Genomic DNA, 72089 nt, shown 5'->3' with positions numbered 1-72089 from the left:
GCCAGTTGGATCATGACATTCCATACGAACTTGTACTGGCTTGTAAGGCAGATTTTAAGACTCACTGGGACACTGAAGGATTTTCTATCTGTGGCCCAAAAATTAGCTTTAAGAATAACATATGGATCATATGCATCTATAAAATACTTATAACGTAATATACTGTTTTAAGAATGGCATATAGAATTGTGTTGTAGCAATGCTAAAGGGGGAATATAACAAAAATTCTGGGAAATAAATAAGCATTGCAAGATAAGGAACCCTTTTTGCAGTTATATTTTCACTATTCTTCCTGCTATTATAAATTATTTTCAAAATTGGGAAAAACTTTTAAAATATATTTTGATATAAATAAAATTGATGTCTCTCAGAAGCACAGATACCTAAAAATCTCAGGTAATATATAATGTCATACATTATGCTAAATAATCAGTATTAAGAAAGGAATTTGTAAGCATTCTTTCAATGTATTTGTTTGATTCATAGTTTGTTTTTTTTTTTTTTCCACTAAATTACCAGTATCAGAGTTATGTTCTCAGACATGAAAATTTCATAGTAGGGAAAATCAGCCTAAAAGCAAACTGGGGAAAGTTAAGGTCAAAAAAATGAGAGCCCTCTATGCTTAGAATATTCCAGCATGTCCAGGAAAGAATGACATGTAATGATTTAAGTGCTTCAATAATTATTTCTTATTTTGTAGGGGGTTTCATTTGTCTTTTCTATACAGAATAAAACTTTCAGGTATTTGAATAGGAAATTGGTATAGTTTTGAAGGGAATATAGGTATTTGTATTTTCAGCCAGAATAAAATCATTGGTTGTGACTGTCTGTGTTCTGAAATAGAACAGAAGAAAAGACCAGAAGAGGCATGAAAGACTTCAGATTTTGTTTCTCTTTAATTATTTCAGGTGTTTGCATTATGTTTATTCACCAGGCAAAATTTATATTTCTCTTCTTTGCAAATTTTATTTAAAAAGATTTGCTGTATTGCAATATTTTTTATTAACAAGGTGAAATTTCTCAGTCTTTTCTTCCTTAATGATTCAGCTTTGCCTCAATCTCTTCTACATAGAATTTAAAAAGTTAAAATACGGGAATTGGCATAAAACATAAATACATATAGTAGAATAAAAAGAAAAAATTCAAAACATACTATACATATCCCATCTTTGCAACATAAGCAATTAAGCATTCATTAGGATTAAAAAAGATAGCTAATAGAATATGTCTGTTCTTTTAATCTTTTAATACACTTGAAAAATTTGCAAATGAACATATTAGGAAAAAAATGAAAAATTTAAAGGCAAAATTCACATGTCAGAAGGATAAAAGCCTATCAACAGGGTTCTGTTAGTAACATGGAGAAGTCTAGAAGTCATAATAGAAGTCCAATAATTACCTTATTGATGGTGCACAAAAATTTTCAACATGTAAGATTTCAATTTGTAAATTGTACATGTCCTTTTTAGTACAGAAATCTCCTGAAATTCATTTGTTGCTAACATTGCTTACAGTACAAAGAACATATTAACCTAGACATCTAAACATACTAGTAAAAATATTAAGCACTTGTAATTTTCTTCTCTACAGCAACATTTTGGGAGGGTTTATGAAGTGGCACAGTATTTCTTAATGGTGAGGAATCAGTATTTATGGGTGCAGTTATAATGGTCATGTGAGAACTGTTTCTTCAAATTCTACACAGCAAATCTGGAAACTTGAGTCTTGTGTTTGGGAAAGAAAAGGCAATTTTGCAGTAGAAGGAGGCCAATGATGAAGTCAGGCTGAGAGAGCTGGAGTTGTTTAGCAGGAAGAAGAGGCAGCTCCTGGGAGACCTTAGGTGAGCCTTCTAGTAACCAAAGTAGGGTGAGGAGGGACTGTGTCACCAGGTCTGTACTTATAAGATAAGGGGTAATGGCATTAAATGGAAGGAGGACAGGTTTAGGTGAGATTTTAGAAGGAAATTCTTCACTTTTGAGGATAATGAGGCACTGGAACAGGTTGTCCAGAAAATCTGTGGATACCCCACCCCTGGAGATGTTCAAGGCCTGATTTGATGGCATTTTGAACCACCTGGTCTGGTGGAAGGTGTCCTGTCCATGGCAGGGGGTTGGAACTAAATGACCTTTTAGTTCACTGCGAAGTCAACACATTTATAATTTTATGACTCTATGATTGCCACTGCTTCACAATTAAATGAAAGGTATAGAGGAATTTTCTTTAAGGATTTTGTTATCTCATTTATTTGTTTTGATCACTTTGAAATAAAGTAATTGTTTCAAGAAATAAAGTATTTAACTATTAAACTAATATATAATCTTTACTTTTCCCTTCAAGTAAGAAGATATTTTTATTCCTTCAAGGCTTATGCATTCATTTAATTTAAAAAAAAATATATTTGCTTTAAATTTCTTAAGAATTTCAGAAATCCTGGTGAAACTTAGGCATTTCTTGTGCAAAATTTATGAAGTGATAGAAATTACCTGACACAATCCTTACAAATTTAGACTGGACAATTTTGCTAGGAAAAAAAATCTTCTAATATATTAAACTGGTATTATCTTCCAGCCAACAACAACAAAAAAGAAAAAAGAGAAACCCAGAAAACAAAGAAAAGCAATAAAACATTTTAAAGTTTTCATCTGGAGAGATAATGTATTATGCCATGCATAAAAAAGACTTCCATTTTTAATATAGTGGATACTTATTGAAAATTACTGGGCATAAAATAGAATGGATGTAATGGTTTATACCACTTCTAGTTTCCTTGTTTTACTGAGTTTACTAATTTTTCAGAAGTGAAGACTTTTCTGAAAAGGAAGCAAAGCTTTTGAAGATTGTTATAATGTGATAATTTTTCAGAAATAAGTAATATAAAATTAAAACATCATAAGAGTTAGGAAATCATATATTGTAGCTTGACTATCTGAATTATGAGCAAGTTTATTACAAAAAATAATATAACATATTAGGTAGGAACATGAAATTTTTTTATTTTAATTAAGGAACAATTAAATTTTGAGAATTTTTTAGTCCTAAAATATGGACAGGGAGGGGAGTGAGATTCTAAAATGTAGAATTTTTAAGTATATACTATAAAGATGAATACCAATAATAAAAATGGTTAAAGGAAATATAATTATTGCAAGCAAAATGAGTGCTATAAAGTTCCTTCCTCCAAATTGCATAAACCTTTACATTTTTACAATGAAACTTCTAAAACTGGTGACTACATGTTCAATTCAGGCTAAAAATTATGCACTTTCATTTTCTCTGGAAGATGCTAGGGGCATTCTACTGGAACTGAAGGAGAATCAGTTGGGATGGAGTGACATGAGACCAGATGCAGCTGCTGAGCTGTTAGATGTGGCCTGAATATTTTCTTGGAAACAAAGGGAATGGAGTTTATATTTGGCAACTGGTTGGCTAGTTATATGTGCTTCTAGTTAAAGTCCTTAAACTTTTCTTTAAGAAAAAACATCTTTGCCTGTGGGTGTTGGTTTTATATAATCCAAACTGGAAAGTTGCAGATAAATTTTAAACTTGATACTGAGTGTGTATGTTCATTATATAATATAAAATCTGCTTCATCTGACCATGAACTTTCACAAAAAAGTCCTTCTGTTGCATTGAGTATTTTATGTAGGGAATGAAAGGAAAACCCAAATCACCCTAGTGTTTGTGGTCAAAACAGGTAGCAAGGCAGAAGCTAGACCATACCATGCTACTGGAATAGAGGGTTAGAAATTTTTTTTATGATTTCAGGAATTGTGAAATTATTCTAAGTTTGACAAAGGAAGAAAGTGGTGTCCTAGGAACTCCTTTCCTTCAGAAATCTGTTCCTTAGAAAATGGAACAGTGGGTGAAGAATGGCTTTACAGAGTCAAAAAAAAATTATATCAGATATTGAAGTTCTGATCAAATAGATGAGATTTTTCAAGACAGGAAAATAAAATTCTTAATATAATTCTACAGAACCAAAGAGGAATCCGAAAATACAATGGCATTCCATATACCTGCCTTGTCTTTTATATTATTTCTGTTAAAACAACTGAACAACATAAAACAAGAAAAAAAGTTATTGTGAATTTTAACTAAATATTAAATTTGCTTTTAGTATTTTTAATCACATTGTGATCATTTTCAGCTTCTCAAATTATTTCCTTGACTCCTTCCAGAAGTGGAAGGTAAAGTGAAAGCTAATTTTAGGTTTGTTCACATCCCAAGGTAAATGTGGTGATTAACAATGCACTGATTGCTCAGTAATAACTGTTTGAGTATACTCTTCTCTTTTACCGTCCTTAAGAATGAAATGCAGATGATCAAAGAGGTTTTCTTTCCTTTTTTTTTTTAACTGCCTGAATACAATGAATCAAAACAATGTAGTCCATGATTATGAAGCTGGCTAAATATCAGTCAGTTTAATAAGTGGTGTAATTCAAACTATAATCATTCTATTTAAATGAAAATCTTACAAAGCACCTATGTTTCATGATAAATGCACAGAAAATGTTCATTAAGAGTTATGTCTATTTTAGGACAGGAAATAAATCCAGGAGGTAATTTTTGGATTGTTTCTCCCCTTACCTTTTCTTATTAACTTGCAGGTATAATTATTGTATTACACAGAATGGTTACCACTGCTTTCATATTAAGCAACTAAAAAATTCCTATAAATAATTTTTTCTAGACTACATGATTTCAAATTTTTCGAAAAAAAAGAAACCATATCCTCTGTGCAGTTAAAGTTGTGGAGTTTTTTTGGTTTATTTCTGTTTTTGTTTTTTTTTTAATTTTATTTTTTATCTGAAAGGGTAAAGATTTTACATTTTGTTGAAAGTTTTAAGAAGCAGTATCCTGATGATGTATTAGTTTGATTATTAAATCCCCTATGATTCTTCTATTTTATTATATATGACTTCTTAATGCATTGACAAGTCATCTTGAGAGTTCATAAGTGTTATTAACCTATTTAACATGCATATACAATACACAGATAGACACTGTCCACCTGGGCAAACAGAGCAATCAGGCAACATTTTAATTTCAAATCCCTTTATTCTATTAATGTATTTAAATGTTATTTTAATAACATGAAAAGTGGGAACATGGACAGTAGACTAAAAATCTCTGAAGGGAAGCAGCAGAAATGAAATTTCTAAAAAACTTCATCCTTTTGGGAAAAAATTATGAACACTTCATGGAAATCTTAATAAGTTATCATTGTAGCCTGATTCAAAGATTAATGATTCCCTGATGAATTAAATCCATAAAATTTATCCCCGAAAAAAAACGTAAGCTTGAGGATTTTTTTTTGTTTGTTCTTGTTTTTTTCAGGCATGAAACAACTGTACTTTTGTCAAACTATAGTTATATTTACACATGAAAATCACAAGAATGTTTTCACTATAAAGAACCATATCTTATTTTGCTCTTCGCAAGGGAGATAGTACAGATTTCAACAAAAGAGTTCCCAGCAACAAAAGAGTAAATTTAATCCTGATTTACTTATGTTTTAATCGACATTTAATCATGTTTTCATAATGATCTAAATGGTGAAAGTTTCCTGTATGCTGCATGTGACTGTAGGCATGTGACTACTAATGGCTTCTGAGACCTTAAAGAAATAATTAGACTTTTAGATTTGGAATTTTTTAATGCTGGAGAATTTTTTTGATGCTGTTTTTAAATTAAATAACTGAAACAGCTAGATTGCTCTTCAAAGTATACATAAGGAAACTGAAAAATGACTTTTCTGTCCCTAGGCAAACTCCCAAAGGCTATTCTATTCATTGAGTATTCAATTTGAAAGACTATTGTAACAGAAATATTCTTGTATTGCATATGAACTTTATAACAATTTTCTGGTTACTGCAAAGGTCTTCATTTTAACATTTTAAACCAAAACATAGTCAAGAAAATGCTATTCAATGCCACAATTTTACCAGGACACATATTTTGAAATGCTATATTTCAAGTATTATTAGGCTATTAAAATACAAATAAACTTAATGTCTGCATATTTTTAGGTGTTTCAAGAAACTTGTTTAGTATTTCTGTCCGTAAGCAAAAAAAAAAATAAACCTGCACCACCCAATAAATAGATTCAATCATATTTTCAAATGATTATATTTTTACTCAGAATCATACACAGGAGGAAGTGGGTGTTGACCAAAACCATAAGAAAACACACAGACAAGCCAAAACCAGTGTTTATTGTGATGCTTTCTTCCAAAAGGAGCTATTAACACTACTTCAAGTTTTAAATGGGGATAAAATGAAACCAAACAAAAAAAAAAAAAATTACAAAATACCACAATCACAAATAAAAAGTATTCTACTTGATAGCAGCCTGAAAGTTAAATAACCCTGCCTCAAGTTCGGTTGGGAAATTTAGGATATGAAGAAAGATTGGTATTAAAATAATTAGTCTTAATCATCATTGTAGATTATCACAACAATACCCATATTATTTTAAAATAATAACTTCATTGGTTTCTTCCCATTACCCAAGTATTTTCTAAACACTTCATTGATTTCTACTAAAAATGTGTTTTCCTGGCCTCTCTTGAAGAATAGAAACAGGAAAATGTGTTTGCTAACATAATTAAGAAAAACAGAGTCAACTAGGAAAGGAAAAAATTTAATATTTTAAAAACATATCTTTTACTTGGGCTCAATGCTAAAACTCTTGGGAAAGTATCGTTTAGAACATCTCCAAACATTGTCACATTTGAATATAAGGTTAAACTATTAACCTTAGACAGTCAGGCATACTTCTCATGAAAACAAATAGCAAGTGTGGTAGAGTAGTCTTCTTGTGCCCATTCAGAGAACAAAGAAATGGAGGAAAGAAGTGCACAGCATTAAATAAAAAACAGCTGCAGAATTAGCAGTGGCTCAAGAAGTTGCAAATGTTGTTTTGTCTCTGGGAGCAGCAGGTTTTCTGGTGACAGACTAAATCCTGAAATCTTTAAATATAGTACAAATGTAAATTAAGAATTTAATAAATATCATTCAGAAATCAGGAGATTTGATACTTCTTTTGCCCTTTCAATCTGAAAAAGGATATTCTGAAACATGTTGTTCAGGTGCTAAACCTTAAACCTGGGATTCACCCTTTATGACTAAAATGATTCCCTATTGAAAACGAAGTAAATAATAATAATTATAAGAATGCAAAATAAAACCTCAAAACCTTTTCCCATGAAACAAAGAAAGCTGGTATGGGAAATAAGGTAGGATAAACCATTCCAGAATGTTCTGATGAAATGATTTATCATTACTTTATTAAGATGGATGCTTTTCTTCCTGAAAACATTTCTCACATTGAGAATACAATTTCTAGTGAAGCACACAGAGAGAGAGTTCTAGAGAAGAAAAGAGAAGATAACAGAGATGCAAAGTGAAAGAAGAATGACTAAAATAATAATGGTAGTAATAATGATAATAATAATCCTGATTTAGGCCATGGTCTTGAACACAGATTGCTAAAAGCCAAATAAAGTAATGTAAGATTATTCTGGATGTGAATCTAAATTTTGTGAACATTTTCATGTCTAGGATTCATGCCAGTTCAGAACAGGAGCTCCTGTCATGTCTGCAAGATGAGATTATTTTCTTGCCCAGGTTTAAGCTAGAGAATAGGAGATGTGAGCCAAACTAAATTTACTGAATTCTCCAAGACAGAAAATATTTACTTTCTGTCCTGATTCACCACAAGTAAGGCTTCTTGATTCTGAAAATACTGATAATTTGTTTCAATTATCTTTTGCATGCTACTGGTATATGGAATGCAACTTAGGCAAATATTAAGAAATTATTTTCAAAGTTTATGCTATAAAAATTAGGACAACTGCAGGAAAAAAAAGACATTTTGTTAACTATGTCCTTTGAAAAAAGTAACTGCTTTAGTCAGTTCAAGTCTACAACAGATTGAAATAAGATACAGAAAAATAAATTCTTGTCTCTTAAACTGTGCTTTATCTGAAATGTTAGCTCACTTAATCTTTGCTATATCTAATTTCATTGTAAAATGTTTATTCATCTTAAAAAATCAGTTTGAAAAGGAGATGTTAAATAGCTGAGAAAGTTTTCTCCCTCTTTTCTCCTAGACCCTGTAGGGCAAATAAAAGGTTAAACCCAAGCAAAATCTTATTTAGTGGTAAGTATTGGCCTGTAATCTTGTAAAACCTGAACATTTTTAGTGTTAGTTCTCTCTCTTCTGCATATCAAACCTAACTAGTGTAAATGTCAAATTTTGTGTTCTCAAATATAAAACATATTGATGTAACACTTCATGTAATCTTGTTTCAATTTCCACTTTTAAAGAAACATTTTCTTCAAATGCCAGTAATGACAGAGGCACAGTTGCATTCTCACTGCTGCTTATATGAAAAAAAAAAGCATTTTGGAAAGAGAACTTATTTAGAAGGGTTTACTCAAGATATGTCATTTTTGTCAGTATTTTGAAATGTCAACTGTCATGCAAACAAGCCTGAAGCTGTATTTTAGCACTTATTTATTCAATGAGCAGTAAAAGAGACACATTGGTTGTTAAAAAAGTAGACATTGCTGCATGCCTACAGATATGATAGCGTTACGTGATTCAACATGTCATATATGAAGAAATTACCTTACCTGCCACTCCAGCATCCAATATTTTTGAATATTTACTTCAGTTGCACCTGCACACTCCTGAATACAATCTTCATTAGCAGACACCTTATTGGCCATGAACATTGGCAATAGGAACTAAATCTTGAAGCCAAATGTATGCTTTTTACCAAACTAATGAAGCACAAACTGAGAAAGGTTTATTTTAGGCTTGTATTTTGCATTTGCCTAATGCACTCTGAATATCACATCAAACTCAAATGTCAGATCACTACTGAAAAATCATTGGAAAAAAATAAAACTTTGTAAGTTTTTTCATTACCTATGACTTCAATGGCAGTGAAAAAATGCAGAGTCTAAAATCAAAATACTCTGTCCTACACAGATTGAGTTAGAAAAACTTCTTTAAGGAAAGTCTTACCTCTAAAGACTTCAATAAGGTCAGAAAGTACTGCCAAGGTCAAACAGGGAAATGTGATCTTTGGGCTCAGAAGGGGAACATAGAGTACATGAAGGGTGTGATTTTTCTCCTTGTACATTACATCACCATATCAAATGGTTGGTTTTGCTTTTAGAATTTGTCAAGATTGCAGAACACTGAACAAAGGACACTTACATGATCCAAAGCACAGAAAACAAGAGTCACGCTGGGAGACTAGATAAACTCAGTCTAATCAGTTTATTGAAGAGAACTTTGACAGAGGACCTGATTATTTGATTCAGAGATATAAAAAAAATGTGAAGCCTATAAAAAATAGGTTCAGATTCTACCTTGTATGTAGTTGTATTCCTTAACATCAGGGTAATTTCTCTATTACCTTAATAATAAGGGTAATTAAGCACTAAAAGATTATACCAGTAAAATCTAGTAGACACAGTGTCCAAAAAAAACAGATTAGATATCTTTTTACCTATCTCATACTTCTAAAGGAAACATAAATATGATGAGCAGTGTGTTTTACATTTGACCACTACTATGCATAACTATTCTAAATTAAATGAATAAGTGAAAAATATTATAGTTCCCAAGACCTTGAATGTATTTTCTTATTGTCTATGCCTGTCACTAGAACACAAGTGAAAAATAGTAATAATATATAATTGTTCAGTCTGAGTCACAACAGAGCATATGGCATTATCAATTACCATTCTATGCAGTGGTAGCAGCATATCTGCACCTTCTTATTGTTCTTTTTTTATACATATCTCACATTAACAGAATATAAAGAAAAGATCTGAAAAGAAATATTTAGTACCATTTAGATGTTTATAGTGATTTTGAAGGCCCAATGAACAATCTGGAAGATATGTATGACTTATGTCTTGAAATCACCAGGTGATAGATTTTAGAGAGGAGATCTAAAAAAGTACAGGTACTTTCAGCTACCTACTTATCTGTTCCCAAAATTAGGTGCTAAAGAAAGACACTGCACCAGCTTCATAATAGTAGCATTAGTTCAATAATCAGTTTTCACCAAAAAAAACACCCAAAACCAAATCAACTTGAATAATTGTTGCTAAGGAAAAAGCAAGATAAAACCAGAAGTCCTTCCAGTTTTTAAACTACACTACATCTACACACAGAATTTGGCATAATTCATATGTAATAATGACAAAAGCAGTCAGTTCACTAATAGTCATAAAACCACAGAACAGATCTGGTTAGAAGAGACCAGAATGATCATCTAGTTCCAATCCCATTGCAACAGGCAGGGACAATGACATGTTTCAAACTAGGAAAAAAAAAAGGAAAATAGCATCACAGCACAGGTCACAGTCACAACGGCCGCAATACACAGAGTATCACCATACACTATGAGCAGGCTTTTAAGCATTCACCCATACATGATAACAGCACACCACTTCAGAAGGCTGTAAGCATCTGCCTTTCTTGCTCTGTAGCCCAACTTTTTATACCCCTCACGTTCATGCATTGCACTTGTGTGCCTCTGTTCCCTTTGGTGATGCTCAGTGCCCCTGGGCACTCCCTGGCTCCTTGCTGCCAGTGCTGCTCACCTGCTTCTCAAGCTGCGCCCACTGCAGCACAGCCCCACTCCCAGTTACCACAAACTGAACCTACAAAATAGTGTAGAGATAACGTTCTTTTGAGGACATCAGTCAAAATAGCTATTTCTTGTTGCTGCATTATCAAAATAACTGTTTGCTTCTGTGAACAATAGAACTTTGCAGAAGTTAGACATAAATTATTTTTTTAAAACAGGACAAAGTAATCTAGGGGTACACTGCTAAATATGACACCAGGAAAACCCTGTAGCAGATAATGCTGTTTCTTCTGTACTTTTTCAGGCAGTAAATCCAGTCTTGTTCACAAAATACAATGAAAAAACTGTATCTTTTAAAAAGTCTGTCACTTCCCGTGCTTACCCTTTTACTTGCATTAATATTCGGTCTCATATAACTGATATCTAATAACATCGAGACTTGAAATATTTTTGGTGTATTTTAGGATATCAATGAAAATTTGAAGCCAATAGCAATTAAAAAATCCAAGTCTAGCCTCCATGAATTGTTCTGCTTTTGGTAATAACACATGAAAATATTTAAATAACTCTGCTAGAGACACTGCTTTTGTTTTTAAAGTAATGCTTTTTGGCTCAGTTCATACTAGGTTCTTCTCAGCCAGCTCCTAAATGATTTCAGCTTAAATAATTGGCAATGCCATTCCTTTTCTATAGTGATAATGAAGGTTTCATGCAAAATTCTTCAAGCCAAATAATAATGGAAAACACAAGAGCAAAATCATAATCTTGACTGAAGTGAAGGAATTTCTGCTTCTGAAAGTGAGTAATGTTTAAACTTGGTCCTACATAGATTCACTGATACTTCTTCACTGCTGTATTCATTTTAGGGTATCAGCAAAGGGTTTAGTGGCTCCTTAAATCAATTTTGCATTTAAAAAGTTTAAAATCAGGCAAGTACATTAGATCTAGGTTTAATTAAGGGTTAATTAATTATGTATAGCTATGAAAGGAAAAAGCAAATGCATGAATGAACAGACAAACAGATTTTGATGTTTTCATAAATGTTGGTGTTTCTTTACACATATATCCTGTAATGAGCATAAATAAAAATCATTCATTAAGATTTTCAGATGAGGGTGAGTAGTTAAGATATTTCTAAATGTCACCACAGGAGCCAATCCACAGTGGGCTGGACACTGACATATCTGGTGTCATTTTATCATTTAGGTAAGACATAACATTGACTTCCACACTATTTGAAATTATTATGACAGTGACACACTGCAAGACAGTATTAGTCTCTTCAGGTTCTCTGCTATCTGTTGAGTATGAATGGAGCTCTCAAATGAGACCAAAAATGAGAATAGAAGCTGTGACTAAGCCAGCTATGGAACAAAAAGTATGATAGCTGAATAAACAAAGTGAGGAAGGATTTGAAATCTCAGGTATGACATCATGCTTGAATAGCAAAAGTCTGTCTCTGTTATGAACTTTATACTTCATAGGAGCTGAAATGCTGGCCTAAAAAGTAGAAGTCAGAGTTAAGTCTGTAGTCTATGCAATGAAAAGGTGTAATTTGAAATAAGTTGTGTAAGGTTTCAGGTGAAAGAGTATGAGAATGCTGGATTCTTTACATGCTATTTTGAGTATTGGCCATGAGATAATTAGACAGATGAGAACTCTCATGCTAATTGATCCCTTTGGTTCCCTAAAAAAGTATTTGTCAGAAAGCACTAGAAACAGGCCACAATTTACAAGTAATGCTGAAACTAGTGCAGTAGTAACTACTTAACTACTAAATTAGTAGTAGTAAACCAATTTTTTTTGCTTTCTCAAAGCCATAAGAATGAATTTTATAGCAAAACTAGTGATGCGAAAATATGCTTGACTCAGATTGCTGCATGTATTATATGCTCATTGAAGGACATCAATATTCCCAGAAATCAAAGCTAGCCTAGGCCTACATACATGCTGCAAGTGAAAAATAGCAAAATGGTGTAAGTCTCCATGCAGTAGAACAGTATGGAGAAGACAGGAAATTTAACTTTGAACTAATTCTACTTTGGCAACTTGAACATGATAACCAATGGCAATCAGAGAACCTTCAGTGCGACTCTGGAGAACATCTTTCTAAATAATTTCATTCAAAAGGAAGAAAGCGAGTAATAATGATTTGAAAGCATAACAGGAGTCAGAGCAGAAACAAGAAGTCAATTCAAAAGCACATTTCTCAATAAAACAAAGCTGAAACACTAATGTAGAGGGTCCTGGCTGCCTCAAGGCTGTGTCTGCGTCTGGTTCCCCTCCCCAGCTTGACTCTGATCCTCACTCACAGGGTGATGTCCTGAGCCAGCTTTAGCTGTGCCCCAGCTCTAGCCCATCCCTGGAGAGGTGCCCCATGGTGCCCAAGGCTGCCCCAGGCCTGCCCTGGTCCCTGACTGCACGGGCAGGGTGGGCTCTGCCCTGGTGGATTGCCCATCTCTCCCCACATCTGGTACCCAGGGGGCCATGGCCCCCACTGTGCCCTAGCACTGGGGATATGCCATTGCTGCCCTACCATTTCTGCCCTTTCATGTACATGCTTTATATGTGCAAAAAGTGTAAGCATAAAGACCTGGTCTTTAATTTTAGTTAAAGTGGAGGTCAAATTCTTGACTATAACTCTGAGAGTTTTGGAAAAAGACAATTGTAAACAACCATAGGCTTCCTCAGTGATAAAGCCTCCCTAATCTTGCAGCAATTGCTGCTTGTAATACCTGTCAGAAAGATTACTAAATAATCTATGTCAGAAATCTCTGGGATTGGAGAGCATTGAAATCTCCATAAAGATATTATCAAATAGCAGATGAATTATGTATATCCCAAGCTTTTACTAAAGAAAATACTAAAGAGGTCATATTAAAGTGTGGCTTTAAAGCCTATTACGTTTTGTAAAACATTTTTCTGAATAGACTTCTCTTTTTTTACTCACAATTTAAAAGTTTACCCCAACTAAAAATCCACAAATTTTCACTGTACTAACATTGTGTTGGTAATCTCTACTGGCTACCCATGCAGTAACTGCAGTTTCCATGTTTCATCACTGTCAACACAGCACTCTGGGCTCTGTCAGCGTGACTGTGTCATGACATTGCTTTCTGATCCCATGCATGTTTTGGCAAAAAAAAAAAAAAAAAAAAAAATAAAAGGTCTAAACCATCTGGAAAATCTACCTGTACTTTTTTTAAAAAAAAGTTAAGTAAATCAGGAAAACTCCCACAAATTAAAATTATCTTCCCACTAAAAGGAATAGTGCTGTTACAATGCAGCAATTGAATGAATCCAGAGATTAGGGAGAGATATGTATTTGCTGCCTAACAATATGTCTGCACTATCTGAAAACCCTTATCTGAAAAGATGGAAATTTTAGAAGAATTAGAAAGAAGTTGCTTATTAAGCAAAAGTTTAAAATTCACACCACACTATTGATAAATATATGTAAGTAAAATTAGCACACATTTGGTAATTTCTGGTGAGAGATTATTTGTTTACTGATGAGCATTGCTTATCTGTAGGCTTGATTATTCTTTAATTGATACTGCGCAATCAGGAGGTAACTCCTTATGCCTCACTTAACATAGAATAAAAGTCCAGCCCATTGGAAAACACAATACAAACCTGTGAGTATTTGATAGTATTCATAAGCTCCCTGTGATAAGAGCCTTCAAGTTTAGGCAAATAAAACCACTTGTAAACTATTTTCCTTTCCATTTGCAAGCTGTTTCCATTCATCTTCGTGCATGAAACAGCATTTTATGTCTTGCCTAGGGATGAGAAAGGGAAAAAAAAAATAAACTGTATTGGCTCTTTACCATGCTAAGTAGCTTCTTTTGGAGAATAAGCTCTTATTTTTGCTTCATTGACTTTAGTCTGGAAACAGGGTCTTTAAAGTAAAGAAAGTGAAGACAAAACTAGAGCATACACTGACTGTATAAAACTCTCACACACACTTTTAAAGTCTTGCATTGCATGGCTATTCTTCAGTCCACAATATGAATATTGTGCACCTGAATGTCTTCAGGTCATAGCAAACAGCACAGCAGTATAACCAGCAGGGCTGTTTCATTTCATATATCATTCACAGCTTGCTGCTGTGATTCTAAATCTGTCCATAACTTTCTCATAATGTAAGAAGGACAAGAAGGTGTAATTGGCTTCTAATCCTAAGTTTTCCAGGTTTTTTACCATTGCTTTTTCTTTCTCAATTTGGAGGATGGATTTTCGAAGTTTGATAATCTAATAAGAAAGATAAGAAAATATAAAGTTGGGGTCTAGAAACATTTTAACATTTAAATGTTTTCATTTCCATAAGAAGTGGTCAAACATTTATGAATTAACTGCAGACACAATTTAAAATTAACAACTGGAGTTTATGAGCATGAGACTGAAACTACACACAAGCAGTAGCATAATCTCTCCACCATTCTTAGTATTTGCATGCACTTCCTTGCTGAAAAAACTAATTAGGTATTTACTGGCATCTTGGAAAATTAAATTAGATGGCAAGGTAGCAAGCTTCCAGAAAAAAAGAAAAACAAAACAAAACAAACAAACAAAAAAAAAAACAAACAAAAAAAAACAAACCAAAACAAAACAAACCAAACCAAAACAAACAAACAAAAAAAAACAAAATAAAAAAGCAAAAAACCCAACCCAACCCAAACGAAACCAAACCAAAAAAAACCCAAAACAAAACAAACCAACTTAAAAAACACCTGACAGTGCAAACAAAATTATGCTAAAGTTGCTATTTTAAGTCAAACATAAGTTTTGTAGTTTTTAGATGAACATTTGCCAAATACAAGTGCTGTTTGATCTTCAAAGTCAACCTCCTCAAGTCACAAGAATAGTCTGGTTTTGTCAGGCAAGACTGGGAAAAGGTCAACATAGATGAAGACTGAGGTCCTGATGGAGCTCAACTCCAAAAAGGAAGTATATAGATGACAGAAGTGGGGACAGGTTACATGGGACAAATGCAAAGGCATTTTCTTTCTTGTAGGAATGGATGGAGAAAAGCCAAAACTCAGTTTGAGTTTAAACTAGCAAGGGAGGTGAAGGGTGAGAAGACAGCTTTCTGTAAGTATATTATCAGGACAGAATGGATAGAGCTGTTGTGCAGTGGGACAAGGGATCTAATGATATGGGTCATGGAAAAGGCTGACTACTTTGTGTCTTTTTTAGCACTCAAATAGCAATCAGTTTATAAAACACATTCAGATAGGGGTCACCATATTTGTATATAAATTAACTGGTGCTACCCAGGCATGATTAAGGTCTTTACACAAGAGAGATTTAATTTGGTTTTGGTCATCTAGTTGCCCAAGGCTTTCAAATTCTATCCATGGCTCAAAGTTGAACTTTTGGTTTCTAGAAATCTACAGATAATTTCAGGATTTTGTTAAATTAGGATTAGTCCTGTTTCTGTCTTAGAAGTAAGCAAAAATATTTCCTGGGAATTTGGACCTGGAAAGTACACATTCTTGTAACTCTAATCCTAGGTGACTTTGCAAAACTCTTTGGATTCCTAGAAATCTATAAAGTCATAGGCCTAATGTTTGGTTAAAGGAGAGCTGTGATAAATAAAGGAATGGTTTATTTAATTTTTCTAACCTTTTTGTATATTTCAGAATTTAGTTTAGCATTTCATTTTGAAATATGCACAGTTAACCTTCCAGAAGAGGGCTTCACTTTCTGGTGTGAAAAGTGGAAAGATGTACTATTTTATTATTGTATTTCAACTATTTTTTCTCTGTATTTACATATTTTTACAGTAGCACAAAGAACAGTAATAACAGTACCATCACATCATGCCTACTGTTGTTTGCATGAGAAGAGATGAAGGAAATAGCTACCTTACTTAGGAACTATTATTGTTAACTCAGGATATGCCACTTTGCCATTGTGTTGAAATGGTAGCTTTCTGATGTAAAGCAGCCTGGAGCAGAATTCAGCACTGATGTTACTTATTAGATAAGTAATAACATAGAGGACATGGGGTTTTGAAGAGTAAGCCCTGCTGTGTGCCTAAGGGCACTCTAGAATTATGGAATTCAAGATGGCATATGTGGCAGGGGTGGTGACTCCATTTAATTATGTGTGCTTTTGGATCAAGGCATCACACAGAACCCTTAGTGATAGAAACTAGAGCATAAACCTTCAGTCGCACAATAGACTAGGAATTCTGTTAACTAATCAGGATGTTGAATAATCTACTGTAGGTCTACAATAGAAAATAATAAAACCTAAAGACATTTCTGCTAGTGTTAATAAGTATGTTTTAAATTACTTCTAACATCACAATAAAATATCTTTCTTTTAGAAACCACTAAATGTAATTTCCCATCTGGACAACAGAGTCAAACCAGTGCCTTCTAACACCTGGATGTTTTAAGCTATCCCAATTAAAATATTAATTATTTATTTAATGTTGACAATTATGTGCTGATAGTTTTGAAGACTCCATTTTCTTGGACCTTGTGTGTTCTGATCAATGAAAACAATATATATGGCATGCAAACCATAAAGTGTATATAGTGTATGGATAGTAGGTCAACAAATAAGGCAAAAGGGATATTAAAAAATTGCAACAAAAAATACATTTTTCTGAATTGAAGGTGGAATCCACCAGAATAGTACAAACTGCTACTACAAGGAATATAGAAATGATCACCTATGTGAGAATTTTTAAAAATTATATCAGGTATAAAAAGTTGACATTAAAACAGGTGTGGGAAGAAATTTTACACTTTAACAGATTTATATGTAAGTAATTTCTATGCTAGTATGCATCAGCCATAGAAACTTATGCTTATACTGGGAAAGTTATAGTACATTAAATTCTTTATATACTTCAATTTTTAGTATGTTCTTAATAAAAATATTGATACATTTGAGCCATTTTTTTAAAAGAAAAAAAATTATTGTGATAAAATTCTTCATTCTCTATGTTATATGAATTGACTTCTGGAAAAGGTAACATTTTTTTGAATAAAATAAAGCCAAAAGCATGTTCTTTCACATTGTTCTTCTGCTACCAATAAATCTCAGTAATGTTTGAAACTGAAATTTCAAATGCCCCCCAACCCCTCCAGTAAACAAAAAACTATTTCAAATATTTGAATGTTTTCTTTGTTGCTTTGTGATTATGAGTTCTGCCTTACTCGTTAATCAGATGTACATCAAGAAGTTGTAATGTAAGACAGAATGCCAATTTGCAAAGAAGGACAGCAGTGCTGAGATTGGACTTCTGTCTCTTAATATTTAAGAAGATTACAAAAATTAGATATCCAATCTTTGAAACCACAGTTAATGAATTACTTAATCTCTCTTTCAGCGGCTTCAGTATACTCCCTTATTTTCTTCCAAAGATCTAATCATCTGCTAAAATTTAAAGTCACTGTAAGGAAAGAGTATAAAACCTGCTGTGGTTTATATACAGGCTCACACTTTGTTCTGAGATGGGAAAAGATAAGGACAAATTCTGTTTTTGTTTTTGCAAAAGATGTGAATAAACAGGACTTTATATTTAAACTCCATATTGTTATAGTGATAAATAAATTGTGAATTTTTTCCTACTTATTTTGTCATTTGAAAAATGAAACTGGTTTAAATATCCTGTTCTTATATTTTAGAAATGTATAAACATGGTAGCTATGGTAAAATAAATGAAAAATAGTGAAGTAATAGTTTGTATGTAGAAACTGTTTACAAAATGTCACTGAAATGCAACAGACTTTCTATAGCATGTTTAAATGTGTACATGTGTGTATGCACTTACACTTTTTTTCTATTTAGAACTTAATGACTAAAAATAACTTACAGAAATCTGTCTCCTTGTAAAATACTAATATTAACAATTTGCAGATACTTCTGACTTAACATCTTGTGTTGTTCTGCATACTACCATAAACCAATCTATTTTGTAAACTTTTTGTTAATTTCTTGCCAAATTGTATGGCAAAATTTGCAATAAACCACTGCTAGAAATGATCTTCTTCCTAGATATATTTCTAACATAGATTAATAAGCACAGTTAGGGGAATTTTTGAGATTTATGGTTCTAAAGTCCTTATGTTGGATTTTTTGTGTGTGTGTAATGTTAACATCTCAATAATCTTTCAACTCTTCTACTATTTTATGGGCTTTTGGTCAAATTAAATTGAAAAGAAGAAATAAAATAAATTCCAAAACCTCAAACTTTATCAAGCTAGTATCAAAGATGAACCTTAAAGATCTTCTATTCTGTGCATATAGGGAACTGCATTTTAAACCAGGATTGATAAAATTCTTAACTACTGCCTACCCTCAGAAGAGCAGTAGCCATCTCGGCATACATAGTAGGGTGAACAGTAAGATAACAGTAGAGGACTGGTATAAATGGATAATTTTTCAGTTTAAGGCAATTTTCTGAATACCCAAAAGTTGGTAATGTCTCCTTCCAGGTACTTATATCAAGAAGACAGCAGTCAGCCCATTTATCTTTGTCCAAGTTTGTTAGTATTTTTGTATTTTGTTTTATAATCACACATTTTCTCCCAGGTGAAATTTCCCCTTCTTTTAGACACCTCAGACTATTTCTAGACTTTCTCCTAGATATCAAACAATACAATCCAGTTCCTAACTGAAAATCAAATGAAAGGAAAAGAGTATGTTTGAAATCATGTGTAGGTGGGACTGCTGTCAGTACCCATGTTAACACTAAACTGCCAACCAGTGTTTTATTGATAAAATTTTAAATTTCCATCATTCTTATTTAACTATAGTTCAAAATCATAAAACTCATCTTTTACATGTTCTTAGGGATCACTATATTCCTGAGAGCACTCACAAGCATAAACCATCCCAGTCATTAATATTATGGAACCTTTAATATCCTTCAGTATTAAACAGAAAAGCAATATGCTGTTATTGTGTATCTGTGACAATCTAAACAAGAAGTCTATTCTTTACTTCTCAGAACAGTAAAGAAGGCACAGGGTGCAAACATACTTTTTCATCTGTTTCATTCTGTCCTACAAAATTTTGATATTCTAGTAGAAGCTATTTAAGCAATCTGTTTTCAGTTTAATTTTTTTTTCATAATTTCTGGAAAATCGAGAGTTTGTCTACTGAGGACTTCTAGTTTAAATGTCCTCTGCACCTTGAGGCCTGTCCCCATTTTATGAAATAATGCACATAAAAGCAGTTGTTTTCATCCCTTTGCCAGAAAGTATTCCTCTATTTGGATCTAGGGGTTTAATGTCTCTTTGCACTTAGCAATCAAATAGAAAAGAAATTAAATACATCTTGGCAGGCTGAGCCAATTTCAGGATTCTAAATACTGCAAAATAATGTCATTTTGACCTTAAAGGACTTGTCATCCTTGTTGGAATGGAACAATTCCATTCTGCTGTAGTATCAAAATACTGTCTTGAGTTGAGTCTGTAAAGAAATACAGGGGGCAGAGGTATTTGTAGCCAAAGCAGGCATTTGACACATGAACTCCTTTTATTGCTTAGGATGTGGGTGGCAGCTGGGAGGAGCTGATCTGTGTAGTAACAGAAGCAGAAAGCATTGATCTGTAGAATCATAACCTTTACTGAAATATTTAGAATAGTTGGCACTTTTTCAACTAGTGAAATACGCATTAGTTTAAACATAAAAGTATCTTTGTGGAAGATATATTATCCCTATATTTGTTTCATTTCAAAAGGCATCATAGAGGTTTTTCAAAATATTAGGACTTGGTATAGGTATGAGAAAACAACCAGCTCAAATGTATTTCCAAGTAGAAATTGTATATGAATGGTAAAATAAGACAGAGGTATTTTTAGAGCTTGAGAAGGCAACCATTGACACCTACATTTTGCTACATTTTGCACCATACTGACATAAGACAATATATCATTATGTTTGTATCCTTGTCTAAGGTTTGGGTCCATGGAAGAGACTCTGATGAAATTCTGCAGATGAGACGAGAGACCTGTGAGCATAACAAACATGGTACAATCTCACAAAAATTACAGAGCACCACAAGGGATGGTTGCATTTCAGAAGTGTTTAATAGAGAATAAAGTTACTTCTGAAATGATATCCCAGCCCATCCTTATCTCCACAGTCCAACTTGGACATTCCAAGGCCATGTCTGACCCCAGCTCCCTGCATTGAGACTGATCCCCACCATCAGCAGATATCCTCAGCCCTGCACTGGAGGATACAATGGCATTCTGCTTCTGGCCCCTGTAGAACTACTGTATCTATTAAATTCTGTGGGATCATCTCTTTGAAAGTCTCAATCTAAGGATTACTTCAGCCCCAAACAAAAAGATTGAAGTAAAGTTAGAAGTATTTCAATATTCAATTAATATGCAGCATAATTTTGCTTTATAATTTGTTACATTTTTGATAAGTGTTGTTCTTAATTCTGTGTAATAAATGATATAATTTTGTTGTGTAGATAATCAATGTAATTTATTATGAAATATCAAAACATGTATAAAAAGCACAGTCACTAGTGTCACAAAAGAGCCTTCCTAAAGTGGATCACTATATGTCTTTTATGATCACTGATTATAAAATATCCCCACAAAGCTAAACCTACACCGTCTAAGCATTTATTGCTTTATACTTCTGAGAACATCTAAAAATAGAACATTCTGGTAGTAGATCTATTCTTATTCTTGAAAGAAATAAAATGACTGTAAAAAGTTTCCAATAGCAACTTAAAAAAAAATTGTACTATTGTGGAGATCCTGCAGCATTTATTGTTGCACTAGCAAAGCTATGGATGCAAGAAGTTTCTTCCTAGAATTGTTACAAATAAATAACTTCTTGTTCACTTATGCATATAAAGAAAAATATATAAAAAATTTTGTTGATTTTTTTTCCATTCTTAAAATTATTCTTTTCTTTTCTTATAACCTGTCTGTTACTTTTTTGACAATGAAAGGCTACGGGTTACCCTAAGGTTGGTTTTTTGAATATGTACCTTTGAATTTTCCAGTCTATAATCACTCTGATCCAGTCATGGGAAAAATAAAATAATATTCTATCTTTATATAAAGGAAATTTTTGACATTTAAATTTACCTGTGTAGCTCAGAAGCAGAAAATCCAACCTTTTTGTCATGAAAATTTTCTGTCAGGTAAGTTAATAGCAATGTTTGGTTAATGATTCAAGGAAACGAAAGAAACCAAAAGGAGCATGCTGATTTCTTTTATCCTATTCTAATACTTTACAGCATGCACTTTTATTTATGAGACCACTTATTATTAAGTATTAATTTGTAATAATAATAATAATAATAATAACAACACATACTGGTTTTGTTGATATCAACTTCTAATGGTCATCATGCACTTGCTTTTAAAAGTAGTGTTTTCAGAAAATGTAGGGTAAAATCTATTCAAATACATAAAAAATAAGAATATATTACTCACATCCATGGGATTTAATGTCTAAATTCTGCTCTAGGTTATATTATTATTACTTTGGGTGTAGTCTAGAGTAACTGGAAAGTATAATTGGCTCTTTTCAGTTTCCACATTGTAAAACATTGTGAAAATTTCATTTAGTGCTTTAGAGAAAATTACTAAATCAACAAGCAGAAAAAAAATTAACATTGTTTCTGAAAGAAGAAATAAAAACCTCTCAAATTCTCACAAGAGACTCAACATCTTTGTGATTCATAGCAATTTGCTCTTTAATATTAGTTATTAAGCAAGTACAATACTACAAATTTTTTTTCAGTTGACTTTTGTTTTCTGCCTGTATTATAGATATTTACTGGTTTTAGAATGGTGCATTCAGTTCAGCAGTCAGTTAACTTTTGATTTTCTTAATTCTATTGTACAAGTATGTGTTGCTGATTGGTGAATTTTGATGAGAAAAATATGGTATCAAATTCAAATGGAAGGATGACATGAGTTTATATTGTATAACATACAATATACCTTTGGAATTGGTTTGTTTTATTAAATGAGAGAGTAGAGTGATTCACCTTCTGAGTCGTGTACTATGAGTCTCATGAACACTGAACTCCCTTCTGGTTTGTCATCTTCAATTTTTGTGAGCCTACATTCTCAATCCAGCTTTGAGAAAGATTAGATCTTTTCCTTCTTCTGCTGGCAAAGGACATTGGGAGAACAGAGCTTCAATTTGGCAGACATTCAAAAGTTTCAGGGTTTAAAAATGCTAGATTAATAGGGCAACAATCAAACAAGTTTTACAGTCCAATGAGAAAACAAATGCAGAAATGGATAATCAGCATGGGGTAGAAGCAAAAATATGCTGCTGATTTGAAACATATGCAATAATTGCACTGAAACAAGATTAGAATAAATTCTGCATCTCAGATGAGACTTGGTGAATATTTTAAATCAGTTCCTTTTTCAAAATTGCATGATTAAGGTCCTACTAGTACCTCTGCCTCAAACCCAGTATTATCTGAGACATTTTTCATATTACCCGAGTCTAGTTAAGAAGACAGACTGGGAGTAATTTATAATGGGTTGTCTCTCAGCTAGCACAATGAATTTGAACAATAACTAAATATATTCTGCTTATAATCAGAGACAGAAAAGCATTTTGTCTGAAAATCTTTGTACTCAAATCTCAAGATTACTAGGCAAAGGGAATTTTAGAATAAAAAATAATAAAGCTGTCTATTGGTGAATATCAATAGACTTCCTGGAAAATTGTTGGAGGATGACATAAATATTCAATACACATGCTGAAAGTTAAATTTATCTATATTAAGTGGATATTGAGATTGTACTAGCTGTTTCTCAGTCCCTTTCTGAGCTGAGAAATGCTAAAGAAGAAGCTAGTAGCTCTCACAGGTAACTTTTCATTGGAATTTTCTAAGAAATAGAATTATATTTAACCTACAATGACACAAAACAGAAATGAAAATAGAAAGAGGTTTGAAATGTAGTATTTTATTGAACTTGCCCTAAGATCCTGAAAAAAAACTAATAGTGTTAATTATGGAAACAAGTCCAGAGAATCACTTACATTGGTAGCAAAATAAATTTTTCAAGTGTGTTAATATTTGCTTTTGAATAAACTCCTTCATTTATAACACCAGTGTCACCAGAACATTACTCTTACTAATTAATTGTCTTCAAAGTACTTTAGGCATGAAATAAACATTAATCATAACATTATTAATTTTCTCTATTTTATTTTTTTAATATAAAATGTAGAAATTTTCATTTCTAAGAAGCAAATTTTTTTTTGTATTTCTGCATGGAACTGTGAAACAATTCTTAATGTTAGTTAGAAATATTTAAGAAAGTCTGCCAAGTGCTTTTCCTGAAGATTAAGGTACTAACCATGACTTGGGAGATCTAGTTGCTTGAGGCAGAGCTCTTTAGAAATTACATTGGGTAGGACTTTGATTTATATATTTTTTTTATTTAATTCATCCACACAGTGAACTCATATTTTCCCTGGGAGAAGCTGGAATGGGTAGTATTCCTATATTGGGTATTCATGGAATATTTAGGGCAAGCAGAGTAGTATTAAAAAGTTTTGTTTTAATCCTTAATATTCTGTATGGAATTGAAGTCCTAATATATTATCTTCCTAGTATTTTCCTGACAGAACATCTATAACACATTTAATAATGCCAAGATAGAATATTTAGAATGAATATGCTGAGCAATGTAACAAGCTTAAATAGAGTGGATTTTTTGACAAAATCACACATATCATTTTAGAAGATGTCAAAAGATTAACAATTACATTGGCTGTTTTAACAAAATTAGAAACCAGTTACTGAAACAGTCCAAAATAATTGTGACAGCAGATTTCCTGCATAGCAGTAGAGTGTCACTCAGATATTCAGAGGTGAAGTAACACAGGAAATGGTACTCAGCAGGAGATAAAAAATATTTATATTTTCATTTTTATCTGTAACCTGCAAATTTCAGTTTTGCAGAAGCTAAAAGAATCTGTTGAATGAGATCAGGTTTATTTGCCTTCTAAATACTATTTAAAAAGCAAAAAGAAAGCAATCATAGTTTAATTAAAATATAACACAGAAATAAGGCAAGTTGTTTTCATTATAGACTGCATTAATGAATATGAAATTTTTAATGCAAAGTTTTTACTACCCATTGTACTTGCCCAATGATCATGTATAATAATTCTAGATTATGGCCCTTGTCTAGTCAATCCCCAGATATTTTTAGAATTGATCTGTATATAGTCTTAGGAAAAGCTTAGAAACTGTCAGAAGTGACTAATTTTCATAACTTTGTGGGAGAAAAAGGAACCTAAAATTACAAAGGCATCTTTATTTACTTCTTTGAGAGGTAACGATTTTGCTGTTTACTACAGCTAGTTGACTGTGTCATTAGGAAATGTTCCTTTTGCTTATCTGGAATATTTGAATAAGATTCTTAGGTTAATGAACCATCCAAAAGTTTACTTCAAACCATTGTCAAAAATAAAACTAAAAATAAAACTAATCACAAAAATAAAACTGTTTTGGTGTTCAGAACACAAGACAGAACACAAGACAGTATCTATCCTATTGGAAAAATTCTACAGAGTTTTTAATGGATGAAATTAGTAGGAGACTTTAGATATTGGGAGGGGGCAATGTAAATGTGCAGGAATTACTCTAAGACCCATCAGAAAATAAGTGAAAATATCAGTTGCTCTTTGGAAACCTCATATGTTAGTCACACTAATTGAGTGATATAAGCTAACAAAGATCAACCACCAACTGGGTTGGTAATGTGTTTTCAGAACCCAGTACTATTGTATAGGAACTGGTTAAGTACTCAGAAGATGAGAGCAGAAAATGAAATTTACCACTTCTTTCACAGACTAAATTAAATTAAATCCTGCATTTACCATTCACTTACTTTATAAACTTCTGTTTCCTTATTTTCCTAGAAAAGAAATGAGAAACTACTTTTTTTTGTTGTCTTTCTCGTGATAATTTAAGTCAGCATGCATTTGACCTTTGATTGATATTACTTAGAATATAATCAATTTATTTAGGCATTTTCTACAAAGAGACACTGGATAAACCAGTATCCCATGGGCACAAAAATTTAATTTTGCTAGTAAAACCACACCTGTGAAGAGCCGTTGCTTCAGCTGAAAAGTGTATCAGAAAAAAAGAATCATTCCCTCTTGAAGGAAATTCATCACCTCTTGAGGAAAATATTCCACAGCGAACAACCATTTCACTGACATAGTCACATGTAGCAATGTGGCAAGAAAAGGGTAGAGGGAAATGATTAAATAAGGACAAGAAAGATGTTGAATCCACAAAGGTATAGTAATCAGAGTTTAATTAAACAACATTGGAATTAATAAGACTTTTCATGTCGCTGGACTCTAGTCCAAGTCCCTGGGCTTCAGTAAGAATAAGGAGAATAGGGAATGTATATAATAATTACCAAAAAGATAGAGTAAGATATTGGATGGTGAATGTCCTTTTGTAGTCGTAAGTCAGACATCCATTTAGACCCTTTTGTGTCTATAAGCAGAGTGGCTACTAAAGGAATAAGAGAAAGAAAAGGAGTGGTTATTAATTTACATCATACTGAGTTAGAGAGAATGAAGAAAATCAAGGGACATTACAAGAAAAGAAATAATTTAAATACTGTCATAGTCATCAAAAACTACACAGTGAAAAAATATTTTATTATATGCCACTTGATTTCCATTCCTAAATTTGGCTTGTACATTTTCTTTTTTTCTTATTATGGATTAAGAAGGCCATTATTAGATTTTATTGATTTCTTTTTAATGGTGTTTATCATAACTTTTCATTTCTGGAACAATTCTCAAATTTCCTCTTCATCAGGTTTAATATCACATGTAATTTGATTTTTTGAATGAGCACTTCACCTGAGTTTGAACTGGTCTTTTGTGATCTGGGATTGAAAATTCTTCAGGGCAGATTTTCAACACTGCTCACAACAACAAGTTATGTAGTGTTTGTACCTGATGAGTGCTGAGTGCTCCAGGCTCTGACAATCGGGCTCTGAGCCTTTTTTCCTGTTTTTGTTGTTGTCACGCTTCTTCATCTGGAAAATGCAAAAGAGATACTGCAATAGCTATCACTGAACCTTGTAAAACACACTCATTTTCCTGACGAGAGTAAAGCTTTGTCAAAAGTAATTTCCTGTAGACTCTGTCAATGTGTTTCCTTAGAGTTTGCACAAATCAATTTTAGTAGAGTTGTGTGAGCAGGAGATTGGAGACAGCAAAAAGTATATTGGTATAAAAGTAATGTTCATGTTTTCTGCTTTTTTTGTTACTTCTTGTCTTTCCCTTCCAGGACATCTCACACCATAAGGATTCTCTTATAAGGACTCAACTTCTCAACTTTGTTTAGTGATCCTAGGTTTGCCATTGGTTAAATCAGGCTACAGATTTCACAACAGGTTTTCATGTGGTGCTATTACTTGTTTTTCAACAAAAACTCAGGTTGTGCAGAAAACTACTGCTTTCTTGTGTTTTAATGTTTTCAGTGAAAAACATTTTTGCAGCTGTTTGAATTTTATTTAAATAGTGGTGACTTTGATTCTTCTCTTTCTTTCAGTTATGATCCAGTTATTTATGCAAAAATGACAAAATAATCAGCTTTAATCCTAGTGGCATCCCAAACTTATACTACCTTATAATATACTTGACGTCACTCTGTTAGACAGCTGCATTAAAAATAAAATGTCCTTGATTTGCACAATACAAGTTAGCAGCTATAAAAGTGAATGGTAACATCTCAAAAGAAAATTTAAAAAGAGGTCAAAGACAATCAGGATAATCAAAAGAAAAGATAATTAAATTAAAAAAATAACCAATAAAAATAGCTATTGAACTAAACAAAGTTTCTTGCGCTCTTTTTTGTTCTTATATGTATTGTGAGTCACCCAGAAAATTATTTTCAAATTCACTGTAAAAATTATGTTTGCTTTTTCATGGGTACCTGCAATAAGCTAATTTAATACAATGTGCATTTAAAAGGTAACAAATGAAATTTCACAGCTGGAATGGAATGAGGCAACCGAAAGGAGGAAGAGGAAGAGGCATAAAGGTAACAGATAATATAAAAAATATGCATTCAAAATATCTTTTCCAGCCTATACCAACCACACTAATGGAGCAGCACTAGGCATATGTCAGTGCAGTATCAAAAGTAATAGGCTAAACTGCAAAGACAGACATTTTGAATTTATCTGCACGTGTTTCACCAAATATAAATAAAGATGCATATCCTTGTTTAGAAGGTAGGTTTCATGTAGACAGACAAGTAAAAAAAAATCCCTGGAGTGGATGTTTATATCGATGATATCTTATTTGCACCTACCTATTTGCTTGACTTTATATTTATACATTCCTCAAAACTCAAAAAAAAGGAATTACCTATTTAAAAAACTATGCTTAACTATGGTTATTACATTTTCTAATATTTTGCTTGGTTTTCCAGTGGGATTTTTTTTTCTTATTTGTTTGTTTTTACTTTTTGAGATAGAATTTAGGCAGCTGTCTGTCTAAACCTGAGATGTAATATAAATCTAGTCTGAAGAACAAGCTACTTAGGAAGCACATGGTGCACAGTAACCTTGGAAACTAGAAATCTAAAAGAACTGCCTAATGAATTTGGAAGTTGAGAATTCTGCAAAATAAAACTGATATTTTTCTTTGGACTTGCAATTAGGTTCAGATGTCTACATCCTTATTAAGTGAACAATAACCAGTTTATATTTTCTAGAATGCCCTAAACATTTAATATCAGTTACCGTGATGGCTCACTAATACAAACAAGAGACTTCTTTTAAAGTGATTTTCTCCAAGAGACTTTCTTCCACCTTTTTGTGAATTTTAGATATTTGTTTTCATTTCAGTGCTGCTTTGAAGTAATCCTAATTGAAGCTGGCCTGGCTAAGTTCTAATTCACATCAATATAATTTATTTTAATTGCTTTGATTAAGCCTATGTTGGGGGTCATCTGTGCTTGAGTATACCATCTCAGTATTTCTCAAAACAATATTTCAACATCTTTCCAGTTTCCTAAATCCAGCACACAATATTTTGGAATATAAACAATGTTGAACTGTAGTGCTACATGTCTATCTATACCCATAGTAGTGACCAACAATACTGGGGGGCTTGGGGGGTGAGGAGGCAAATCTCTTTTCACACTCTGCATTTTGCACAGCACATGAATATGGCAATGCATGCATGCACACAGTGATGTTCACTGCTGTGAGATGTAGGACAAACATTGGATTGATCAGGCATTTGCAGATCTGCTAGAAACAGAGGATGAGGAAGAATAACTCACTTGGAATATTTAACTTAGAAACAAAACCAATACAATACCAGGGTAAGGTAAAGAAAGAGAAAGAACACACTGCACATTATGGTGAATCTAACAGTAAAACAGAGAGAATGATGACTGGATGAAAAGGCAGGTGGAACATGAGGCTGCCCTGCAGGCTGCCCTGAGACTTCATGCTGATTCAGATCTTGCCAGGAAATGTTAGTTTTTAGTTGAATCAGTAACTGGACAAGGCTGTTATGTTGGCTTCTGATTTTGGTTCAGCAAGAAATACAAAATAACTTCCCTTGTGATTCAAGAGAAAAGCATTATTCAAGCAGATTTACAGATGATACACGTTATTTCAAACCAATTTTCCTTCTAAAAGTATTGCTTTTAACATCCTTTCTAACTTCTGACCTGGGAGAGATGCTGCAAAAAGACAGAAAGGACTTAGATCAACCTGCAAATACCATCAAAACTGTTTAAAAGTTAAGTTAGCTTCCTTTTTTAAAATATCATTTCTACATTTTTCTTTTGGTAAATTTCTTCCCATGCAAGAAAGGCTGGTGCTGTGAGTAACCCAAATGTGTCTCACCTTAGACAGATAATGTTTCCAAACACTTTCAGAGATTTCCATAAAAAAGTTACGTCAGAGGTAAAATAGTTTGTGGGCAGGTCTGGTTTTTTTTTTTGTTTGTTTGTTTTTGTGGTTTTTTTGTGGTTTTTTTGTGAGGTTTTTTTGTTTTGTTTTTTTTTTTTTGGTGGTGGTGTTGTTTTGTTTGGTTGGTTCTGGTTTTGTTTTTAATTTGTTTTTGTTTAGTTATAAGCTGCTATATTCTGTACCATAGGATGAATTCTAAAAATACCAGAACTCTCTTGAAGGAAAATAGCAGAAATTCTCTTGAAGGAAAATTCAAAGAATATTTCCCATTGGCCTTCTAGAAATGTTGTTATTTTTTCATTACAATGAATTTGCCACAGCAAGTGTCTTCAGCTGGGAGGTACTTTGATTATATTACTGATTACCATCTCATATTACATGACTGTAGTGTACTCACACTATAATATTAGTGTGCCAACACTCACTGTTTTTGCAAAATAATAAATAAAATATTTTATGGCATACTTTATGAATTACATGTAAATGTTTTCATTATTGTAGGTATGCTGTTTTCTAGAATTTTAGACTTTAAAAATGTAAATATGTCTTTAATTATAGTGCATATTTTAATATTCAATGATTCATTGTAAATGCTGATATTTCATTCATATCAAAAAGAATTAAAAGGACACCAATATATGTTATCAGATTTTATTCAAAAGATTTTTTTTCTCAAAACAGTAACAACAATATTTCAACAGTCTCAGAAAAATTGATCTGAGAAACAAGAAACTACAATGTTAACTGCAGCGTATAGAGGAATTTTCTCAAGTGAATTAAAATATATTTTACCATCTTTGAAGTTATTTTTAGCAACTTGAAATGTAGATTTTTACATGAATATATATAGTTGTTCTTTTTGTCCCTACTTTATGCTCTTCTTCATTTAAATCTTAGAGTTCTGAACAAGTTTTGCCTTCTTCACAGAAAGGCAGGATATCTAATGAATTGAATGACACAACTCACTGCCACTGAAAATAAGTAATGGGTAAGTTTTTGATATCCTGACTAGAAAGCCTCAAAGGTTAGAATCTGCAGTTCTCAAGGTATAAATTAAGCAATTCTTAGTGAAAATCATATACCTATGATAATTGAGTAGAATTAAATTTCCCAGACATCAGCAAAAAGGTCATTTAAATGCATCTTTGATGAAAAGAACAAAGGTAAGAGATTTCACTGGTAAATGTGAAAGAAATAAAAATTTAAAAAATATGTTTAACCAGTTGCTGAGAATATTTCAGATGCAGTATTAGATTTAACTTTAACATCCCAGACTTCATGTTGGTTGAATTAATATCTCTAGCTGAATTAGCAGTATCTCTTCCATTGTCTTGTCTCTAGCATGGATATTTGCCCTTCACCAAATTCCTCTTTCACATATACAGTGTGACAGTATGTGCAGTCTTGTCAACTAGATACTTCAGCATTTATGTCATAATGTGCATAATGCTTTTAATACATTAAGCATTTTAAGATATTGGAAAGTAAAAGACTTTATACCCATAAAACTATTACCTTCCTTGCTACTAGATGGCTGGGAATCTTTAAAACAGAAAGACCTTTTCTAAATATATTAAAGATTTGCAAGGGAATTTTCCAGCTACTATATCACTTATTGCTTAGAGCAATAGTACCTTGAACATCTTACAATTTCTCTTTCATAATCAAAGTTAAAAATGCATGTTAGACCAGTACTATCAATTAATCTGAATATAGGGTCTGGATATAAGCAAAATTAATTTGGAAGCAGTGAGATACAGTGGTTTCAGTGACTGACAGAAGGCCTAGTTTATATGCTGTTTGCAGACCTTAGAAACAATTAAGTATTTAAAATGCACGTTGGTAACAGGAACCTAAGTGAATTCCTTCCCTAACACACTGAGAACACTGGACAGTCTTTTCATAAATAAAATTCTCAGATCTCAGAAAGTAAAGCATGTATCCTGAAACATTGTTGTAAATAGCTTAGGATGTACCAAAATGCAAGACTGGTATAACAGCAACAGCAATGCCTGATGGAAAAGCTAAAGCACAGGTCCTGTCAGGAGAAGCCAAGGGGGCTGGGGTTGTCTAGACTGGAGAAAAGGGGCCACCTTTCTGCTCGCTACAGCTGTCTGGGGTTGGACAGTCCTCCAACAAGCAAAAGGACAAGAGGAGATGACCTCAAGTTGCACCAAAGGAAGTTTAGATGGGATATTAGGAAAAATTTCTTCATCACAGGGTTTGCCAAGCATCAAAACAGACTGCCTAGGGAAGTGGCTGAGTCACCATCCCTAGAGGTATTTAAAAGACAGAAACATGTCCCCAAGTGCCATAAAACTATTCTGGTGGTGAACTTGGCAGTGCTAGTTTACAGCTAGTTTACAGCTCAATGATATTACAGACCTTTTCCAACATAAATAATTCTATGATTCTATAACCACATTGGTATAATTTCCAGGGGTGATAAAACCAAAATCCATTATGTTCTTGTTTCAACTACAAATTTAACTTATAAGTTAAAAAAATCCACAACTTGTTAATGTATCTGGCCAAAGGTAGTCTTCTACACATTTTCGTCAAAAAGTGTAGCTGATTAATAAACTTAATTTTGAAACTATGCAATTAAAGCAGTACACATAAAATTATCTTGTTACCTAAAGTATTGAAAAGGTATTTTAAGTAGCTGAACAGATATTTTTTGCTGTTCATGTTTGCTTATAGTGAAAGTGTAATAGTAGCAGCAAAAAACTAGTATGTATTTTTCTGTGTCAGACAGAACCCTCAGATGAATAGTGATGCTAAATTCTATTAACTAATCTCACCAATTTTTTTCCTTCTTTTATGTGCAGAATTCTTACACAGTCCTATGAATTTGACAGTGACAGTGGGTTTTCTTTTTCCCTTGAGCCTCTTAAATGTGAACATCTTTTTCAGCTTATGACACATTTGAGAATTCTTTTCCTTCCATAGTTTTTCTCCTTCTTACTCACAATATCCCTTTTTAAGTGTGTCAGCTGAGCCAATTTTTCACCTATTGTCAGTCTATATCTTATCAGTTTAATGCTTTGCTAAAATCAAGATGATGTAGATGACATCCACAGCTCTACTGTTTCACATTTTTATGTTACAAATTGCTACTTCCTAAGAAAGTATCAGGTTGGTCAAACCCAATTTATTATGATGTATTTTCAGACACTTTCTAGTCCTTCAGATACTGCTAAGATCTTTCATAATTTTATCCAGGGGCTGAAATTATCCTTGTGCAGGTTTTTTTTAAATACCATAAAATGGACAGTTCAATGGGCAAATGTGTAAATGGAGAGACAACATTGCTCGAGCTAGGGAAGCAAGAACAGTGCTCAATATCCAGGACAAGCAGTAATTTTTCCTTTCTAGGAAAACAGCAGAATCTTCAGGGGAGAAATCTACTTTCATAGCAAATTAAATATTTAGAAAAAAATCCTGACTAAAACTGTGTAACTACAAAAATCTTCATTCCATGTTTTCAGCAGATGTGACTTGGGATGAAGATTATGCATGGGATCATAGAAATTCTGAATTTGTATATGAGCAAAACAAGCTGAAACTAATGTAAAGCAAACCTGTGGAACTATTTAATTTTATATTCCATGAACATCGACAAGATTTTTTAATATGATGAAAAATAAAAAAGGCAAGGGAAAAGACTTGCCCCTCAGTACTCTTTTTTGGCCATATATTTTGCAAAAGAGTGTCTGTGCAAAATCATCACCAAAATGTATTTGATCCAAGTACTAATTTATCTTTTATTGCTGAAAACAATTCCTGATTAAATGAAAAGAATATCTGAATTCAACTTGCTGTTGACCTCAGCTGTTAACAAAGGCTGCATTTTATTAAAAGACTAAAATGTCTCCTTTTAATTAATGCAAAAAAAATTAGTCAAAGATTTTGTGAGCCTGCTTTTTTGAACCAAGTGAAATGCTCATTCTTGCAGTCATAAAGAAAACCAACCAAACACAGAATTGTTAAGAGTTTCAACCAAGCAAAGTCATGTAAGTACCACAGTGATAATTATCTTATTAAGCCATAACATCATTTTGCTAATACTTTTCACCTATACTTTTAAATATTTTAGTCCAAAAAAATGCCTATTCTAACAGCTAAACAACTCTATTTTTTTTATGGGGTCAGATTGATTAACAAAGCATAGAGCTCTAAAATGAGTTATCAGAGCAATCTTTTGATTCTGTTAGAGCCAGATTGTTAACAAGTATGTTTGTAGACCACATTTGCATTTTTGAGTAGCCACATAAAACAAGTGCAAATGTAAAAATTTACCTGTGTCTTGAAATGAAAGTCAAGAAGATATAATATACGTCAAAGGATTGCACTTGATTCTTTGTCATCTAGAACTTTAGTTTCTTTTTCCATTTTCTAAGCTGGCTGGTGTGTTCATTTTACCTAAACTTGAATTCATACACTGCATCTGATTATAATAATATTACCTTTGCTTTCATCAAAATGCATTGTACAAATTTATAATATATTTAAACATTTTAATGCCTGTAATTAAAAAAAAAAAAGAGTTAAGTATTACTTATACAGTTAATCTTGTTCTTTAAAATAATTGCAGGCTATTTCACTGCAGTCGTGAAAATGGTACTTAAGAAAAGTATATATAACCTATGAGAACAAGAAAATTAGGGAAGCCCGTGAAGTATGTTGCTCTTTCCAGTGATCACAGAATCCTTTGATCTCTAATTTGAAAAATACAGTACAACTTGAGAAATTAAAGTCAACGTAAGAGATTAGAAGAGGAAATGAAGAAAAAAAATAATTTTCTAAATCACTATATGAAGAAAAATAAATGTGCAAAAGTCCACTATGCAGTTTTACACACTTCAGAAGGACAAATTTTTTGGAACACAACAGAAAATGAATACGTTCTTGGATTTAGTTCAGAGAGAATCATGAGAGCCATTTACTTCTGATGCAGTTCCAGTAAAACGGCTATTATGCTGATTGGCATAAAGTTCATCAGTTTAAAAAATATGTAACTTTTATTCCTATAAATGAGTCATCATTTAGGTAAGAATTCTCTATAACAAAAAATGCCCTAAATAAATGAAAAAATATTTTAAGATCTACCTGCCAATTTTTCTCTTATATCATCCAAGTAAAGGAAGTGCAACAAAGCTCACAACATTCTTAAAATAAGAATTAGTTCAGGATTTCAGTACTTTACTGCAAACAGTCAATCAAACTCTATCTCATTTCATAAATATAACTGGGTCTACTTTAATATTCTTCAACATTATCTCCACCTCTTCTCTTTAAGACTTTCTCTGATGCTATTTCTTGTCATTCAGGTGGTGAGCAATTGATGAATTTGATGAATTATAATTTTAAATCTTGAGACAACTCTTTCATTATCCAAATCATGATCTTCAGAAAATATTGGGAGTTATGGAATCCCTCTCTCAATCTGCTTCTGATAAAAATACAGTCTTAAGCAAACCCCCTCAAGACATAAAAATGAATCTCTAAAAAATCATTATGAGATTTCCAGTTGATTGCTATCAGATACCAAGGACAATCCACGATGCAGTGGGGCATATATAATACACAGTGAGTCACTAGGTAGCACCATACAGAGTATAGGACATTATCTGGATAACCGCCAGTCCAGGCAGAGATGGAGTAATTAATGTCTTTTGGAAAAGTCTTTATGGAAATCATCCAACATTATTTTGTTGGAATACTTCCAGCAGTCTGATACTTGCTTTCTAATGATGCTACTGACTGACCATAGCAGCACGATGGAGCTGTAGATGACCTATTTATTGACCTTAGAATAGCATGCAATTCAAACATCTCACTAGAGCTTTGTATTAGGAAATTGTGCATCATAACCAGGTGGATTAAAATGATAATTTGGTGTTGCAAAGCCTTAAGGTATCCAAATGTCAGTAATACCTATGATCTACATAGGATTTGTTTCTGAAATGCAAAAAATACCTAGAAAAATAGCAAACAAACTCCCTGATGTTGCTATTCTTCTGTAAATTTATTTTAATATCAAGAATTTCAACAACATCAACTACAAGGTCTTGCACATAGATTGAGGCAATCCCTGATATCAATACAGACTGGGAGATGAATAGATTGAAAGGCGCTTTGCCAAGGAGGACTTGGGGATACCTGTGGATGAAAAGTTGGATATGGGACAGCAATGTGCATTTTCACCCCTGAAAGCCAAGGAGGACACACCCTGGTGATGTAAAACAAAGAGAAGGTGCAATTACTGAATGCTTTATTTGCTTCAGTCCCTGCTGCTGAGGTCGGACTTCAGGAAGCATGGACGCTGAGGCTAAGAGAGGAAGGTTGAAGAAATGAAGACTGCTTGGTGGTTAGAGATAGGCTAGAGAGATCCAACATCCATAAATCCTCGGGCCCTGATGGGATGCATTCATGGGTCTCAGGGAGATGGCAGATGTTGCTAATTTTACTCCCATCTTCAAAAAGGGAAAAGAGGAGGACCTGGGAAACTTCTCGTCAGTCATTCTGACCTCCATCCCTGGAAAAGTGATGGAACAGATCATTTTTGAGGTCAGTACCAAACATGTAAAAGCGAAGAAGGTAATTGGGAGTAGTCAGCATGGATTTACTGAGAGGAAATTTTGCCTAATATGATATCCTTCTATTATGGCATGGCAGTATGGGTTGGTACGAGAGTGGATGTTGTCTACCTTTATTTCAGCAAGGCTTTTGTTACTCTCTCCATAACATCTCCCACAAGTAAGCTCAGGAATTGTGATTTAGATGAATAGTGAGGTAGATCAACCAGTGGAATAGAATTGGAGGCCTATAGTCAGTGGTGTTGCCCAGGGATCAGTACTGTGTCCAGTCTTATTCAACTTGTTTATCAGCAACCTGGACCAAGAGATAGACCACAACATAAGCAAGGTTGCTGACAGTTCAAAACTGGGGGGAGTAGCTGATACACCTGAAGGCTGAGTTGCTGTTCAGCAGGACCTTGAAAGGCTGGAGAACTGTGTGGAGAGAAACCTATTGAAGTGCAACAAAAGCAGGTTGAGAGAGTTGGGGTTGCGTCAGCTAGATGTTGATACCAGGGCCAACTCCATCTCCATTGGTCCTGCTTTTGGCCAAGGCATTGGTGCTGTGGCTCTGTAATACAAACAGGTAATAATCTTCCTTTAGCAGTTTATCACACCACCAAGCCAGGTGGGACAATAAGACTTTTATATATTGGAAAATAAATTCCAAATTATGGAAGATTGTGATTTTTTTTAAGACTTCCATTCTTCTATTAAATGTATTTGAAACCGTTGAAACAAATGATGGTATTGTCTAAATAGTAATGAATATTAATAGCATAAATTTAGTGAATCATATCTAAATTGCTCTTTATTTCTATACAAGTTTTTCTGCAATTATTAAGAAAATGTTACATTTATCACATACAGTAGAACATCCAAGATACAGAAAACAGAAAAGGAAACCTATAATGATTCCTGTCAGTATTGATATTTTCTTTAAAACTTTTAATCTTGGATTTTTTCTCTACATCGCTATCACTGACAGCCATCAAATAAACTATTTTTTTTACCTGGGTTTTTTTTTTTCTTAACAAGATTTGCATACATAATTAAATAAACACAGATTCATACTGCTATAAAAAATGCCTAACTGTGAAAGATTAAAATGTTACAGAAAGTTATCTTTATAATAGGTTTTGATTTACCATAAACAAAAAGAAGCATTCAAGGTTCACAAAGCCATGAATTTGGTTCAGTTTTGAATACTAATATATTGCCAAATCTTAGTCATTAAATACTCAACAATATCTCAGACATACCTTGAGCAAGTGCAATCTGTTTTATTAAAAAAGAGAATTGTATTAGGACACCTCACTTCAAGAAGTTCCCTGGAATTTGGATGATCTTCTAATAATCACTACCAGAAAAGAAACAACCTGTGATAGTTCAGTGTCTTTCAATTGCACTGCAGTGTCAGCACTGGAACTGTGCCCAGGTCTCAGTAGCTGTTCTCTAAAATGTACTATAAATTGCACCTGAGTTTAAAGTATGCACTTTCAGTGTTATTGAAGTGTTATTATGCTCAGCTGTAGCCACTGAGGGTTTTGGGTAAGGGAAAAAAAAAGGTGGCAGAATGAAAAGACAAATTCTGTCTACTTTTTTATAGTCTGTAATTTTATTCATGTCTTTGCATTGAAAGTGTCAGGGCAGTATTTGTCAGTGTGTCCTTAAATGTATGGAGAAAAACTGATATTTCAAACTACAGAGATCATTTTAGAAATTATATCATACTCCTTCATCTGTTCTTTTTCTCATTTGACCTATTTAGGTAGATATAGAGTTCTCTGTTTATTCCCCACTTTGTATCTTTCATATTACTTCAGAAGGCCCTGCCACAGTCAAAACCAATAGACTGAAGCAATATATTAAAAAGAATAACTTCACACTTCAAAGGATTCTTCTGTATCAGATGCAATGGATAAAATCGCTTTTAAATTATATTGACAATGTCATAGAAGTTTGGCTGACTTTTTAAGTATTTACTCCATTTAGATGATGCAATCAAGATCCTATGTCATTAACATCCTAATCTTTTTCCTTCTTTTCTTACATTCATATTACATTAGCTTATTTTTTGTAAAAACCCAAGACTTAAATGTGGAATGTAGAAACAGGTACCACATTGTAGCACAGTATATCAGATGCATCAAGTAATTGTATCATAGACAAAAACCAACAATAAAACCAAATCCATCATTCTTGTCATCCCTGTTTGACTGAAGAAATTTGGTATAATACCATAAAAATATTTTCAAATAAAAGTAATCATTGTCTGATGTAGAAATGCTATCATTTTTCATTGCTTCTATATGTGTAGAAGAAGGAATGGATGAAGAATGGTGCATAAAAGTTTGGTAGGTAAAAATATATCATTCTATGAACATATTTTCTGCTGTCCTGTGATAGATGTGAAAATTTAATAGTAATTTATAGCAATTTTAATTTGGTTGGTTGGTTATTGAAAAGTTTCAAAGTATAAGGGTTAGAATCAGTTGAAAAGACAAAATCAAAGTATATTACCTGGGAAGATCTACTGTAAGCTCTTGAGCATTTTTACTAGGCAAGTTTACATCTAATAATTGAAAAGAATTTAAATGCATTTTTCAGCTACTAAAGTGGCTTGATCAAGGAGGAGGAGGAGAAGATAAAAAACACTAACCAATGTCTGTATGGATGAAATGTTATCTTATGAGAAAAAGAATGTAATAATTAAAGAGCTATTTTGAATATTGCAACATAATAATCTAAATAGTTCAGGCCCACTTAGACTGTTATTAGTCGACAGCGTAAGGTTTGTAGCATCCTCCTTCTAAGTTAAAAAGTCACCAGATAACTTACCTTCCAAAGAATCAGAAAGAAAAATCCAATACATTCTGCCATAACATCCCAAATCCATCTGGATGATTACAGCACTTTTTTCAGGCATCTTTCACTTCATTATCTTTGGTATTTTTCATCCAAATCTCACCAAAGCAATTTGTGCCATACTACAGTGCTGAAGAATTGTGATTCCTGCAATATATAATAGAAGATTTTCCATTTCCATCTGCCAGCTATATCCTATAGCTACTGTCATGCTTTTTAAATTCAGATATCTTTACAGATAATTTTGTGTGTATGTGCATATGCATGGCCCTACTCATCTCAAGATACCTGCAATATATCCTCCTCACCTGTGCCTTATAATTAAAGTAGGACTGTGTTTATTTAGAGTTTAGCTCTTCCATTTATTGTAATGATTTTCAATTCCATGTTTAAATTTTACTAATGTTGCCTAAATGTTTACTATGTTATCTAAAATTTTACTAAGAAGATTTCTAAAACAACTTCTTTTAATCAACAGTTTTAAGTGATGAGTGAGGAGGATGGAACAATGGGCTTGTAGACTACTTGTTTCCATTGCCACTTGTGAATTCTTCACTACCAAGTGAAGAAATTAAAATAAATTTTAATTAAATAAATTAAAAGTGAAGATATTAAAGCTACATTAAATAGTTGTTTTCATGTATTATTGCCAATCTGTAATACATTATAGTTTAATTATATAATTATTTTAAAATTACTTAGATATGTAATATTCACATTTATTTATATACATTTGTGTTGATTTGGGAAATCAATTATGTGATTCAAAGAAGCAAATTAAGTAAGCTTTGACCCTTACCAATATGAAATCTAGGAATGAATAGGTCTATGCCAATTCACATGTAGGCCATTCCAAAAAGCTCATAGGAAACCTCAAAATAAAATAAAGAATCTTAGACTCTGATATAATTTGCTTACCTCTGAAAATTTTGCAGGTAGAAAAACTGCATAAAAAATGAAGAATTATTAAAAATAATGTCCAAAATATCTGCAATATGGATATTTTAAGGTGCTAGAAATTAAATTTCCTTAATGTACGATAATTTTATATGTTGGTGTCGACATCCAAAAATAATAAAATCATCCATTGGAATTGTATCATTTCTCACTCAAACAAATACTCCAGTTTTTACAACTCCATCATAATCCTTTCTAAAAAAATTAATAATTTACAAGGAGTTGTTACAAACAATAATTAGAAGAACAAAAGATTATTCTAAATGTTTCAAATAGATGTTTAAAAGAAAAGGTATATGTTTTAATAGGTGTTTAAAATATATGTTTAAAAGTCTGCAATGTTTATTGAGTCTGATTGTCACTGAATAATTGCTTGGATTTTACGGAGAGCATATATTATGAAAAAGCAAAAGAGAACAGATTAAAAAAAGACAAAACCAAAATAAGCACATACAAACTATGGAAGAGCATTGTCTCATAAATAAGAACTTACAAATATAAGTTCTCATAAATGAGAACAACAAAATTAATGAGGGTGAGGGGATGGAGAGCATTGGGTCATAAAGGCCTAAAATTGTTTCTGACAGTTATTTTTCTACCTCATTCTCTAAATCCCTATTTTAATATGCAGAGACATTATTAAAAACAATTACATATTATGTTAATATGATTTCAATTTAATAATGCTATTCACCAAACAAATTATTCACGTGAACTATAACATATGTATTAATATTACTCCTATGATTTTGAAAAAAAACTTTAAAATATTATCTGTTTGGTTTATTTTTGCTTTTCTCTTTTTTTTTTCTTTTTTTTTTTTTAATTTCCTAATGCTGTTAAAAAACTCTCAACACCTGACAGCCTGTGTTTGTAGGAAGTCATGGAAAGACTTTTTTGTAGTCGGTACCTTTTTCTATAAATACAAAATGAATGTTGAAGTGAATGAAATAAAGATGTTTCTTAAAATTTTTTTGCAATCAATACATGAAATAAAAAAGAAGTTCCCCATTAAATTTATTGAACAATATTGGTTATATTACCCATGTTCAGTACTTGAAAAAGTTTTCTATTTATTTCTTAAAATATAGTTTCCTTTGATTTTTTTTGAACCCGAAGACATGGATATATATATTTCATCATATATAAAACCAAATTTTAGAGCATATGAAAAAGGTTTCTTTGAATAAGACTTACTATTGTTCCTTAACAAGTAGCCTTACCTTAAATGAATCCATATGTATTTATAAGATATTTTCATAATGCATATGATCTAGTTTGTATAGAGACTCACTTATTTGTTGTATATGAAAAAAAGCTCCAAAATTATTATTCTTTCAATACTTGAACTGAGAGAAAATTGTTTTCCTCATATACCATTGAAAAAACAATATGTACAATAAATTTTCAAACTAATTAAGAGGATATATTATATTTACACTAAAAGAGTGTCTAGTCCTGCTTGTATACCTTTGAGAAGTAGAAAATGGAGATGTGAAAACTGAAGAAAAAAGGATAAGTGGTCTGTGAAACAATGAATATGATTTGCTGTAGTTTTTGTGAATAATTCAATAGATAGAGAAAAGAAGAAATGGGACAAAATGGAAAATTCTACTTTATTCTGCACTTTTAGAAGAGACAGTGTATCAACCATAAACAGAACACACGACTCGAGATGTGAGCATCATAACATCACCCTAGGACAGTATACTATTGAAATAAAAACATACACATAAAGAATTAAGGAACCCTTCCATAAAGGGAAGAAATAAAAAATCAATCTTTTGAATATATGAAAACTAGTTTCAATGGTATATTTTTCATTCCTCTAAAACAATATAACTAATTATATTTTGTTGCTAAAAATCATTAAGTTTGTTTTAGTTTTTATTGATTATAATGATTCACAGACATTATAGACCAAGGCTGAAGATGTCATTATTAAAAACAACAGTGCTCTTCAATGCTAAGGAAAAAAAACATCTTGTATTTTATTATTATCCGTGATTCTAGATTTTTGCCCTTCAAAACCAGCAGAAGTAAATGAGTTTTCTAAAATCAGTTATCCCTATTTAAAATAAATAATTTGAAATATTCAAAGCACTACCAAAAAAATTGGAACTCACCATTAAAGGCTCTCCAAGTATGGCCATTTACTGCTTAAAATATCTCCTACAACATCTTGAATTCTAATTGTTTAATATCACTTCTTTAAAAGCCTATAATTTTTTTCTAATATTTTTAATATACTAAGGACATGTCGGCACTGCTGGCAAATGAGTTTTGATCAGCTTAAGGAAATATTGCTTTTAAGCTTAAGGGCAGAATTTTGTCTGCCTACAACAATAGAAAGTATTAGAGCTCATATCCATTGTGCCATTCAGCATTTTGAATATCCTTGTTAATATTAACTGCTTTATTAAGTTTGTCTTTTCTGGAAGTGTGGGAGTTGGATACAATTTCATTTGTAGCACAGGTTTATTCAGAAGAATATAGGTCTATTTGTTGCTGGTCAGGTGGCTAGACAAAGTATTAGATTACAAGTTACTATTAATAAAGCAGCAGAATTATTACCCAAATAGAGAGCTCATGAGAAAAGATGAAGAATTAATACTCTTTCATGAATTTCAAAATCTTCAATTTCATAGCTGGAATCGTGCCATCAGAGTGGATATTTTTACAGCTATCAAGTTCCTTCTTCTTCAATTTATTATCAAAATCTCATTAAAACCAAAAAGTGATACTGAGTTCTGTGCAAATCTTCAGTTAGTGCAGTAGCCTTTCATTCAATGGAAAAGATGAGATGCTAGATTCAGACTTGGTGACTGACAGACTGGGGATTATGCAGGCTTACAGGAGACAAAAATTAAACTGTGAAGATCATTCCTGTCTCCATGGCAGGTACTACTTGAAGAAATAAAGATGAATATCCAAAACAGTTACTGCATTGAAATATATCTGAATGTGCAGAGAGATTTCGACAGCTGTTATGTGAGACCAGGAATGAAACTCTTAATAATTTGACGCCAAAATGTGTGTGACAGTCATTATTGAGAAGATAAGATATATTCACTGGATTGCTAATTTTAGAAGGAAAATATTTAAGTAGGCTTTTGAAATTTAATGGTCAGTAATGCAAAGTAAAACAAAAAAAATAAAGGCTTGAGATCTCTGAATCTCAAGGAGAAGAAAAAAAAACCCTTGTATATAAAAAGATGACTTAATAGAGTGTTTTGCAGAAAAAAAACATAGAAAGCCACCTACTGATGCAGTTCCTTGTCTGTATCTCAGTATTTCTTCCTCAACATTTGATATTATCTCAGAGTCAGACATGGCAATGTCACAGAATTTGTATTTCTGAGTCATTTCTGATGTTCTAAATGGGAACTCATTCAAGATGGGTAATGGTGACATTTGACTAAATTCCAATGTTCCTGCTAGAAGTATAGATTACAATCTTAGTATATAGAAGGAAGCTATTGGCCTTTCCTTCACTGTCATAAGTAGCACAGGAAAAGAAAACAGTTGTTGATATACAGACAGGGTTGTGGCCATGGAATAAATCCAAATCTGGTGCAAATTGAAGTTGAGTGGGCATGGTTGTGAGCAAGAACTGTCATCAGAGCTAAAATGGATCTGACTTGATGCTCTGGGAAAACACCTTTCAAGGTTTAAAGCTGAGGGTGACTGTTGAAGAGAATTGAATTTGAAACAGGGAAAGATCCAAGAATATGCCGCTTGATATTACAAGCACATATGTATTTCTGCCTGAAAAATAATCAGTCTTGTGAAAGGGTTCACTTAATCATCAATGTACAGAAAATTTAAATCAGATCCAAAATCTGTCCTTAAGATTATAATCTATTGCAGTAGATGTTATAGCTGGCAACATTTACAATGCAAGAAGAAGAATGAGTTATAGGAAGTGGGAGAGTTACTAATTATCCACAAAATTATTATACTGAGTAATGAGGTTTTTTCACTTACTCAAGTGGGAAATATAATATTTCAGACAGCCCAATGGATAACTTTCTGGAAAGCTGGCAAGTATCCAAGTTTACTGAAGATTGTTCTTTCTGGGAACAGATGTTTTGGGAAAGATTTCATCCTGTGAGAATGAGCACAAGCCTGAGCAATGCTGAAAAGTGAATTGTCATTGAAAATATTACTTAAAGACACTGAGAAATAGGAAAGCAGCTGTTGAGAACACAAACTTCTTCTATTTGGGCATAGTGATGGGCTACTAGTAAAAATGAGTTTTGAAGAAAAGGAAGGAAAAACTTATTGGACAGCCCCACCAAACTGACTGTATAACAGTAATTAATACTAATGTGTACTATATCAAATATTGGTAGATAATTTTCAATGTGATATTTGTGTAAGGTCTTTCCACTCTTCCAATATCTCTATTACTTTTTGAATCAGCTTTTCTTTTTCTTTCCTTTCCTATTTTCTTTCCTATCGTTTCCTATTTTTTCTTTTTCTTTTTCCTTTCCTTTCCTTTCCTTTCCTTTCCTTTCCTTTCCTTTCCTTTCCTTTCCTTTCCTTTCCTTTCCTTTCCTTTCCTTTCCTTTCCTTTCCTTTCCTATTTCCTTTCCTTTGCTATTTCCTTCCCTATTTCCTTTCCTTCCCTATTTCCTTCCCTATTTCCTTCCCTATTTCCTTCCCTTCCCTTCCCTTCCCTTCCCTTCCCTTCCCTTCCCTTCCCTTCCCTTCCCTTCCCTTCCCCTTCCTCATCGGAGGGCTGCAACTCTCTCTGCACCCCCATCCTGAGAAGTCTCAGTTGAGACACCCTCCCCTACATCTCCACATTCCTCAAGATGCAGCCCTTGCCTGCTGGGAAGCACAGAGGATTTGTTGCATTCCACTGAACCCAAAGTGAATTTTTCATAGGTACCCTTACACACAAGAAATAGGTGTATACATTGTCTTACTCATGTGGCAGGGTTACCCAGATGTGCCTCACCACACCTGGAAGCAGTATCTTGCTGGTTTCGTCGTCTGTGCTTATCTCAGTGGAGATTTATGTGGTGGCTTATCTTACCCAAAGTTCCTTCTGTGGCTTTGGCAGTGCTTTGAGTCACGCAAGTACATTCTTTAAAACCTCACAGAGGCAAACACCAAATTCCTAGCATGAACCCCAACTAGAACAGAAACTCTACCTTATTGATAAATCCTTTCCACTCACTTCATTTTCTTTATACTCTGTGAGACTTACCAGGTACACATAAGTTAATAATCATCACTGTTATTTCCTCATGCTGCTCTGCATATCTGTCTGCACCCATTTACAGTAATTTAAAAGTTTTGAACAAAATGCACTTTTTGCAATTTGCGAGAGTTTATATTTCATTACCCCAACAATGTAAAGGAAAAATGCTGTTTTTACTTAAAATCACTGTTATATTGAGCAGGTTTCTAGCTTGCATATAGTTGTGGAAATATCAACTTAATTTTTTAGTATTGGCATAAAATAAATTCATGAGTGTACTCATTAAAGATTCAAGGACAAGATATATATAGATATATATATCAATACAATATATATATATATATAAATCAGTCACTGGACTGCCAAAATTTTAATTGAAGAAAGAAATAGGATGTTTTTCTAGACATGTACAGAGAAAGAATGTGAGTCATGGCTTGTCCAGCATTTTACTACAATAAAGAGATAAAAGTATTAACACATCAATATTTTAGCTTTTCTTGAACAGTGAGTGCACAGTGTCAAGCTGATCTTTCTCACACTACCCAGCCAGTGGGTAGATTGGGAGTGCTGGGAAGGGAGATAGTCAACAGAGCTGACCCAAACTGACTAAAGAGGTATTCCATATTATATGAAGTCAGGATCAGCATTAAGATCTGGGGGAAAGAAAGAGGAAGAAGAGGAGGACTGTTGAACAAAGACATTTCAAATTAGAGCACCTGTCTTCCCAAGTAACTGTTGTGCATGATGAAGGTCTGCTTTTCTGCAAATGGCTAAGCAGTTGCCTAGTGATGGGAAGCAGTGAATGAATTCTTATTTTGTTTTGCGTATGCATACAGCATTTGGTTTACATACTTAATTGTCTAGATCAACCCATGAACACATTTATCATTTAAATACTCTTCCCCATACCACTGAGGGTGAATGAGTGATCAGTTCTGTTTGGATAAGCTTCCTGCTGGGGTTTAACCCCAACATCAGTAAAGGAAGACTTACAGTAGATTAAGGTATTTGTGCATAGCTCCTGGATTCAGACCTTTACTTTGGTGGATTTTTTCCCCACCATTCCTATAGCAGAACACATTTGGGAGAACAAATAACCATGAGAGACTGAAAACTCTTTCATTCATTCTCAGGCCATACTACTGACAAAAACAAACTCTTATATTTTATTGTTGTTTTCAGTTCAGAGAAAACTATTAGAACAGTGCATGAGTTCTTGTGGCTTTTTAATAATAGTCACTGTAATTTCTCAGAACTGGTATCCAGCACATCCTGAATTTCTGGTTCTGTTTGCCACATTTTTTCATGCTTATTTTCAAATTAAATATTCTGGTATTTTCCTTGATAAGTTTTTGTTTCTTAAGTGAATATGAAATACCAGACAGAATGTAAATTCTATTTTCTATTCTGTCACATGTGGAATTTGTGATTTTTTGCAAGGAAGCTATAAACAGTTTGGGCACAACAGACTAAAATATGACATTTATTCTCTGTCTGATATATGCTACTGTAACACAGCTACACTGTCTTTATAGATTTATAATGAGATCTTGTTTAAAAATCAGTGCAACTCAGTCATGGTTTACTTCCTCCCTGGAGGACCAATTGCTTATCTCATCAAAAGAATGATAATTCCCTCTGTCTGTCAGTTGATATGATCTTTATGTGGACACAAACTACATCAGCAGACTGAGCTGAGCTCCCAGCCTTGCTGGTGGTAAGGGATTCAAATTCATGTTTATCCCATGTACAAGATAGATGCTCTAGCTAGCTTGAGGCACTGCATTAGTGCTAAAGTCCATTAATTCAAATTCTGTTTTGCATATAGAGAATATTAAAATGTTTAAATTAATAAAGGAGAAGGGCCATCCCCTTGGCACAGTTTCTGCATATTAATTCAGTTTTCTATGCAGGAGGTGATCTGTACATGCAAGGAATATTCCTCAGGCTATTAGAAATTGAGCACATGAAGCTATTTAGGGGACATGTGCCAAACACAGCCATCTCATAGCACCTCTCTTCATTAGTGAATGGAGTTTTATTTTTATTTACTTTGGATAAGAATGAGATCATTAGCTTAAATGTAGGTAGGATTGGAGTCGTCCAGCTCATCTGTGCATGTCATATATATGGATGTGCATAGGAATTTTGCATAAAACACATGCTATCCTTCCTTATTGTCTTCCATTGAATGAAAATAGTCTTACAATGGTAGTTCAGTTCTTGCATAAAAACAGGGGCCAGCATGATTATAGAAAATTCCTTGACTGAACACTTTCCTTTCAGTAGAGCATTTTTTATGAGTTGTTTCTGAGCATTTCTTTATCTTGGTTTCCATTAAATATTTTTTGTTTAAATTATGACAAGATATAATCTTGTTTTGAACTAATAAAACCATCCTTGTAACCTTTTCCTGTATGTTATTGAGTATATTAATTTGAGCTTTTATTGAGTATATTAATTTAGCTTCCATTTCTACAAAGTATCAATTCTCTACTCTCATAATTTATTATTTAATTAAATAATACAAATATGTAAGTTTAATGGTCTTATTATTATTATTATTATTATTATTATTATTATTATTATTATTAACAACAACAAAGACAACAACAACAAAACAACAAAACAACACCAACAACACTAATAATAATAATAATAATAATAATAATAATAATAATAATAATAATAATAAATCACTTCCCTTTTATAACCTGACAACAGTATCAAGGAAGAAGTAAGAGAAATCCAAATAGCTAACACTGAAACCTAAAATTCAGCCTTAATAACCTTAAAAATACCTAATAGATGATCAAAAAAAAGATACAGAACTTTTTAATTATATTCTTAAACACTGAGAAAATAAAGAATGTTACACTAATACTAGTATTTATAATAATGATGAGAAATATGGTTTTAAAACCCTGTGAGGAAGTCCTAAACCCACGTAGCAAATCTTTATTAATGTATCCAGCTCATTTTAAAGCAAATGAGCTAAGATATTTGATATCTGGCTTGAACTTTGTATGAAAGCAGTGACCTGTTATTGCCAAAACTTAATGGCAGATTTCCATGGTAAAAAGTCTGAATGGATCATTTAACCTGGAAATTTCAAACAATGCTCAGATCCCTTCATAAATTTTGGGGATTTATTGTTTTGGTTTTTTTTTTTTTCAATCTGTTGTGTGTATGTTCAGGTGGTTTTCTGAAAGGCAAATGAAGCTTATTCTGCCTTGCTTTTGCTGGATGGAGAACTGCATAGCTCTCCTTGGTGTGTTATACATGAATCCAGTAATCCCTGAAGGGAGACAAGTATAGCACTTGCATTATGTATTGTGATAACACAGCAGTTACTCTGTTCTGCTGGGAGTTTAGGTCAAGCTGGAGTGTGGGCAAAGGGAACCAGTTTCTGCATTCAAAAGACTTTTTAGGTCTGTCTAAATGCTCTGAATGCCCTGTGATACACTGATAAGTTAGAAGCTCATCATTCCAATATTATTTTTCCAGCTTCTTTATCTTTTTAAGGTCTTCTGTATGAATATGATTTTCTTCCTGTGTACAATGAACAATAGAGGTTAATTAGTCTACAACCTTCCATCACATATTTGTTGCCAGCCAGGGCTCCTCAGAGGATCTATGTCTCCACATAACTTTCTACACCTGGCTGCTCTTAATGAAGATAAATAATGAGATACAATGTTCACCGAAAATTTTATACATTTTTTGGTTTTTGGATTTTTTTCCTGAGCAAAATGTGCTGGAGCTTTCTGTTTCTCCATCAAGAGCTTGGACAATTTACAGTTACCTCTGGTGCTGTTTTTCATATAGATTTCTTGCCTGGTTTGTGCTGAAAGATTGGGTTAGGACTTGATGCACAAAAAGTCTACGATGAATATTTTGTTTGGCCTTTTTTGTACTGTATCTGTCAAATTATAGCACTTTGTCCTTAGAGGATATGGCTTCATTCTCATGTTAAACAGATTCTTTATTTTCTTATTTTTTAAAAAGGGTCTACTTTTCAAAATTAATTCTTTTTGCCCTCTTTTCCCCAGTCTGCTGTATCTCTTCTAACTCTTACCAGCCTCTCTCTCCCTGCAGTACCTTTTTTTGTCAGCCTGTAGGCTAGGTTTTTCTTGGACAAACAGGGGGAGTTCAGTGTGGTATACCTGAGAATAAATATGGGAATACTAAACTAGAAATACTATTGGGTATTGGAGCCTATTGCATAATGTTTAATAATAACATTAAATGAGTGCATTTCTTGTTTTAGCTTTATGTTTGGGAATATAATGCACTAAAGAAACAAACTCAGTACTTCCTACTTATCTTGTCAAAAATTGGCAGATATTACTCTGTCCTAACACCATAACCCTAGAGAGAAAGTATTAGGAGATATCATATCATACCAAGGACTGATTAAAAATTTTAAAAAGATTTAACTTCATTACAGTAAGAATGGCATGTATCATGGTAAATATTGCATGCCTTAGATCAAAACAAACCCTGCATTGCAAAATAACTAAAGCAGACATTTTACAGAGTTTGAAAGCTGTTTCCCTAAGGTGTATATCCAAACCAAGTTTTGGACTGCATGTCTTCTATTTTCTTTCTTTAAGCAGTGGAAATGCACATATAAACTCTTCCCTTTGGTTTAATTTTTTTCTTAGCAAAAATGAACAAGTTATTTTTGGCTTGTTTCATTCAAAGGTACCCTAGAGGAAAATGTTATGGCAGACATACAGTTCATTTGCATGTTTGACTAGAATGTTGGCACAGAATTTTAAGAACTGCTATGCATACTAACAAAAAATGCCAACATTAAAGAAGCTAAAGATGGGGTAAATCAAGTAAAAACAACATGACATGATGTAATTCAACAGGATAATGATACTTACAGAGTAATTATGCTTGAGTATGATGTAAAAATAGCACAAGTTTTTTTTTCTTTTCTTTTTCCCCTCATATTTTAGATGTTACAATTCCTAATACCCAACACAATTAAATATTTTTATATTTTTATTTAAAAATTTTGGGGCATGTCAAGTAAATGCAGAAAGATTGAAACCCTTTTTTTCCAGATAAAAAAATAGTAACAGGAAATAAGATGTCACTCTCTCTAGTAGCAGTGGTTGAAAAATGAGGCTTCCAGCTGTTAAGTAGCTTGCAGAAGCATTACACTGCATCATTTCATTTATATAAGTAGTTACCTTTTTCAGGGTTTTTAAAAGCATGTAGCATTACAGTGTCAGCCTCACAATGGAAAAATGCAAATTTTGACTAATGGGGGAGCTTAAACACTGACTGCATTCTGACAGATATTCTACCTATAAATCTTCAAAACTATTAATAACAAGATGAGGGTGGTGGAGAGGAAAGATATAATCCAGATATTTTACACAGTTTATCACAGGACCTTGCTGTCTAGGGAGTTGAAACCAAAGGATGGATAAATAATACAAGAAACAGAACAATGTTGATTTACAAGAGACTTGACAAAGATCCTTAAACCTTTTTCATTTTCTTCCATGTCTTACAGAATAACAGTTTACTGAAAGAAAAATGATTAGATGGATAGGCCACCTCTCCTAAGAGGAAAGCCTGGAAAAGAGGTGGCTTTGGAATTATCTATTTGTGGCTTTCCAGTACCTTAAATGAGCCTACAAGAAAGATGGAGAGGGAATTTTTATAAGTGCATGTAGTGACAGGAAAAGGAGTGCTGATTCAAACTGAGATTATGTTCAGATTAGATATAGGGAAAAAAAAATTGTTACTGTGAGAGTGGAGAGGTAGTGCAATAGGTTGCCCAGAGAAGCTGTTGGATGTGCAGATCCTGGAGTTGTCCATGGCCAGATTGGATGAGGTTCTGAGCAACCAGGTCTAGTGGAAGATGTCCCTGCCCATGGCAGGGGTGTTTAAACTAAATGATCTTTAAGAACCCTTCCAGCCCAAACCATTCCACGATTTAATGTTTTTGAAGGAATACAGCATACTTTATATATGCTAAGTAAGTTTAATTATGCCTTCTGTAGTCTAAATTAATGCAAATGACACCATTTATTTTAAATTATTCAAAACAAGTGCTTCACTAATTATTCTAGAGTAAGTAGTTGGCCAGAGATTTTCTTCAGTTCATGTCTTTATATTAGTAGCTTATGCTATACACAGAAGCTGTAAAAATAACCATTTTCCACATTTTCATTTCAAAACAGGCCATAAAAACACATTTTCAGGAACAGAGCTACGTCTGTACCTATCCTTCTGATAACAGATATTTGTTATCTGTTTCATAAGATAATAGCACCTTTTTAAAAAATATTTTTATAAACACATACACATTCATGTAATGTTTGGTCATTTTTGAGGAAGAATCTGCTGTTTGAAGCCTTCAGGATAAAATTGACGTTGTGTTGCATCTACAGTCTCAGGACTGGACTATTTGTGTCCATTTTCTTAAACCCACCCTTTCATCAATGTGAAATTTTACATGGTAATATGCTCAGATTCTTTTCTAAAACAGCTAGATTTCTTTAGCAAGGAGAAAAGCACATCACTGCAGTCCCCAAGACGTGCCTATTTACCTTCACTAATCTGTGGGTTTTCAGTATTTCTGACAACACAATTTGTGCACAGGAGTTCAAGTTTATTTCTTTTGTTCAATATATTTTCATGAAGGTACTATATTCATATCTTCTCCAACAAATAATTCACCTTTATAAACTTTATACACATTCTGTTGTGCTGTTCTCTATATGAGATGGAGTGGCAAGTTGGGCAGTTTTTAAATCTTTTGACTACTTGTCTATCTAGGTGTTAATAGGGAATGCCATCTGTGATGGGTTGGGTACATAGTTAACATAAGTGATAGATAAATACCCAAATAATTCTTATGCAATGAAATAGGATACAGAAAAAAACCACAGCACATCTGCCCATAAAGACACTTTGAGGATGCTATTGATCATGATTGGTTTAGGGACATAGCTTTTGATATTCTACCATGAGGTAAAAAAGACTGAAATGCCATAATACCATTTTAAACAGCATTCTGCAAACAGTTATTCATTCAAGATAGGGCAAGGAGGTGGCTTCAGACTAGCTCCCTGTACTGTGTACTGAAACTGTATAAGACTAAAGAATGTGAATCAACCAAGTTTAACTCGGCAATCAGAGATTCCCATTTTTGATATGACTAGAAAGAACATCATCCCATTCTGTTTCTTTTTGGAGCTTCTTACAATAAATATTATTTATTTACATTGTCACAGCTTTTTCTATGTATTACAGATAATCTACTTACTAACATAATGTGAAAAGCTTTTTGTATGTGATCTAAAGGATTTTTAGTTTCCTTACCTTTATCTCTCGGCTCTCTATTCTCAGTCCTGTTCTCTGTGTCAGATTATTTTTACTTTTTCATGAGATTCTCTCTGGACCAGATGACCTCTTCTTGGGAAGTTTTAAGTGCTTCATCACAGGTCAATTTCTGTGATCTCATACAGAGTTTTCTGTTTCATGTCATGTCCCTTCTTTTACAGATTTGATCCCTAATGTTCCAAAATTTATTATCAGTTCAAATCAAACATAATCTCTTCTATGATGCTAACTTCTCTGTAATAGAGTTCTGATACTTTAACAGCTGATATCACAAGTCAAGTCCCCTTGTCATCCTCAGTTTTCAAGGACCTAGATTGTAAATTCCCTACTCACTACTGAAGAACATAATCTAATGGTCAGATTCAATATTAGAGAAATATTTTCCATTTCTTCAGCTACATTTTCAGAGGAAGAGTGGTTATGGCTGTTGTGTTTTATATTGTATCATGGATGTTGATTATGCATGCTCCAGCATTCTATGAGAGATGTTAATCTGTTTTGTGAGTAGCTTTATTGTATGAACTGAGGTTGTTTTACTGTATGGCTGAGTTTGATTTGTATAGCAGCAATGCACTGTATTGTAAGAATCATAATGCAAGAGGAGGAAATTTTTTCCCTGAAAGTAACTGAGCATGTTCAGTTAGGGAAATATATATACTGTGAGAAGTAAGGGCGGCCAGTAAGAAGACACAGCATTCAGAGAAACTGTAATATGCCCAGAAACCAAAATGCCCCACTGATGATGCATTTCTGTTGAAAGATTGAATGTAGCAACTGTGTATGTAACAAACCGTAAGGACAGCCTTCAGCATAATCAGGGTGTATTTGCTCTCAGTATGATTGTTATTTTAGCTCATTGTTAAGTTAGTTCACGCTGCTAATGCTCAGAAATTCACAGAGAGCTATGCAGATCACTTGAATGGAGCATACAGTCTTTCATTATTCAGATCTTTAGGCTATTTTAAAGATTCCTCCTGGAACCTAGTGAGAGTTGTGTGAAGTTTATTCCAACCCAACAGTGACTCAAAGTTTCTTGATGATGAATAAGTCAGAATGAACTACCCATAATATAAAGAAATGTTGGACAGGAGAAAGACTGAGTTATGAGTCCTTTATTTTAACTTGCGTTACCTGACACATACATCTTCTCTATTTCAAAGGTACCTTGCTTCTGTGTCTTAATATATCCTAATTGTTTTTTTTAATGTGAGCTTTTTATGAAATAGTTGTTTGTGGCTTCATTTCAATATATCATGAGAGACCTCTTCTCATTTACAATCAGAAGTTGTATTCTGTTCAGTCTTTTGGATTGTCAAAAAACTTGCCCATATATTGGTTCCTTTCCTACATGACTGGGCATCCTTCCTCTCTAAATAATTATGTATGAACATCAAATTAATGTAAAAGCCTAATGGCTTTACCAATGCAGGGATAAGAGTTTTCTAGCTTTTTTTTTTTTTCTCCATTGCCTGGATCAGTTCAGTAAATTCATTAAAAGACTTGAAGACCACTTTTGGAATGTCATTGTTAATGATGTTATTTAAGATAAACTTTTCTTTTACTACCAGCAGGACTTGATATTATTAAAATATAGATTAATACATGTACTTAAACATAGTGAAAAACATTCAGTTTTTCACTTGGATGATCTGATAATGTAAAGGTTATTGGGCATCTGGACATCTGTATGCCAGTAGAATCTCCCTTTTCCTTTGCTCTTATGAACTGATTCTATAAACCTCTACCCATTTCTAGTCTAGAGTATTCCCATTCTCCCATTTCTTTAAAATTAATCTTCTATAAAATTGTATATGGTTAGAAACCAAATTCTAAAATTTAATATGCAGCTAGTTCTACCTTTCAAGTCATAGTTTAGTTAGAATTGCTGAGGTAGTCAATGTACAGGAATATTTTTTTAACCTCTCCAACAGAGGTTAAAAGAGAAATTTGAAATTTTAAATTTTCATCTTCCTTCTTGGATATTTCACTCATTCACCGAAATGTTGCTTTTGAGTAAAAAAAATTTAAAAACTATAGGGAAGAAAAGGTGTAATTTCCTAAACAATGGATTTTGCTGTGACAAGTTACCTTGTAGAAAAAAAAATCAGAATGAGGAGTTTATCACTTCTAATGGAGGCACATGGTGACTACTGTACAAACTGCTATTAAACTAAATATCTCATCATTCACTACATTTAAAAAAAGCAAAAATTTTGGTAGCAATAATCTATGCAGATCATAATCTTAAATGATATTTTTATTATTATTATTTAAAGAAAGGCAATGTTCTCCTGTCACCTTTATATTTTGATATGGAAAAATCAAGTTTCATTTTTTTAAAAATTATAATAATGGAAATAATAAGAATTCCTCTAAAGGAAGCTATATATTTTTCAGCTTTTTAATGAGATATTTTGTGTACTATTGAAGAGTTAATGTGGTTGATCTTTTGCATGATGTATCCAAAAATAATAAAAGCATCTTTGAAAAGTATATTTAGGTGCTATTATCCAAACAAATACATTTATTGAGAAAAATTTCTGCTTGACATTTTGTGTTTTGACTGGCATTTGTTAGTTGCCAGCTGTCATAAGGAAAGGACTGCAATACATGCCGTTAGCAGCATATGCCTTTTTGGGCGCCGAATAGTGTTTTCATACAAAAAATCAAATGATCCATAACATATTATGCTGTCATTTAAAAACTGCATTAGAACTGTAACATTTTTCATGCTCATAATAAATTTTGTTCCCCAAGGCTTAATCTACCATTTTCTTACTGTGTTTGAGGACATAATGAAGAAAACATTTATTCTATTAATTGACATCATGTTTTTTCAATATGTAAACAATTCGCTCATTTCTTGAAACAGTTTATAGAAGACTTTGATTTCTGTGCTTTGCTACTCTCTGTCAAATCTATCAGTTTTTTCCTACTACAGCATTTTCTCCATCATTCATAACACTGACAAGTACTTATCAGAAGAGATAAAGATTTGAGAGTCATCCCATTTTTTTCTTTCCTAAAGAATGTTTTTTTGTCTTTCTACAAAACTGTTTCAGAGATATTTAAGAAAGTGTGAGTAAATAAGATATTCATTTGTCATTTTATAATAAAAATGCATGTTTATTCTACTAATTATAGTGCCTTTTAATTTTATTTTGCTAAGGAAACAATCACCCTGTTTTACCACAAAGAATTAGAAGACCATTTACTTCCTGGAAAGAGAAATTGTAATTTCTTATTTAGGTAAAAAGTCATTGATCTTCAGATTTCTTTACCAAAATTTGTCAACTATTATGTTTCAAACAAGAGAAAATATGTTCTAAATTCCCTAAACAATCAAAAGGAAAGAATTATTTTTTCCCTGATGGAAATACATTTTTCTTTCTCCAAGGACTATCAGAAGAGCTATTCAAGCTGTGATACTAACTTTAACAGATATTTAAATTAATAAGTTTAATTTATTATTCAACATTTAAGAGCAATGCAACATTGTTTCTAAGAAATATCTTACAATTTTTAAGGTAATATTACTGAATATTACTGAATATTACTGAAATTCCCCTAAAGCACAAGAATTTACTATTTTTCCCCTTGAATTTTATTAAGAGACTACTCTTTTGATTTTGTTAAAGATTAATTTTTACCTTCTGCTTTGGTCTGGCTTATCTGTGTTCATTATTTATTGACCCTAAAAAGGCCAAAAATATTCATCAGAAACCTAAGAAATTTAATTTAATATCACACCAATGCTTTATGCAGTATATCCTGCTTGTGGCTGCACTGATCTTAATCTTTGCTCTGTTCATGGTTTCAATTACAGAAAGATTATTTTCCAGAGCATAGGTGATATAGTTCAGAAGTTTGTGTTGATCTTTGATTATCCACACTTTCATATAAGTATGTTACAGACAGAGGAAGAGCAAAAGTAATAAAATTATATATTTTAAAAACAGCAATTAAAAATATCTTAAGAATTCTTTATCTTAAAACAGTACCTAGAGTTTTAAATCTACCATTGTAATTGAAATTAATGACATTCAAAAACAAAGCCCAAACTTTGACTTTAAACTAGTGATAGCTCTGAACTTGAGAACAAAGGAAAACAAATACCATTTAATTAGAAATTTGACAAAAAAACAATAGATATTATCTTGGCCAAACATTGTTATTGAAATAAGGCAGCAAGACTTAAAACAATGCACAGTAAAAAAATAAATACATATTTTTTCTTTATATCATGATGAAAAAATTAATGCTAATAAAATGTTTCTATATGAAAAAATTCGTATACATTCATGTATACTAATAATGCATATACCAAGAAAGTATCTATCTGGAAGTCCAAGTCAGAAAAAAATTGTGTGTTATTCAGAAGGATGTAGGTTAAATTACTGACATCTGACTACTCTTCCTGTAAGATAGAATTTCAAGGGAGAAATATGTAAGGAATCGGCTATGGAAGTCACATTTCAAAGTTCATTTTCCTAACCTGCTGCTCACTAAAGATATAAATATAACTGCACAGAAGTATAGCTTACAGAAGGAATATTTTCAGTGTTCCAGGTCATCTCTGTATCCAAAGTGATCAAGAAGTAACAAATGAGAGGTGCAGTCATTTGGTAGAAATCAAAATTCTATGTGGATTTTATTAGTGGGTTTATTAGTATTTATTTAATACACTGATAGCAATTTGTCACATGTATTAAACTCTATATTTCTTCTGCTTCACTGAGCAGCTTTAAATATAATAGGTTGATAATAGTGTGTTGAATCTACATATCAGCTATATAATGCAAAAGGTGAATATTCTGTGCTTAGCTCATTTTAGGAATTTAGAGACATGTCCTTTTCCACTTTATATTCTTTCCTGCACATTTTATTTATGAAAACAATATTATGATGTTAAATACTTTTGTATAGTCTTTCCTTTGTGAAATTATAATTTAAAAATTCTACACATATATAAAGTAACAAATATATAGAGACATATATAAATTGACATGAGTCAGAATAAAGGAGCATTAAACAATAAGTTTTCTCAGCCAGCTTTATTTTTCTTTCTAGAAATATGGTGTTATTTTTTCCTATGAGCAGCTTGATTTTTCAAAGCAGAAGTTCCTTACAGGTTTTTAATTCTCTCTGTATCTGTTTCGGTGGAAATTTCTTGCATATAGCACTGAGTTCCTAGTGTAAAGAATGAAATAAAATATTCATCAATTTATACAATGTTGAGTATAGCAGAGATAATAATTCTTTATTATTATACATATCCGTTTGAATTTTTTCAAGATGCCATTTTAGTTCCAGAAAAAAAACATATGTTGAACAACTAATATTTTCTAAACAATTTTAGTAAAATATGTACTATGCAATGAAAAATATTATTTTTAAAGCTTATTATATGAAAATAAAAGCTTTTTTTATTTAACAAAATGGACTTTCATTTGAAATAGATTTCTTTAGTATTTACATTGTCGGTATTATTGTCATTAAAAGCAAAAATTCCACATTACTTACAAGAGTGATCTTACTAGGGCTTAAAAACTTATCTTTTAACATGAATTTTATGGAATATAATATAAAAACTTAATAGAGATGCACTATATACCAAATTTAACCTTTCAGTTGGGAGATGCAAGTTCTGTCTAGAAACTCCCTAGAATGAGAAATATGACTGCTTTTTAGCCAGTTAAAAATGCTGTTACTACACTGCCTGTCATCTTGAATCTCCTACAAATATCCTTGGGAGGGTATTTGCTCCTGAGATAAGAAATCAGAATCAAGAGAGACTTCTTAAACATGATGGCTATCACCATGAACAGCTGAACATACAACTCTTATTTGAATTCATTTCCACATAATAAATATGTGTAAAGATCTACAGTTCATTAAACGATCTTTGTCAGTTTGAAACATAATATGAGGAAAAGACCAGAAATTAGGCAATGAACTTCTCATGAATCATACTGACAGTCACACAAGAAGCCATGTTTTTCTGAAATGTGGAAGTTTGTCTTATCTGATAAAGTCAGAAAGACTCGTTGGAGCATAATAACCACATGCATGCAAGATTTAAACTCTGCTTGACAACTTGATCACTACTAAGTTAGTAGTCATTGCAGCAGTTGTGTAGAAATGTTCACACTTTTATTAGAAAACCATTTCTATGACCTTAAAAATAGGTTATTTCATGCTATATAAAAAAATAATGTTATTTTTTATTCACAAATGAGGGACACAGAGCTTAAGGGTTTTTTTTCTCTTGTCATATTTAAAAAATAATAACAAAAAGTAAAATTAATGTGAAAATCTCTCTCAGAATACCATATGCCTTTTAATGGTTTCCCTTTTAAGATACTTCAACCAATTAAAAATCTCTTTTCTTCATAAGAATGGAGGGGAAATAATATTTAATGTAATATAATTTTAATAAGTATTCTTAATAATTAATAATAGTGTCTCATGTATAAATATGTCTAGGGAATAATCAAAATTAAGAACGTGGAACCTTTAGGGTAACATTTAAAAAACACTAAAAATACAATAAAAAATTATGGAATGATTTCCATTAAAAATTAATATTCACAGAATCACAAAATTCACAGAAAGTTTTTGATCCCAAACCATCTGCTCAAGTATTGTCAGCTAGAGAAAGTAATTCTTTTGAGTATCTCCAGACTGGGGACTCTGTCTCTTTTGGAAACCAGTTCCATAGTTTCACCACCCTCACTGCAGAAAAGTGTGTTCTTGTATTCAGGGTCTGTCCCACTGAAAACAGCCTTGTTCCAGCTTCTTTACACCCTTGCTTCAGCTAATTTTTATATATTAATAAGATACTCCCTAACCTTTCTCTTCTCCAGGCTAAAGAACCTCAGCTTTCTGCACCTCTCCACAAAGAAAATATGTTCCCAGCCTCCCTGTGGCCCTGTGCCAGACTCACTTCAGTGAGTCTATATCTCCTTTGTATTGGAATGCGCAGAATTGGGCACACACTGTGATTTTTTATCAGTGCTGAATAGAGGTTAAGGATCGCCTCCATCGACCTGCTGTCAACACTCCTCCTAATGCAGCCCAGGCTGCTAAGCTTCCTTGTCACACAGACACATGGTTGGTTGTTCCTAGCTGGTCAGTCACCACCACATACAGGTGCACGGGATTCTTCCTCCCCAGCTTTGGGACTTGGTGTTCCCTTTGTTGTTTAGACATACATAGTCCCTCTGTAATAATTTATCCAGGCTTTTCATGTCCCTCTGTCAATCTGATATATCAGCCAATACTTCTTGTTGTCAAGGAAGGATGGGAATGAAGAAGACTCTGATTTAGAAGGCTGTGACAGTAAAACTCTGTTTATTCAAAATGCACCGCCCTTTTATACAGAGCTTTGCAAGGATCAAATCCATTGGTTTTGAAGTGAAAACAACCCACCACCATTGGTGCACCACTGTGCATTGACTCACAGTGATAGAACTTAACTATAAACAATGTGAAAAACAAGAGAGATAAAGGATTATTTACATTCTTTCCCAGCTGTTTCCCAGGCCTCTGCCTGGCTAGAAAACTTTCAGTTTCTTCCTTTGACTGAATCTGAGTTCCACAATTACTCACAGTTTTCCATCATCTGCAAACTTGCTGAGCATGCACTTTGTCCCATCATTCAGGTTATTAGTGACCTCAGCATTTTCTGTGGTTCTTTGCCACCAGACTCCCTACCTTATTCAGTCCAGGGCTCTTGTCTTCTCTCTCTCTCTCTTTTCACTTGTGAAATACTTTACAAGCTTTGGCAAGTTTATCTCCAGGTTTTGGCCTTTCTAACTCCACAAATCTGCATGATTGGTCAGAAACTCTAAGTTCTTTCCTAGTCCACTTCCCCTGTTTCTCTCTGTTGTACACCTCCTTTACGTCTCAATTTAGATAAGAGGTCTCATCCATACAGATTTTTGCCATCTCTGTTCGACTTCCTACTTTTTAAACTAAACTGTTCCTCACCTTAGCGGAGATTACCTTTTAATATCAACTAGTTCTCCTGGACCCCTCTTCTCTCCAGGCTTTAATCCAATATGACTTTCAAACAAATATCTGAAGTGGTTGAAATCCAGGGCTGTTATCCTGTTGTCAGTCAAGTCTTGAGCACTGCTGTATTATACTTCCAAAAGACATCAGGGTGCTTAAAATCACAGTGAGGAAAAAGAATTTGCAGCTTCCTTTGGTTGTGTGAAGAAAAGCTCCTATTTATATCCTAGATCCATAAAAGAAAATGATCCTGTTGTCTTCAACTGATGGCTTTACATTAATTACTTCCTGTAATTCAGAAGTACATCCTAAATATGCAATATTCCATTATTCAGTAAGAAAACAACTAATTCCGCAAAACACATATCGACTCATCCGTGCCTAACTTTTAAAATGAAAGTATATTTAGTTTTCAAGGGAAACCACAAACGAAGGAAGTTCTTGAATATATAATAAATATTTTAATTTTTTGAATCTCTCAGATAAATAATATATGTCTATATATTAAATATCTCTAAATCAAAGACATCTACAATCAAAGACTTTGTAGAAGAAGCACTAGTTCACACAGTCACCATAAAATATTTTTATTGACAACTGTCAATGTTGGTATACTGGACTAAGAACTCCTTTTTTATACATTAGAATGACAGTTTTTAAACACACATATGCAGTACCCACAACTTTGTCTCAAAGAGACTGTGCTCTCCCTGACAAAACTGTTAATAAATTTGAATATATTTAATCTTTAGATCTGGAGATGATATATAAAAGTGTCATACCACAATTATAATATATAGGTCATTACAACAATTTCAATGTCTATGTTAAGTGTCAAATAGCTATTTCATTTGGAAGAATGATTAATTTGGTCATCTATCTGACAGGGTGACAAGAAAAAACAGAGAGTTATTCTGCATTTACTTTTTTTATAATATGTAATCCACAGTTTTCATGAACTCAGAAGTTATGCTGCTTCTTTATGAGGCAGTCAGAGGAATGACCTATGCCTCTAGTAATTTGCACTTCTAATAAAAAGTGCAAAAAAACCTATGTCTAGATCTTCCCCATTTACTGCTTTTTGTAATTTTTGTTTTTTCCAAGAAATATTGTTTGCCAGGGGCTCGTTGGTATACAAAATGCCTGGACTTTGATCTTGATATCCCATATGGTCTTCCTTGGTTTCCCAAATGCTTACCACAGTGAAATCGATTTTCCTGGCAGCCACAGAAGCCTTTAACAGCCATACTACCCATTTCCCATTGTTCAGAGATAGCTCAATTTTTTTTCTTGTTATTTTGGCATATAACTATGAACAGGTGTCAATAGGTGCAAGGAAGCATGTGATGTCAGTATAGTGGGGCTGTCACAGAAGATGGACTCCTATTCTCTTTTCCTGGAGAACAGATGTCCTTTGCAGTGTTCTGCAGGTCTTCCTGTCTCAATCCTATTGATATCTGGCATCTCTGCCTAATGGCAAAAGCTCCACCAACTTCTGAATGGGCATCCTGCCATCAAAACAGATGGTCCTAGAGTCAGGCAGCCCAAAAAAATTAATGTGGATATATTTTTAAAGGCCATAATCCCAACTAGTCACATGGACATGGTTGCCCTTTCTGTGCTCCTGTTACTATTATTCAGACAATATGTTACTGATACTTTGCCTTTGATCTGAGTTAATATTTCAAATTACATTGCATAAATTTCATTAAATATTAACTTTTCTCATATATACATAGATGTATGGATATATATGTACACAATCAAATGGAATTAATTTGCAGCATTTAGCAAGTGAGTGACTTATAACTTATTTACGTCATAATACTTAGCAGTTATGCAATCATTTAATATTCCAAATCCTTCATATATTCAACTCACATATTCATTAATTCATATTCAACATCTATATAATCAATCAAGGTCAAGGTAATCAATGTAAACACACACACTAGAATAAATAAACTTAATATATGTCAAAATATGTGAAAATTTTCATGCCTTTATTTGCTGAAAGCTTATTTGAATTATTATCGCATTTGATGTCTCTTTCATATTCTGAATCATCACACAAAAGTAATGAAGTGAGATTCTATATAACCCTTTCTAAGGAAGGTAGAATTAAATTAGACTTTGAATATTTTCCTTCTTTTGAGACTATAAAATTTCTAAAGAAACATTAATTTAAATCCATTCAACTCTTTAGGAATTTTTCATTAGGTAGCATTTACATATTTGTGCTATATCATCCTACATTAACCAATTATACATGCAATCACTTATGCAATTGGCTGCTTCAGTTTTAAATTTATATTAAGTGCATTTAAATTTATATTAAGCATGCAACGACTTAAGCAATTATATACAGAGGACACTGAAGTGAACTGGGAAACTTACAAAGAATTTCAAAAGTTATTTTTCAAAGAATACTCATGATTGCAGACATCCAGGAATCATATTCTAGGCAACTGCAGAAAAAAGAAACCTCTAGAATGATCTGTTCTGACATTTTTTATTTTTTCCATCAACTAAGTTAATATTTTTTATTATTGTACACAAAGTCTCAGCCATCTTTCTTTCAAGAATCTAGCACCAGATCATGTTTACTACACTATTAGTTGCAAATATGAAGTATGTCTTTATTGTCATGTTATACTGCAACAAGATTTCAAATGCATTCTCTTGTAATATACACTTTTCAGAATGGCTGTTACAAGTTCTCTTTCATGTGAATAGGTAGTAGCAGATGCAGAAGTGATTTGAACTGGGTAAATATTTCAAAATATGAAAATTTCCCATGTGGTTTCATTAGCATAGACATAGTATTTAAGTTCCAGTATACAGATTTATTGTTGCTAAAAATTTCCAATTGAAAAGAGGTGGATTTCTAGAAAAGGACATGACCTATTCCACCATTTTATTTCTTTAGCATAACTGATAACAGCTGTCATTTTTATCTGAGAGCATAGCATGTCCTCAGGCACAAGTAACAAGAAAAAAGACTGCATAATAAAATTGTATCTATGGTGTTGTAATTGCCATAAAAAGAAAGATAATACTGAAATAAATATGAGCTATAGGAAAATACAATAATGAACTATAATAAGGTAAATGAAAGACTACCAGGGGAATAAAAGATGGAAAAGAAGACGTGCAGCTGTCAGACAACCCTACCAATCACTTGATTATATCATGGTATCAACAGAAACTCCATTTGCAGAGAAATCAATCTATCCAGCTTTATTTCATAGCAGTCTCACTGCTGTATTCTTATCTATGATTTATCCCCAATAAACATCAGAAAAAGCCAGGATATGTCAGTTGATATAATAACATGTACTCCACCAGAACATTTTTGGCATCCTTAAGTGGATCCAAAGAGAATCAGTTGTTTCTTACAATCCAAAAATAACAACCTGTCTGAAAACAAGAGAAATAGCTGGAGACTATAGATATTAGTAGATATATTTAAAGTCTGGGTTTTTTTTCCAGATAGGTTAATAACATACATAGAGTAAAAATTTGCTGTTGAGAATATTATGAAGGTTATGGTACCATGGATACCAGACAGAGCAGCACTTGCAGACCTTTAAGGCTTGAGGCAGTTTGTGACTTATGGAAGATACAGTGAATGTGCTGTTAGCCTAAAAATATTGACATGATACTGAATTCAGCTCCTTTATAGAGCTTTACAAATCTTTTTGCTGTTACTGTTAGTCCAATGAAAGTTGTAAAATAATTAAAAGTGGTAAAAAATAATGAGGGAATGGAAAAAAGAATCTATTAGATAATTTACAATCAGAGTTAACATACTACAAGGTGTTTTGCTAAAGGACATAAACAGGGCAATATTTTTGAAAAATGTCCTGGCATTCAGAAGAGAGTTCTTCAGAATGGATGGTAGTATATTATTTCTGTCTGCTTCCAGGGAAGCCTTGTCTTCAGTGGGATTCTGTTGCGGTCTGTGGTGGTGGTGGGCACAACTTTTCCCCAGAGTGTCTTGTGCGAACAGGTAGGAGCCACAAGAGCACCAGCACACACACAGACAGACACACAGACATACACACACACACACACACACACACACACACACACACACACACACACACACACAGCTGCTTGGCAGTGAAGACACAGGAGGGTCCAGGCATGGTGTTCCAACGTCTTTTATTCCAGGCGACGTTGAAGAGCTCCAGGGGCCAAAGACGAAGACAAAGGAGGATCAAGGCTATAAATGCTGTGAAGGAGAGGGTGGAGGAGAGTGTCAGGGAGCCAGTGGTCTGAGGGCTCAGGGGTGGTACACTGGGAAGGAACCAATAAGGAATGCCAGGGTGGATAGGTGGGGTTACATAAACCAATGGGGCAACGAGGAAGGGAGAACTTACTAGAACTTGAACATATTAGGGTAAAAGGGGTAGGACAGAACTGGGACAAATTAACATAGTGCTGCAGAGCACCATGGGAGCACAATGAGGGTCTTTCCTCACCCTAAGCTGTGGGGAATGCCCGGAGCCTACAGCACATCCCGCAAGGGCATTACCACTGCCCGCTTCCCCGTAGGCTCACGGGCCTCCACAAGGTTCAGATACCCACATAGCTTTCTTACTTCCAGCAGAAATTTGGCTGTCTGTAATTATATTTACATCTATATGTCTTACTTGAAAGTTGATAAATTGTTTCATTGAGAAGCAGTGGAGAGCAGATCATATCATACTGGAGACAGCAATTCAACCCTGCCCTTTTCACGTCTTTCTTTCCCGAGAAGATATTTATACCCTTTAATAAAATCAGCTTTCAAACTTCTAATTAAGACAATCTAGATTAACAGCATGATACAATAAGAGGACTCTGCAGGTGGAGTTATAAGGCACATATAGAACTTCCACTGCTATTTTCTGAAAGTTGTCCCGGCATTAATTTCCCTCCAATCATTAAAGAATGCAGAGTAAACACATGCTTTACCCTTATAATTTTATTAATGACTATTGACTTATTTGAATAGATTTCTGAATTATATGTTCCATATAGTCACCATAACAGTGACTTGATGTATTCCAGCATATAGACACATTTTTATTTAAAAAACAGTAAAAAATGGTCTTTATAAATTTTTTCTCTCAAGGTCTTCAGGTCATTTATTGCACAGTGCCTCTTTCTCTCAATAAAGAGCTCAGGTATAGCAAAGATTGTTCTGTCAGTGATAGCAGGCTGCCCAGGTACAGTAATGAGCTCACAGCACAAGGTTTTTCAGAGTAACATGGCTTCACATGGTCCTCTGGGAAGGATAACTTGTTCTTACTGGGGGTTTTATTTGCTCTGCTGATTATTATTTCACAGTAGCTACTGCATTTCTGAAAAGCAAACTGTTTTGCTTTCATTCCATTTCATTTTGCTTTGTTATAAATTCCCAAACAGATAAGGTTAATTATTTGTCTGTGACTCTAGATTTACTGAAGTGAAAAGAAGAAATCCTATTTTAATTCCAGTGTTCCACGAAACAAGTAAACTTAGAGAAGTTTGCATTAGCACCATGACCTTCTGCTGTGAAAGTGATTCTTAACAGGAGTCATGCCAGCCATTACATGACAGGGAGCTTGGTGTCCTTGTGGTTTTAATAATGAGATGTAATTTAGTAAATTATGCTACATGTGTATGCAAAATCAATGCTAAGGGTTTTTTTAATACTTGTGCATTTGAAAAGACTGAGATGTAATAGAAATCCACAGTATCATTACCTATATCTTAGAGTACTGATTATGAAGTTATGTATAGAGGGGTCACCACCTCAGGAAAACATTTCCCTGAATTTGCTGTGGTAATGTTAGCTGAGAAATATATTCAGTGCTGAGAAGCCAGAAAAAAACATGCATGATTGTACAGGTGAAAAATATAGCACAGAAAATAAAATGGATTTTGGATATCATCATTCTACTTCTGAGTTAATAAAAATAACTTTAATAAAAAGAACTAGGAGCCCTGTGTATCAAGCTATACCGTTTCTTTTTCATAATCTCTATCCAAACATTCCTAAATATAGGAACCCCTATGCAAGGCTAAAAAGAGGTCTCCTTAAATATCAGCTTTCAAACATTGCCAGTATGTTACAATTCCTTTTAGCCCAAAGCTTGTTACAAAAGCAATATTTGATTTGCATTATTTAACTTAATTTTGAAATGTTCACTTATAATTCACTTCCCTCTATTTTTTGAATGACGAAAGAAAAGGAGTTTTTTTGCAATCTGTTTGGTTGTTCTTTATACTTAGGAAAGGCACTGCTAGGGACAACTGAATTTATGGGAAAATGACCATTTCTGTTGCCATGAGATATGTGAATTTCAGTGAGAAGTATACAGGATTGAATACACCTTTCTTGTAGTAAAGAAACAACAAAAAAATACCTCATATCCTAACAAAAGAAAGAGAAAACCCACCTCAGATCAGCTCCAGTCCATTCGACTTTAGCTCTGAAAGATCATGAGAAAAAACTAGAAATAAACATCTCAAGAGTAACAGACCCTGAATAATTAAAAAAAAAAAAAAATCAGATTTTTTATTTTCCAAAACAGATATGAAGATAAGGCTGGATTTAGGTTACCAGTGTAAGTCTCAATGCAAGAAAGAAGATGTAAGACTCTGGGAAACCAGTTTAATCATGCATGAGAAACAGCCATTCTGGGAAAATGACAGTCCTTTGGAAACACATGGACATAACACAAAATTGTGCTGGAGTATTTCAACCTATATGCAGAAACTCGCCTACCTTCTGTTTTTTGGGGGTTTTTTATGTTATGTAATTGTCATAATGAGGTGAAGCCAAGTAGGTTGTGTTTTAAGGCTTCAGCAGATAAAATAGAAAAAATGAACATATCTGTCTAGTATGCATGAAGTTGCCCACAAAACTATAATTTCAAGAAAAGTTCCTGAAAATACTTATAAAAATATTTTCCTATATATTAAATTATTATAATTATGTCAATGCTTTACATTATGCTATAGAAATGGAAAGAAAAATGCATTTCTCTTATAGCAAATTGTAATATTTTACTTTCAATTCAATCAATATTTACTTTCAATTAAGACATAGCAGAATTGCTATACAAAGCATAAAACATTTTGAACTACTTCTAGATTGGAGTATTGTGTCCTGTTCTCCCACTGAATGGTTGCTTGGCCCTGAGCTCTGATATTAAGTCTTGAATGAAAGTTTCTTTAATTGAATTTTCAGGAAAATTGTCTATTTTTCTTTAGAAATTTACAAAGAATTATAATTACCTGCAGTGTATCAGACCAGCAACAAAGACATCCAACTAGTTACTATATAGTGACAGAAAGGTCTTGGATTTTGATATAGAATGGTCTAATTTGAAAAGAGTAGCACCAAAAAAACAAAAAAAAAAAGTTGAGTGATTATGCAGTCTGCACTAGAAACTTGTCGATGTATCCTGTGAAAGGAATTGATTGTTTCATAAAATTAAAGCAGCATTACTATGTTACCAATTTCAATATTTTGTTGCAGTTTCAGGTAAATTTCATCAAAACTTTTTATTAAAATAGCTGACAATTATTTTGGTACACATTTTTAATCAAAAAATAAATACAATATAAAAGATTCATTTTGAGGATCTCATATATAAGGTCTCTGAATAACTTGGTTTACTATTCCTTTTAAAATATTGTTCATCTTTTAAGTCATGATAGAATTGCTGTTTTATAAATTTTTGATTGAGTTGAATTGTAAGGAATAGTCTTCCATTCATAACTAATCCAAACCTCCAGAGGAATTATAGCTGCCACCTAGAATGAAAAGAGGTTTCCTTGCTATTATTTAACCATCCAATCTCTTATCTATTATCTACAGTAATAAGAGCAAAGTTCAAAAGTTGTAAGTCCTTCTTCAAATTAAATACCATTAACTTTAGCCTCACATCAGATTTTCTTGAGATGTCTAAAAATAAATACTTTCTTTGGATATCTTCAATAGGCAATTCATCCTCACTTTCAAGTAGAGAGTCTGAAATAAAGCACTGTGCATGAAACATTGAAAACTTTACAGTATAGTAATGTAGAAATACTGCATTCATTTGCAAGAGAAATAAAATATTTTCACATTGTATTTGGGGAATTTGCTTGTTAATGGAGGTTTTTGACCTTTCAGGTATCAATGCTAACATTCCTTCCAACCTGGTTAAATCCTATCCATTCTTGATTTATCATCAGTAGAAAATTCTGTCTCAGAGTCTTGAAGTGCTTGCCATCCCAAGCTGCTTTATAAAGGAGTACCTGTAATTCTAGAAGCAAAAACAAAGACACAAGAATTCCCTCTTTTCTGTCTCCTTGTGTCAAGTCCTATATGCTATTAAGTTCATCATTATTAACTGAATTTCTCAAATTAATTTTAAAGTTTTTTTTTCAGGTTTTGGGCCAATTTATGATTAGCCTTCGTGCATAAATTAATGGGATATTAAAACTTGACAGTGTCTTACAGAAAGGAAAAAGCTGTGATCCACCTAATGGTTCTTAGGAACACATTGCAAAAGCAGTCAGAAAGTGCCTCCAACAGGATTATCTAACACTGATGGACTGCTGGAGATGGAATTTGGTTATGACTCATCTCACCTCTGAGCACTGGCAAAGATCTCCTGAACTATCTCCATGCAGCAGTAATGCTGCCCAGCTTATGCTTTAATATAATACGTTCTGAAAGTATAACATCTCTGGTCACTGTTATTTAGATTGTTTTATGTGACCTTTCCTTCATGGTAAAATCTCTGACTTCTATGGACCAAGGCAGATGTTACAATTTTGTCGAGTTTTAAACCTCATTGAAAAACAATATAAAAAAGATGGGGAAATAAAAAACCTCTTATCATGATAATTATTGTTATTATTTAAAAACAAACAAAGACACCTTTCCAAAAAAGGGGAAAATTACTATTTTTTAAAGGAAATTTAAACAAGCAATTCCTTCATATTTTAAAATATTCTCATTCATCAATATTCTGTGTATGCTTAATTACAAATGCAATAAATTGTTGATTACATTTCCTACCAAGGAACAAAATTCTGATAAAAAAATAGCCCTGAGTAGCTTGAAAAAATCTTTACTGAAATTGCCATTTAGTTCCAGGAACAGAGATTCTAACATTTTGTCTGTGTGCTTGCTTGAAACAGTTTCTCTGAGACTGTTAAAGCCTGAAGTATTTGAATTAGATCTCTTCAGTTTGTTTGACCTTAACTGCTGTACAGTTCCTTTTTTTGTCTTAGCTTCAGATACCTGTACTTAGAGATCTTTATGTGCCTAGTTTGCAGAGTGAGCCTACTTTTATCTTTTCTGGGATGTCTCATTGTTCCGTATGAAATTCAGTTCCCAAAATAGTCATGTAAATTAGCTGGACAAAACACATCCTTACAGCAATAAATCCTTAAACTTTATGTGTAGTTGTGATTTGTTTGGAGGACTCCAAAAGCTCCAAGGAACATTTCAACAAGGAAACTGAATGTGATTAGTACATCAAACTCCTATAAAAACTTTTCAATTTTTAATTCCTACATTTTCCAATTTTCCATTTTTAATTCCTAAGAAACAGCTGTTACAACATAGTTTAAATACTTTTAAAATTATTTGAAACAGAAAAAATATTTTCTGAGGTAAATTTTGACAATAATTCTGACTTTTTGGATTGTTAGTAATTGCTCTTGCTGCCGTTTTACACAACAGAAAGATGTGTTTGAATCTGAATCTGCTAGTCAAGAATAGTAAATAGCAATTCTTGAAGCATGGGAAATACAGCTAGTAAGAAGATTACTTTGTATATAGAAAATGTTCAGCACAGGGGAATTAGTGAAAAATCAAACAGACAGTTTGTGTGAGAATTTTGACAGTGGTTCAGCAAGATTCCCTAAATGGATAAAATCAAAGTGAACCACATGGAAAAATAATTTTGTACAGAAATTTCTGAAGGCATTATGTCAGTTTCTGAGTCCCAAATCTCTGTGATGAAGAAATTCACCTTCTAAACTTTCTGTGCACCCACTTACACATTAATTTTCTTAAAGATCTGCTAGCCATATCAGGGGGCATTTGAAACACAGATGGTAAATGACAAAGTGTCGAAGTTCAGTGAGGAAATACTGTATTACTCTCACACCCATACCTGAATGTTTAAATATCACATTAGCAAGAATTATTGATACACTTACTCTAAGAGGATTTGTGCACCACCACACAATGCTTGCAAAGCTAGCAAATCAGAACAAATGCATAATAATTTTATTCCTATTTAAGATGTAGTACAGAGTTCAACTACACAGGCAGACACAAACTGACACTACAGAATTTTATTGATAAAGGATTTCCCTGAATCTTTCCATTCAAGTTAAAATAAATGTATTTTATTTTGCAAGGTTGATATATCATAACAATTAAATAATTTATTTCCAACATTCTTTGTGGTCATACTAAACCTAAGAAAATGAAATAAAATTAAAAACAAACAAACAAACAAATTCAAAATTTTTTAGGCTGTCCCACCTGCCATGACTCTGCTGACTTTGCTGCTAAGGTCCTGTAACTCTGAAAATAAATTTTATCTCAACACACTTCTAATGTTCTCCCTCTGAAGTTAAAATGTATCAAGTTACCAGTAGAAAGAAATATTCATAATTAAAAATTTAATTAATGTTAACAATTTATAAAAACAGATTTTCAAGACTAACAGTCACATGCATAAGGTTTTTAACTCCATAACTTTATGCCTGTTGAAATGCTCAACTTTGTGGGAGGGAAATCTCAGACTCTTGTTACATCTCTCTCAAGAGTGGAGGGGGGGAAAAAAAAGGAAAAGGTTATCATTACTATGCTAAGGGAATAAGAACAACAACACAAAGCAACCACAGACTGTTCATTCATTGAGAGATTATGAAAACTTTACTTCATACATTAAGAGATAATGAAAACGTATTTCTACCGCAGGAATTTACACCACCATACTTTGCTCAATTTTTTTTCTTTCTTCAAACAAGGGGGTCTGTCAAGAAGTTTTTTAGCCATGTTTGTAATCAATTTCCTAAAATACATTACACTGTGCATTGGAAAGTTACAAATATTTAAAACACTGAGACACTAAGATCAAATTCTACTTTCAATGTGAATTGTACCAGTGACCAATTAACCAGGTTAATTACTGGTTATCCGAGTAATTAACAGGTAATACAGTAGAATTTTACTCCTGTGGTATATCAGCTGATGTCCCTGATATAACCTGGCATAATGTCCTCAGACTACAAATGATAGGACTGAAAGTTTGTTGTCATTATGTCTTTTAGGCAAATTATAAGTGGAGATGTTTGAGGGAGCTGAGTTTAAAGACACTGAAGCAGAAATATTTTAGTAAGTCTGTAGTGATGTTAGGATCAAGAGCAAAGTTGCTGTACTTCCTGTATGAAAGAGTCACAGTCAAATGTACATCAATACTGTTTTTTAAGGTAGAATTAAAACCACTGAAGATGCAGT

This window comes from Lonchura striata, chromosome 4, assembly GCF_050655825.1.
Source record: "Lonchura striata isolate lonStrDom1 chromosome 4, ASM5065582v1, whole genome shotgun sequence".
Classification (NCBI taxonomy): Eukaryota; Metazoa; Chordata; class Aves; order Passeriformes; family Estrildidae; genus Lonchura; species Lonchura striata.
Note: the sequence above shows the minus strand (reverse complement) of the source record.